This window comes from Perognathus longimembris, chromosome 16 (genome assembly GCF_023159225.1).
Source record: "Perognathus longimembris pacificus isolate PPM17 chromosome 16, ASM2315922v1, whole genome shotgun sequence".
NCBI classification, from domain to species: domain Eukaryota; kingdom Metazoa; phylum Chordata; class Mammalia; order Rodentia; family Heteromyidae; genus Perognathus; species Perognathus longimembris.
Genome location: NC_063176.1, coordinates 7,425,702 through 7,497,790, shown reverse-complemented (window position 1 = coordinate 7,497,790; position 72,089 = coordinate 7,425,702). Strand labels below are relative to the sequence as shown.

Below are 72,089 nucleotides of genomic sequence, written 5' to 3'. Positions count from 1 at the left end.
TTGAGCAAAAAGAAGCTCAAGGACAGTGCCCATACCTAGAGTTAAAGGAGGAGGGGGTGGGGGAAGAGGGAGGAAGAGGAGGTGGAGGAAGGGGAGAAGGGGGAGGAGGGGGAGGGGAGGAGGAGGAGAAGGGGAAGGAGGGAAGAAGAGAAGGAAAAGAAAAGTTTATCAAGACTACTTAGAAGGTTTTTCTCTCTCCTGCCTTCCTTCTCTCCCTTTGTCTCTCTCTTCTTTCTCTTCCCTCTCTCACTCACTTATTTTCATAAACTTTCTGCCTCAGCCTCCTGGTGATACCATTACAGCTATGCACCACCAGACTTGGATGCTAATCTACTATCTCTGTAATCTGATCTGAGTATATTGGAAACCGTGTATACTGGTATTGGAACTAGGGAATACCAAAATTGAGAGACACAGGGTAAAAAAAGACAAACAACTACAAAAGCAATACTTGCAAAACTGTTTGGTGTAAGTGAACTGAACACCTGGGGGGGGGGGGAAGGAAAAGGGGGGGGAGGGGGATATGAGGGACAAGGTAACAAACAGTACAAGAAATGTATCCAATGCCTAACGTATGAAACTGTAACCTTTCTGTACATCAGTTTGATAATAAAAATTTGAAAAAACAGAAAGAAATTCTGTTCTGTTTTTTAATAAATCATCTTTTGCATTTTCTGAAATAGAGTAACACACTGAGTTAGATATATAAAAGTTAAAGCAAAGACTTCAAAATATAAAGGATGAAGAAAGGAAATAATGTAATGTATATAAATATTAATAGATTATATCAACAGGCCTCAATATTTGGTTTTTGAAAGTCTAGAAACTCAGAAAAAGTGTCATTGAATCTGTAGGATAAATAGTTAAAATAAAGGTAAGTATGGGAAACGTTTTCTAGGACCAGGTGTACGGTCACACAGTTGTAATTTCAACTACTCAGGAAGTAGAGAAAAAGGTTATGGGATACGCCATCTGAAAAACACACTCAAAGCAAAATTCCCTGGGAGTATGGCTCAAGTGGTAAAGTACTGACTGGTCTGGCAAGGTTGATGCCTTGAGTTCGAACCTTTGTCAAGGAAGAAAGGTATTTTTCCTACTCTAAAATGTAATGGTTTGTTTTTTTCTATTTCTTCCTTTTGTTCTACCAGTTTTTGTATATTCTATAACTCTCATGTGGCCTTTGAGAAAAGTCATTCTTTTATAATTGTACAATGTCCATCCCTTTTCTAACATTCTTTGAGAAATTCACTTTTTCATATTTTAGTATAGCTACTTGGGCTTTTTTCTTTCATTCCTGTCTTTACAATATATGTTCATTTTATCTTTTTAATCTTCTTCTATCAAGTATTAATATTTTATATTTAATTGTGTGTTTAAAAAAATCTACTTTCTTGGAAATGTTCAACTCACAGAGCAATATTGCTCACTGTAGTCACTTTGCAAGTTGGATTTCTAGACTCATTCATACTACAAAAATCACAAATTTGTACCTAGTATTTCTACATTCTACTATAATGAGTTCGGGAACATTATCCAGGTAGATATAATAAAAACCACAAGTTGAGAGTAAGGCCATTGTTTAAAATAGTGTTTATGTTTTCCATAGCTCTGGGGGAAAGGGATGTTGAAAATGAACTACTTATCTAGTGGGTGGAGATGAGAGAGAAAAACTGAGAGAGTGAGGGAAGGGGTGACCTTGTCCAAAAAGAAATACACTCATTACTTATAGAACTGTAACTTCCCTGTACATCACTTTTATAATAACAATTAAAAATTGATATTTTAGGAAAATAGAAGCAAAGTTCCCTTTCCACTTGTATTTGTGAAAGAGCCGTGAGATGTTTATACCCACACAAACAAGAACAAAGGAGAAACCAACAGCAAAACTTTCTACATAAAAAAGCAGCATTCATCACATGAATGTAATGTCTGTGTCTTAGTGCCATGCCCTGTACCAGTATTTTATGGATAGTCTCGGAGAAATTGCTATAAATTGGAGCCTTCACAACTACTCTTTCTCATTCACACCATTACTGTGGCTGTGCATCCCATTTTATTTTAATTAATTGTCAGAATGATATACAGAGGGGTTACAGTTTCATACATAAGGCAATGAGTACATTTCTTATCAAACTTGTTACCTCCCCCCTCATTTTTCTCCCACCTTCCCCCTTCCCTAATAATTCCCTCCCTCCCCACAAATTGTAGAGTTGGCTTATAGCATATTGTCTTGTAAGTATTGCCATTGCATTGGTTCACCTTTTACCCTTTGTGTCTCCATTTTGATGTTCCCTTCTCTTCGACCTAGTTCCAATAAAAGTATATACATGATCGTGGTATTTCCACTGCCAGAAAGAATGACATTGCCCCATTCGTAAGGAAATGGAGGGACTTGGAAAAAATTATACTAAGTGAAGTGAGCCAGACCCAAAGAAACATGGACTCTATGGTCTCCCTCATAGGGAATAATTAGCACAAGTTTAGGCTAGTCACAGCAGAGGATCACAACAGCCCAATAGCTATGCCCTTATGAACACATAAGATGATGCTAAGTGAAATGAACTCCATGTTATGGAAATGACTGTCATATCACTGTTGTAATTACTTTCAATGTGCTATGTGTAACTGTAGCTTCTATAATTGATGATCTTCTTGTTTCCCCTTCCTATGGTTGTACCTGAACTAATCTGTGTATCTTATCTGAGTACATTGTAAACCGTGTATACTGGAATTTGAACTAGGAAATAGAAAGGGAATACCAAAACCGAGAGACACAAGGTAAAAAAAAGACAAATGACTACAAAAGTGATACTTGCAAAACTGTTTGGTATAAATGAACTGTACAACTCATGGGGGGGAAAGGGAAACGGGGAGGGGGAGGGGGAATGAGGGAGGAGGTAACAAACAGTACAAGAAATGTATCCAATGCCTAAGGTATGAAAGTGTAACCTCTCTGTACCTCAGTTTGACAATAAAAATTTAACAAATAATTAAAAATAAAATAAATAAAATAGTGTTATAATAAAAAAGTATATACAATACCCAGAGTACCAAAATCAGTTACAGTGATATCAACGGTAAATCCATGGGCAAGAAAGACAAAAGAAAAAAGTACAATTTCACAGGGTATGTTGAAAATAACTACAACAATGATTAAAAAAAAACATTTATTTCCATAACTTGGAGTTCATTTTGCTTAGCATCGTCTTATGTGTTTATCTGGACATAGCTATTGAGCTACTGTGATCTTCTGCCAGGACTATCCTAGACATGAACTAATTATTACCAATGAGGGCAACCCTAGAGTTTATGTTTCTTTGGGTCTGGATCACTTCACTTAGTATGCTTTTGTTTTTTTTCCAAGTACTTACGAATGGGGCAATGTCATTCTTTCTGATGGAGGCATAGGATTCCATTGTGTATATGTACCATATTTTCTTTATCTACTGAGGGGCATCTGGGTTGTTTCTGTATTTTAGCCATAGTAAATTGTGCTGCGATGAACATAGCTGTTCTGGTAAACACTTGGAATGCTTCATGAATTTGAGTCTCATTCTAGAGCAGGGGCCATCCTAATCATCTCTATATTGTTCCAATTTTAGTATCTGTACTGCTGAAGCAAGCACTGAGCATCCCACTTTCAAGGAACAGTTTATGCACACTCCTCCCAACCCGTGCTCTCATATACTTGTTTACCTATAACTTCTAAGTATGGTTTAATGTTTATAACGTAGGTGCATATATAATAAAGCATACTAAAATGATGGAAATTATCATTTGCTATGGAATAAGTTTAAGTTCCCTTACATTCTTGTACAGTCTGAGGCAATATGGATAGTTATCTGATGTACTCACCACGTACAAGTAACCTGTCTTTTAGATGCCTACCTTCAAACTCCTCTAAGTATCAATCTTTCTACATACTCCAGTTACATAAATACAGATGTTTACTTTTCACACGGCTCCCTCTTCTTGGAACAATCTTCCCAACACTTGGCAAAGACCATTCTTCTCTCAATATTAAGCCCCAACATTACCTTCCTAATAGCCAGAGAATTGACCAGTCCTGTTTTTATAACTACCCATATTCACAGCACTTATAATCATATTTTATTGAATTTATCTTCTTTTGTGTCACTGCTTCCTTCTACTTCACTGAGAGTTTCAGAACTGAATTGAACTGAAATGAAATGAAGCAAAATGAAACAATCTTCTTTATGTCTCTAGTACCTCATATAATGTTTGGTGAATAATAAGAAATCACTGGAAATGGATGAACGAATTAACAAAGCTCTCTATCCTTGATTTCATGCAAATTGTATTATTAATGCTATATGTTCTAGAAAAATCATCAAACTAAAAAGTGAAATAGAAATGGAGCCTAATATTAGGTCTTCTATCATATTGGGATGGAGCTGATGTGCACAAAACAGAAATCAAATCAGAGAATCAAAGCAGCGTATACCTGGAAAAGGACTCCAGCTCTTACTCTGCTGAGGTCAAAACCAGAACAAAGGAAATAAGAGTTAAATAAAATCAAGAAGAGAGAAATGGAAAGAAAAAAAAAACACCAATAGAAACTATTTCTAGGTGTGTGTGTGTGTGAAAATGTCTTTCTGAAACCAAAACCCAAAATTTTATATCATCTGTACAAAACAGATCGCTATCTAATATAACTGGAATTATACTAGTGGTTGTAGGCAGTATTTGCACACAGTGTTTTGTGTTTCTCCTCTGAAATGAAAAGATTACAAACCAATATACACTGAAGCAACAGAAGCATGTTTATTGCCACACTATTCACCGTATCCACACTGTGGAATCATCCTTTAGAAACAATATTTTACCATCTGTAAAGAAATGAAATGACCTGGAAAAATTATGTTAAGTAAAATACGTCAGGCCCAGAGAGACAAGGGATTCATGCTTTGCCTTAAATGTGGAAGCTAGACTAGCTTAAAACTATTAAGTATATATATTGGGTGGAATGTAAGTTTATACAATCAACATTTTAACACAATAAAAGAAAATAATACAAAAGTGAAATTTAAGAATTCTTTTGTTGTTAAATGCTTCAAATGATTAATTTTGTATGAGATGTTGGTTTCTTCTGGGTTTCTGTACTAATCTCATTTCTATGTTTAATCCAATGTATCGTCTAACACAATTAAGCAGAGGGAATGGAAAAGAATGGGCAGGGAAGGGATGGATGAACATGTTGAAGGGGTGAAATTGATCAAGATATAGTAAGTATATTCATGAACTGCTTCGTTAAATAGCAACTCCTTTGCACAACTACTTAAAGATAATAATAAAAAGAAAAGAGGGGAAGAAAAGATGTAGTGACAAATACTCCTCTAAAAAACTCATTAAACTTTCTTTCTGCTGTTTTTAATAAGGACGTAGCTATGTGTTTCTCAGTGTCACATAAATGCTCAAAAGTTCACGTGATGTGCAAATCAAGTCCATATGCTTAGAGTAGGACCTATTACAAAGCTGTTGGAGGTTGCAATTAGCCATGTATTCTTATAATTGATTGTATAACATTTTATATTATATACTTGGGAGATTTCTTTCATTATTCTACAAACGTTACTTGAATGAAAAATCATCTAGAGCTATAAAGCTAAAGAAAATCGTAGAATAACCATTTCCGGTGTAATTAAGAAGCAGTCTGTCCAGTGTGTCTGATCTCTGTAAGGAATTGCAAAAACAAATTGCATTTCTTATATATGTGCCAATGAAGATAATAACTTGGAGAAATCCTAAGTGAAGGACAAAAATTATTCTTTCCAATTGCAATGAAATAATAAAAGAGGAATGATTTAAAGAAAATAATGCATTATAGGCACTTAACTATCTCTAAACCAGTAAGTGATTTATACGATGTTTAAGATTTTCATTGATCTGTAGTTCAAGTCAATATTTTTAACAGTATTTACTAAAAACAGATTTCTTAATGCCTAGGAAAACAAATAAATATTCAAACTCACATGAATGTGAATTCAAAGCAACTTCATTGCAAGTTGTCCACCTATGCTGATTTGAACTGCAGCCTATAAAATTTGGAGGTGTAGATGGTGCAATTTTCCTTTATTACCCTTTGTTCCATTGAGATTGTGCTGTGCAATTAGACCAAACAGAATGCCAGTGATATCTTTCTCTCCCTGCCTGTAATACGATAGCTACAGTAGAACACAAGGTGCATAAGTATATAACTTTTGAAATTGCAACTATTTAAATGTTTTATAAAAGCTCCAGTTAATGTCATACAAACAAAAATATAGAAGCCACATCCCCATATAAGTACCAGGTAATAAAATTTAAAATACAAGGATGCACTGGGTACAATGCAGTGTTTCTTTTCCAAGGGAAGATAACAAGAACAGAGGAAAATATTAACCATATTGAAAAACATGATCAATATGTTACCATTAGCCTATGGGACATAAAGGGAATATTTTATACCTTTTTGTGCAGATTTCACATAAAGTGTGCAAACAGAATAGGTAAAATATTGACAATATTTAGAATTAAACTTATCTTTTTTTTTTCCTTTGGCTGGTCCTGGGGCTTGAACTCAGAGCCTGAGCACTGTCCCTGGCTTCTTTTTGCTCAAGGCTAGCACTCTGCCACTTGAGCCACAGTACCACTTCCGGCTTTTTTTTTTTTCTGTTAATGTGTTGAGAAATCGAATCCAGGGCTTCTTGCATGCTAGGCAAGCACTTTACTGCTATGCCACATTCCCAGCCCTAAACTTATCTTAGAATCAAAACTTCTTGGCCTAAGAAGGAAACTCTAGCTATTCTGCATCCCTACAATATGAACCATGCAGATACTCTCCATTATTTCCCCTGGTGCAGGACACATGCAGTGTTCATCTCAGCAAGAAAATGTGAACCGTAGGACAGTCAGGAATCACCTAAGCCATCACATGAATTCATCTTGCGTGTAAGTATCCAACATGTGCAGATGTGTTACTGTTCCAGAGAGCCACGTGTGCTTTGTCTACAAACTACCATCACCTTATCAGGACTGTACGAGGTACTACAGTGGAGAGAGTGTTCTATTCCTGGTCATACACTGGAGAAACCACAGACACCGAGATGTTTTATAAGCACCACGTTTACAGTCTTAGTAATTGGAAGAGTCAGCTTTTAACCCGTCTCTTCAGAATTTCTTAAAAAGAGAAATCAAAATCGGACTTTATAAGCTGACTAAAATGAACAGAAAAAAATATGAAAGATTTAAGTGATAATAATGTCCTTTCAAAAAACATAAAAGTTAGTCACAGCATTGCTCTTTTTGCTCAGGATTACTTTGACTATTCAGAAATATTTATGTTTCTCTAAGAGAGAGACACTTGCATACCCAGACTTGTAACTGCATTATTTACAATAGACAAGATACAAATCTAGCTTACATGTCCAGCAGCTGAGGACTGGATAAATAAAATAATATAAAATAATGTATGTTTGTATACACTGTATGCATATATTGTATATTTAATATATAATATTGTGTGTATATATATATATATACACACACATACACCAAGTGAATTAAATTATATCATATAGAGGACAGTGGATGGAACTGGAGATCATCAAGTTAATCAAAGCAAGTCAGGCCCAGAAAAAATGTTATGTATTATTATTACTCATTTGCAGAATCTAGACCTATAAATAGTAATCTGTCATGATTGTAAAAGAGAGACTGTTAGGAAAGTAACTAGTGCATAATAGGAAGGGCAAAGAAGAAGGTGATAGTCGGTGGATACTATAAAAGAACATTGTATACAGAGGTGTGTGTGTGTGTGTGTGTGTGTGTGTGTGTGTGTGTGTGTGAATAGCACAATGAAATCCACCAAAAGCTACTAAAAGTTAGTAGGGAGGAAAACAGTGTTATAGATATGGTAAACTTGATTGAAGTTCATTACATATATGCCATAAGTATCACAATGAAATGCGACTGTACAATTAATTAGTGCTACTAATTTTAATAAAGGAAAACTTTTCTATAATTGTTAATATGAACACATTCATCCTGACTTTCTACATATTCTTATTATACTCCCTATGAGAAGTAACGCTTCTTTTTAAGGTTTCTGAGATCACATATCCTTATACAGCACAGGCTGGCCCAGAGTTTATTCTATAGCTCCTGTTGGCCTCAAAGTCATGATCTTCCTGCCTCAACCTTTGAAGTACTAGGATTATAGAAACAGATCATAATCCACAAACCTAATGCTTAAACCACACAATGTATCTGAAGACTTGATTGCACTTTATTGTATTTGATACAATCCTATCTAAAAATCAAAGTCTAATTCTACTGCAGCTGAAAATATTTATATTAAAATTTAAGTTATGCTATTTTTGGTGAATTTCTGTCAAAATTATGCTTTAACCAATATGAGTTTTATGTATATTCCTACCCCACAAGGTACAAATAGCAGAGAATTCCTAAGATGCAGCTTACTCAAACACATACATGCCCTAGCTTTCTCATTTTGCATTATTGATGAATCTTAAATTAGAAATATTAGTTAATATAATACAATGCATTTTATACTTCTGTCGGTTAAAGCCATCAGACAAATGCAAATGTGAGAAACATACCATTCTTTTCCTACATTTTGACTTTACTTCATTTGAGCAACAGCTTTTCTTTGGCTCTAAATTTCTGGAAAGCTGATTTAACTAGAGCTAAGAGGAAAAGAGACACAAAATCACTTCAAAGATACCAATAGACTCCAGAGAACAAAGTAACTTCTTTTCATAGGACTCAAAGTCTATTTGTACCCAGAAGTCATTGAATTTAAGAGAGTTTGCAAAGACTTTTTATCACTCAAACTTTCGTCATATGACGTCTGTGGCTTTCCTAAAGAAAGCGCACTGCTGGCTACTCTTTAATGGTAAATGCGAGACCACAAGGACTCTCCAGAAAGCTAAACTATGTGGAGGCTTTCTTCCTGTTCTTCTCTCTGGGTTTCTGTATATGCTATTACCAAACAAATCTCTTGCAGTTAATGTCAGGGTGACCCTGACATAACAATCTGAATAAATTTGTGAGCATCTAGTTACCATTAAGTCTGCAGAGTATGGCCTCACTCTTAAGTGAATAAAAAAAAAGCCATGAACTGTCTCAAATTACCATCTCTTGCCATCTTATTGGCCTTGGGGTATAATATGCTGTTCAAGTCTTATTCATCCTCCATTCCAGGTGCTTTATTGTTCATTGCTTGTCTCTGTTTTTCTCCTTATTCATCCTTTTGTTTCTTCTCCTTTGCCCCTTCTCTCTTATTCCTAACTTTGTTACAAGCAATGCAACATTTACAGGAACAAAGAAGGTGAGAAAATAGCAAACTAATAAACAAGCAAAAGACTGGATTGACTGGTGAGAGAAACAAATACTGAAGGAAAAGAGGCCGCTGGGATTTGAATTTGGAATACTTCCTAAAGTCTCATATGTTAAAGGCTCCATCCCCAGCTGGTAGCGCTATTAGGAGTGGTGGATTGTGGGTCCCTGATCTCTTTCCCTTTCCCATGCATTCCATCTGTACGATGAATGGTTGCTCTAGGACATGCTTCTCCACAACAATATGCACCTCTCTCCACTATAAACCTTACAGACTGAAACACCAGAACTGTGAGCCAAAATCAACCCTTTCTCTTTATATAGAGAAAGGTCATTTGTCTCAGGTGTTTATTACAGTAAGGGAAAGCTGACTAACACAGGGGAGAGGCCCCACGGCTTTCTGATTGCATTCACTGGGGTATTACTGGGCAGTGGGAGGGATGAATCTATACAACTCTAAGGTTTTGGGCGTGGGGATCTTGAACTCAGGGCTTGGGCACTGTACCTAAGCTTTCCAGTCCAAGGCTAGAAAGTCTACCATTTAAGCCACGGCTCCATTTCTGTTTTGGTTTTTTTTGGTGATTGTTTGGAGAGAGGAGTCTAATAGATTTTCCTTCCCTGAATGGCTTTGAGCTGATACCTCAGCCTCTTGAGTAGCTACTGATGTGGAATCTAAACAAGTTTCATCTCAAGGAAGTTGAGAGCAGACAGTGTTGAAAATGAGCTGAACAACCAGTGGGGGAGGGGTATTGGGAAGGAGAAACTGGGGGAAAACAGGGAAGTGGTGACGCTATTCAAAAATTACCTGACTTATATAACTGTAACCCCCTGTACATCACCTCTGCAAAAAAAAAAAAAAATGAGAGTAGAATGATGGTTATCAGAGGCTGAGGAAGGGAGTAAGAAAGGGGCAAGGAAAGATGATCAGTGGGTATTAAGTTAAAGGTCCACAAGAATAACAAGTACCGATGGGTTTGGGCACTCCAGTGTGACTACAGATAACAATTATTGTATATTTTATAGAGCTGAAGGAAAGCATATTGAAGTGTTTCACCACAAAGAATTGGCAAATATTTGAGGAGGTAGCCTGTGCTTCACTTAATTTACACATAACACAATGCATATGTGCATTGGACAGCACGTCACTCCATTTGTATGCAAAGTTGTTGTGTTTTCTGTGTCGTAAGTGAACTCACAACCAACTGCCCAAATTTGGATGACATGAGGTTTCCAAACACAGAGAAATCTTAATTACCTTTTAAACCAAAGTTGTGAACTATAAAAGAAACATGGAAAGATAGTTTGAAATGTCTTGTCTACATTTCCGACCAAGTTCGTCTTACCTGAAAAGGGGAGAGTTAACTTAAATATCCATCTCTATCCCAAGCAATGGGAGAAACTTCATTTTCAATATTTTTCACTCCTGCTTTATTTAGATCATGATTTGAAATCTTCTTGCAGGTGCCACCAACATTTGGACTTTCATAATGGTGGAGAATGTGAGCTCGGAATACTGGAGCCTGAGCGGATACCTTATTTCCATGGCAATACAGTGGCTCAGATATGAGGGCTACTACTTGTCGGGCTACTACCAGTCTACCACGTCACAGGAAGTCAAGTAGATATTCTCCATTGCTATGGGAGATGGAGATAGGTCTCTACACACCAGAATCATGTACAAGTTTGCTGCCATTGCTACTTTATTAGGATTCTTAAGAACTTAAGAAAACTGGACATGATTCCAATCGTTATAATTTGGCATCCGTTTAGCTGTAGTAGAACTTGTATCTGTTCCTCACATTTAACAGACAAAATTCTGCTTCCAGTAAGCCCTCTCCAGTAAGACCTCTCAAACGTTCCACATAGGATTTCATCAAACTTCTTAGCTAGCTAAAGCTACACTATAAAAAGCTCTACAAGATTCACAATTGGGACGAGGAGTCATTCTGGGTGCAAAAATTAGTTTTCAGTTAGTGTTTGTTTTCAACTTAATGGTTTTCTTGAAGATATACGTGGTCTACCAAGTAAACTCTGCATCATCAATGTAGTTACTATCTATGTAGAAATGGCACAATTCCATTCCCATGTTGTGTCTAGACTGATCGTGTGTCAATAGATGCAACTAGGAGACCAATTGCATGCCAATACGTCCTGGGTGGTAAAGCAGGTCTGTAAAACTTCAAAACTGAGGTAGGTCCTCATAAAATATGACATTGTCCAAGTCACACATTTTTGCTATAGTTGTCATTGTCATTTTATTTGTAGATATAATTACATCATTGCATTATGTCTATAATTATATCACTTTGTATACATGTCACAAATATATATATAGTATGTTTATGTATATACTCATGTAGGATAAACATGTAGTTTAGAAAAAGCAATGACATTCCATGGATTTACTGTCTACCTAAGAACAGAATACTTAAATAGTAAAATTAAATGTATTTTTAACCCTCAATATGTTTTATTTTAGGTGAACTACAAACATTTGCGTATAATATATACAAATCCAGTGTTTGCATACACAAATCCCATCCATATTTGTGAATGTTATACACCACACACATGTTCTAAGGAACTAGGGTTCATTCTTTATTTAACAGAAACATTTGGAGGCATAGTTCACATGTTACAGAAGACAACCAAAATCCTATGGCCTGAATCTCAACAGAACCTCAAGAAAATGAAAGAACTGAATTTAAGGAGCTGGAAGAGAAGCTGTTTTGTTTAAAAAAAAAGTATCCAAGTTTTGTGGCATTGTTCTTATTTAGACAGGTAGACGTGGTACATATTTCACCTTCATTCTATGTCAAGTGAAGAAATAATAAAAAGAAATCATTTTGTTCCTCAAAATATATTCCCTGAAGCTTGGAATTATATAAAAAAGTCAGAATTTTAAAAAAATTTATGCATTCAATTAAAACACATCACCAACATGAGGATTAAATTTACACATCATTTTGAGTAAACTAGCAGATGCCCACTTATTTCGTTAGTCATTATTATGAGTGTATCTGAGGACATTTCTGAATGAAATTCACATACAAATTTACTGAAATAAACTGCTTATCCTCCATAATGAGGATCGGTCTTATCCAACAGGTGATAAACTTGAACGAAACCAAAAGGATTCTGCTCCTACAAAACTCTTTATAACTGTTAAACGAGACAAAGGTCTTTTCCTACTTCAGATTAAAACTGGAACTTCACCTATTCTTGAGTCATAAATCTGTAGTCTGTTGTTTTTTCACCAGGACTTATAGTACTGACTGATTCTTGGACCTTTCACTAGTACTAGGAATTCTCTGTCGTCTTTTCTGAAATGCCAGCTTACTGACTACAAGTCCCAGAACTTCTCAACCTCCATAATTGTGTGAATTACTAATATATACAAAAATTAGGTGACAGATGATAAATAGATGACAGATAGATAGATAGATAGATAGATAGATAGATAGATAGATAGATAGATAGATCCTGTTGTTTTTGTTTCTCAGGAGATCCCTGATTTATACAGGTAAAACTATCTAGAAATGACCCTACTGGGAACACAGACTATAATGCCTCTGATCAAAAAAGTGGAGGAATGTTTTTTCATTGTCCCCATGTGCTCAAGTATGAGGAAACTGTCCCTTTGTGACATGTTTTCAGCATTTCTCCTCAGTAGAAAGACACAAGAGATTGAGGAAGCTGAGGAAATAATAACTCCAAACAGACAGCAGGAATAGTTTCCAAGGAAGACTATAGGCATCTCAAAACAAATAATTAAGTTCTATCAAGGGAGAAATATTTCATGTTGAAGTTGAGCACCTAAACATTGGATATATTTTAATCAGCTTTGTTTTTGTTTTTGTTTTTTACATTTTCGTATTCCAGTTCTACAGGAGTGAAAAAAGGAGTAAGAGGAAGAAATGGACAACTTACTCAAGTAGACATGTTCATCCCTCTCTACTGCAAGTCAAGACCAATCTATTCAAAATATTTGGTATAATTTATTTTATTGTTTGATACTAAAATAGTACTCTGTTTTTTGCCAGTCCTGGGGCTTGGACTCAGGATGAGCACTGTCCCTGGCTTCTTTTTGCTCAAGGCTAGCACTCTGCCACTTGAGGTACAGCGCCACTTCTGGCTTTTTCTGTTTATGTGGTGCTGAGGAACGGAATCCAGCAGGGCTTCATGAATGCTAAGCAAACACTCTACCGCTAAGCCACAACCCCTGCCCCTAAAGTAGTACTCTCATACCAGGAATTTTTGCTGTGCATAAGTGACAATTCTCAAAAATCCTTGAAAATTACTCATGGCCTACTCTAGAGTCTAAAGAAAGAAGCTTTATAGGTGTGCAGGATATTTGTGGAGAAAAGAATCTCACTTTATGATTTTTACCTGTTTCAAGTTCCCATTTACTCTATACAGTGACTTATCATATCCGTATTTAGGCAAAATATGCAAGTAAATCCAACTTTATGGAAAGTATTCTTGGTATTTTTCAGACATTTTATTTAAGATTAACAAGTAAAGTATCTGTAAAATAGCATGTATTATGTTAGATTCTGAATATATGGAAAGAAAAAGCCAAGCACCACTGAAGAGATAGTAGTTGAGGGTAGGAGAGAAACATGAAATAGAATTACACACAATGCATTTGTTGCTCGGCAAGAAGTAAAGGGAACATCTTACACAACTGTATAGAAGGAGCCACAGCTGTAATGAAATATCACGATGAGGTGACTTTCACAGAGCATCTAATACATGTTCCATGCTTGCCCAGGCAGCAGCAGATCTGAAAGTATCCATGACTTTTCATCTTAGTTAACGACAGAAACCTCCCCGCACATTAATAGCAACAGTCATTCATCACTTCTTATGTGCACAGAACATGAGGAGGGAAACTTGTCAGACTGAGCGGGAAGAGGGAGATAGCATTCAAACTAGAGTTCCCCTGTGGCTACCAACCAATCACGCCCACCACAACCCTACCGATCATTTCTTATAACTAGTATCACAGATGGTAGGCATGTGGAGATGTACAAAAAGTGCCTAATCACGGAAGTCATTCCAAACTTTCTATTGCATGATCATGCATGATGTAAAATCATTTTTAAAAGTGATAAAAGTACTAAAATATCAATTAAAAAACACTCAGTGGTGTACTTATTGTATTATTCAGAAGACAGGCAGTAGAACAAAGGACAATCAGTCATACCAAGACAGGCCAGCACCATGGCAACTGAAGAGATAGAACCCAGCAGCCATGACAGGTGAAATAACAGCTATCTTCAAAAACTGCCTTGCCATCAGAATCCCTTGTCTGATTCTAGGCAATCCTCTGCTTCTGACTTCAATCACCACAGAGGAAAAAAAAATCACTTCAGGCATTAGTTTCCACAACAGGCAACTGGAAGTATGACCCTTGATGGATCTCTAAGGTTTTTGTTTTTCAGTTAGATACAAAATCTTTCCAAGTTGCAGAAGTTTCAAGGCGAATTTCATCATTTTTTTTCTTTCCATTTTATGTATCATGTTTTACATTCGTTACTTTCAGAATTCATAGATTCACGAACAGGAAATTCAATAAAACTTCCTGTGGCCCAGTGCAGAAACAATGCCAGACTTGTTTGTTTAAAAAAAGAAAAAGAAAGAAAACTTAAGATCTGTCATGTTAAGGACATTTTGCTTCATATGCAACACTGAAAATAAGTGAGTTAACACACATGGTCTTTGTTATCATTCTTGTTGTGTAGGGATTTTTGTAGGTAAGAATATAAAGATGATATGCAAGTAAAAACACAAAGTGTTAGCAATAATGAGGAAAACTGGAACCGCCTATTTCACTAGTAGGCATAAAAAACAATGCCACTGCTGTGAAAAACAATGTAGTAGTTGATTAAAATGCAAACTATCAACTACTACTTCAGTCTTAGCCATTCTGCTTCTAGCTACTAAACCAGAGGAAACAAACAGATAAGTCCACAATTCTTGCACAAATTTGAATAGGCAACTGTGGAAATAGCAGACCTTAAATGTCTCAAAGCCAGTTTTAAATTTGGCTCAAGCTTCTTAAAAACATTGGCAATATCCTCCAAATACTTTATCCTTATCATTCAGCTTTAAAAATAATGTTTGACATATGCTAGGTAATATGAATATCTTATGTAACTTACTGTATTTGTAGGAAAATAAAAATGCAACAAAAAATGTCAAAAAAAAATGGCGATGCACATTTTAATTATTGCCAGGTCCAATCAGGGGATTCCAGGGCTACACGTGAAGAAGTATACACTCAGTGATACCTCCTATTTTGTATCTTACATATTAAATCAATAATAACCCACGACCACCATGAGGTGAGGAAGGAGTAAACAAAAGCAGAGTTAAATTAAAGTTCAATCTGCTTTATAAATTCAGATAGGCCTGGGGATTTACAGGAAAATAAATAAAAAGGCACATTACAAGAGATAGATAATAAGATATGGAGAAGTAACAGTGTAAGCTGTTTCTGTAACAGATCTAGGATACCAAGAATCTCTTAGATAAGTAAATACACAAAATTCTCTTCTCATTTGATGAGATTACTGTCAGTCAAAGTTCACACATGCAACCAGTGTTTTTCCAGTGGCATCATTCAAACATCAGTCAAATCACCCTTAGTTGCAGTCCCCACTGAGTTCTAGGGTTCCCACAATATAATAGCAAAAGAGCTCGGGATTTAGTTCAGAGGAAGACCACCTGCCTGGTGAGCGCAAGCCCCAAGTTCGGTCCTCAGCTCTGGGAAAAAAAAAAAAAAATATATATATATATATATATATAATAGCAAAAGAATTACAACAACAACCTTTAAGTCAATATTAAATGGCTCTGGGTAGAAGTATAGCTGTATAGCTTTGTCCATTCTAGGGAGCAGTGGCTAGCAATAAAAAAGAATGATTCCTTTGTACAATATGGAAAAAATTATCAGGCTAAATTTCTGGGCACTGGTGGCTCATGCCTATAATCTGAACTATTCAGGAATCCGAGACTTGCGAGTTAAGGTTGAAAGCCAGCCCTAGCAAGAAAGTCCCTGAGAGTCTCATCTTCAGTTAATTACCAAAAAAAGCCAGAGGTGGAACTGTGGCTCAAGTGGTAAAGCAATAGCCTTGAGCAAAAATAGCTCAGTTACAGTACGCAGGCCCTGAGTTCAGGCCCCAGGACCAGCAAAAAGAAAAAGAAAAATTATTATGTTAAATCAAGAGCTAGACTGTACAATAATAGCAATTCAGTTATTTAGAATATTAACATAAGGAAAGAAATTTATAGATTTAGAAAACAGGGATGGTGTGAGAAATAAAGTGGAGGGAGGAACAGCAAAGGAAGAGACGGAAACTTCCTCCATTACTGTGAAAGTGACCAAGTCGTGGTGATCAATACTCATTAGACATAGATTCGTTCATATGCTTTAAATATACAGTCAATTCTCATTATTCACAGCAGTTACCCCCTATAAAGTTTGTGTAAATATTGCATTAGAAAATAATAAACCTTTTATTTTTCCTAGGAAATACATATTTAGCTTCCTGAGAACCTCTAGAGTCATTTACTGGTGGCCTTATAAAACAAGCCAGTCACATCAGCACTGAAAATGCGTTCCTTTGTATCACCTTTTCCCATTTAGCCATTAACAGGTATTCTAAAAAGTCTCCTGTAACCTCTTCATCTGGAGAACACCCATTAAGTTTATATTTTCCCACGATGTTACCTCTTAAAATATGCAAGTCAGTCAGCATTAGCCAAGGAGGGGAGCGGGAAGGGTGACATCAACCAAAATGCATTGTACCCATAAATTGACAAGTTGACCTGAAATCCCTTTGTACAGTTACTTAAAGATGATAGTAATTTTTAAAAAAAGGCTATTCTGGAGATGAATAGCATCATTTAAATTTCTTGATTTTCAGTTGCCCAACAAAGCTACCCATCAATGTTTTTCTAAATGAGTTTTCATACATCTGAATATCTAGTCCTACCTATATTTTGGTTCTTTCATTTTTTTATTTTAAATTTTTATTGTAAAGGTGATATGCAGATTTTACAGTTACACAAGTCAGGTGAAAAGTACATTTCTTTGTGGACAATGTCAGCCTTCCCTTGCTCTCTCCTAGTTTTCCCTCCCATCCACACCCACAGTTGTAGAGTTGCTTTTCAGCATAGTGTCCAGTGAGTACCATTGATGCATTTGTTCAACCGTTGTCCCTCCATTTCTGAAACAAGAGGTTTGCTTTTTCTTCGTTGTTGTTTTTGTTTTGTTTTCTTTTCTTCTTTAGTTTCATCTATAAATATTACTTTTGCAGTTCCTGGAGCAGCCTTCCGCACTCCATCGTGATGGTTCATTACCACTGAGCCCTCAGCACAAAGCGTTTGATCTAACGGCTGAGTGAAATTCTGTCTAGAAAACATATCACAGCCCTACTGTACTACACATTTCAGCACTATGCTGGAGGGAACAAATGCAAAAAGCAAAATCATCCACAAAACAAGCCAAAAGAATGAACAATGTAGTATTGAATAACTGGTGAAACCGATTTACAAGATGGGAGCTAAAAAGAGAAAGCAGAGAAAATGTTGGCCGGGTCCCCAAATGACTTGCAACATCACTGTGATTCTAACAAGTAGGTCAAGTCACGCATTCAAGACCAGCCAAGAAAAAGTAGCATCTTAGGTAGTTTGTTGTGCCACAATTACACTCCAGTAATACTGTGATAAAAATTGTTGGTGCCTTTTTCACATTAAGATTGAGCAAATGTAAGAAATCGCAATATGAAGTCTCCAGTGCAGTGGTGTTCCTTAGCTCCTCGCAGATTCTCAGAGACATGAGCCGTGTCCCGTGGCCATTGCTTCTGTGGCATCTGCAGAACAAATTGGCAATTGAGCCAAGCGTGGTGGTACATCTATGTCATTCCAACACACAGCAGGTAGGTGCTCAAGGATCCTTTCGAAACCAGTCTATGTATAGCAACAAGCTGTCACCAAAAAATAATTAAGTAAATAAATGAGAGAAAGGAAGGAGAGAGGGAGGAAGAAAAGAAGGAAAGAAAGGAAGAGAGAGAGAAAGGGAGGGGGGAGGGAAGGAAGGAAGGAAGGAAGGAAGGAAGGAAGGAAGGAAGGAAGGAAGGAAGGAAGGAAGGAAGGGAGGGAGGGAGGGAGGGAGGGAGGGAGGGAGGGAGGGAGGGAGGGAGGGAGGAAGGAAGAGAGGGAGGGAGGGAGGGAGGAAGGGAGGGAGAGAGGAAGGAAGGGAGGAAGGAAGGAAGGAAGGAAGGTTGGTTTAGGCCCACGTGGAAGTTCCTGGTAGCACACGTACACACTTCCAGCTTGGTTTCACTAATTCTTTACTGTAGTTAAATGCAAACTGCAGCACTGAAGCTTACAGACAAATTGGAGATGAATCTGTCTTCCACCACAGTTTATAAATGGAAAGAGGAAAGCAGAGTATTTTCTTTGTTTAGTTTACTGTTAGGCTTTTTACAGCTCTGCTACCTGCTAAGTTTCTGAAAAACACCATGGCCAACAAGAAGTCTGTACCTTTTTCTGGTATAAAATGAGAACATTGAGATTGTCACCAGAAAGACTATACAGACAATTTAGAGACTACAAGCTCACCCAGTCCAGACACATAGCTCTTTCCAAGTCTTATTAGCACAAAAGCCACCAAATAACTTCTTTAAAAAAATCTTTCTCCAGCAATCTAAATTCGAGGGTCTCCCTACAAGCAACCAATATTGCCAATTATTTTCTAAATGTGTCACAGGCCTTCTGCTGTTGCTAAGTTACTCATCTTTACATGCGCTCTTGCGCTCTGCAATTATTCCTCAATCTTCTCACAGAATTGTCTTTGACTCAATGCAAACTCATTTATCTGCATTTTAAGTATTTCAACTTTAGCTCCTAATGATTTGTACTTCACGGGGGGAAATGAGCGCCTCATAAATAGTGAGATATTTAACATACCACTTTTCTAAACGAGCTTTTTGACCTGCGCTGATCTTTCTTGACCATGGTTCCTCTGCTGCTGGTTCTGTAGGTGTGTCTTCTAGATCTCTAGCATTCTCTATTCCTGTCTTCCCTTCTCTCTTTTTGGGTTGTTGTCATTCTGTGTTGTAGTTCAATGTTTTTCAGGAGCCTATCTTCATCTGCCTTTCAGTTTCTGAATGAATATTGCCATGCTTTCTTGTAAAATCTCTAGCTCATTCTATCTTAGAGGAAAGCCTCAAGGGAGAGATGAAGCGGTGAGTCTGGGGAGCCTTGGCTTTGCCACTGATGACCAATAAAGGCCTTGTCTAAAATAAAGTTGTCAGCATACAGAGTAAAACCATATGGCACTCAGCTCAGGTAAATTGAAATTTCAGGTAAATAATAAACACTAGGTAATGTAAATATGTTCCCTTTGCTACATCCGCCTCCAGGTACAGATAGTACAAGGAGGCATGATGCTGGCCAACAGTCAGATGCGTCATCTTAGGAACCAAAAAGCCATCATTTCCACTTCTAGCACACCCATGATGAACCAGAAGGAGAAGACTCCAGAAAATCCCCTGATGGCAAAGACAGAAATAGATCATACAGAAGAGATGGACCATAGAGAATAGACACTGCTCAGGGAAACAATGAAATCCTGCTAAAGAGACATTACAAAGGATCCATCTCTGAGAATGGGGAAATATCCTGACCTTAATTATATTAAGGACAAATGATTCCCTGAGCATCTTATTGTAAATTATTTTTTATTATTCAATATTAGATTTCAGCTAAATAGGAGAATTATCTGTCTTCCTTAGGAGGTAAGCAATTATGTACTACATTTGCTTCATGGACCTTTTTTTGCTTATCTTGGTTACTGCAATTGTTTTGTGGGTTTTTTTTCTTTCTTTTTGTGCTTTTGGCTCCTTTCCATCCATCTCAAGTTAGTCCCCTGTTCCAGGTAACTAAGTACAAAGTTGTTTCCAAGATTGAGCCTAAAAATGTGCTATCTCATTTGCTTCTTGCCCTCCACCCTAAGCTATAATGTCATGGAGGCCTTCTGAAACAGTAAATTGCACTAAAAAAAAAAATCTTACACTGATAATTAGCATACAGTTAATTTTCTGTCTTACATTGAAGACTCTTACCAGTTATTGGTTACTTAGGACCTTTCACAATTTAGTAGCTGGATTGGAGAGTCAGCTTTTCTAGTCTTATAACTCACTTGAGCTCTGGACTTTATTACCTTTGATCTCTGCTTCAGAACCAGTCAATTCTTACTTGTGCTAAACTCTTTCTTGTAACACTTGACTAAATGCTCTCCAAATAGTGGCCAACACACTGTTGTTCTCATTTAAACTTTCACCAGAAGGATCTGCCTTCCAAGATACAGCAAGTGACAATTTTGCCAGACATTACCAACAGAAAAACAGTGCCCTCCAGTCCTGTGGCTAATGCCTCTTCAATTGCTACCTGCCACCTATTTTGTTAAACCAATCCTGCCTGTTTGAATTCTGTTAAGTAATTTCTGACTTAGGGTTTAGTCAGAAAAACGCAACTCTATATATTCCAAGCAGGAATATATTTAATAGTAGTGGGACAAGTTTTAATAACTAACTTTTTACACAGAAGGGAACCCCTTCTGCCGAATTTGGATCAGCTTGTGTCTCCTGAACAGTTGAGTGTGTTACAAGTTAATCTGTTGTAGGAGAAAACAGGGAAGCCACATTTTCAAAGGTCGAGTTGGGAGTCATTATTTGATAGCCGGCATCTGCAGCTGGACTTCTATCTCAATGACCTGCAGCCCAGAACAAAGCTTGAACAGAGTTTTAAAAGATGAAAACCATGTGTAGGGTGGGGCACCCAAGCCCAACAAAAGTGCTATACATAAGAAAAAGCAAGCTAGATGAGGATGTTTATTCCTAATAAAAGTGTTCTATGCAGGCAAAGCCAACATCCAGGGGGATAAGCAGGGGCCATCTGGACCCCAATTATCTCAGGGAAGCATGACGTTCCTGGAGCCCAACAATTCATGACATATTTGGGATCCGAAGCATGTCCTCCATCACCTCCACAGTTCTCAGAAAGTCTCCATCTTCTATGAGATTCCAAGATGGCGTTACTCAGATCCAGTATCCTTATTTCAAATCGATGACTTCCAAATCCAAGTCATACAAATCCATTGTGCTTGTACTCATAATAACCACAGTGGCCAAAGAAACCACAGATAACTGAAGATGATGGTCTTCCTACAGAGCCTCACCCACCACTCTCAACCAGCATTAACGGCAGGTTACACAAAGGAGACACAAAAGACATTCTATCTATTGAAAAATTTGTGGCATCTAACTGAAATTATTCAAGAATCCCCAATCTACAATTGTCAACGCATATTTCTCACATTTCTGGCACATTAAGTTGTAGAAAAAAAATTAAAAAATGAAGCTACTATGTTCAGAGAACTTTTTCTGTCAGCAGTAGTAGAGGAAACAATAACATTTAGATGCTTATGGCACTGCCAGATCAAAGTTCTTCCACAGAAGCAAAATTGACTCCTGTAGAAATTTCCCTTCATCAAAACAAATGAACAAAACACAGATTCAAAGACTGGACAGGATGTTGGCAACAAAAGACTGATTTCCCACTGGTGGATAACTATTTATGTACATCTGAGAACTTCCTAAGCTGAGTATTTGATTTGAAAGCTCTTGATCAGGAGCACCAAAATGGCATACAGAGGCTTCAAATTTTAGGGAAGAGAAAAGGTAGTAGAAGGAATTCAATGAGGCCATGGCCACTAGAATTTGAATGACAGGGTAATAAGAAGAGAAAGAATTCCCTAGATCTGCTGTATTCATTAAGTACTGCTCAGAATATTCCATGGAATCTGGGAGTAAAATGTCAATTAATAGAAGTAATCAAATAAAATCCCCCATACAGATGGGAATAGTTCACATTCCTATCAACTGGATTGGAGAGACGTTACATTTGCAAGGCAATTGTCAGGTCTTGAAAAGTATTTCACCATAGGTACATGTCTGAATGAATCTTGACTAAAGATTGTTCTCCATCTACCCTAAAAAGGTTAAAAGTGAGCTTCAAAAGGACAGTAATGATCTTAAGTAATCTAAGTTCATGGCAGGATTTGAAGGTAGGAAGTTATTACCCATGGCCAAATGGAAAAACTAAGCCTAAGAAGAAAAAAAAAAAAAAAAAAAAAAAAAAACGTAAAGCACCAATAGGTAAAGGAGCTCTATCCCTTTGTCCCCCTCCTTCCTTCCTCCCTCTCTCCCCCTCGTTCTCTTTCTTACTCACCCTCTACCTCCTTCTCTCTCCTTCTTTATATAACAGCTACATTTTTGTCAGAGTACATAAGCCAAAAACTATTAATTTCTACCTCTGAATTATTAGAATAGAAAGAACTTCAAGACACAATTTTATTCCCAGAGAATTTTTCCTCTGAATGTTCAGGACAAATAATGACTTTTACATAGCAAATGAGTTCACAGACTTCAACAACAAGAATACTGAACTACATGAAACTTTAAATATCCTCCTTCAAGCAACAGAAAAGTGCTATCATGGAGAAAATTTCATCTGCAAAAACAATGGTGAGAACCAGAAGTGGTAACTATAAGGACAATTCTGTGTTTTTCTTATTGTAAACTTTCAAGATGATAATTTGTTGTTTGTTTGCTTCTTCTTTGTTGTCGATGTAGCCTTTTCTGTATTCCATCACTTTCTTTGAACTTGTTCTAAATCTGTAAATATCCTGATGCATACTATTAGGAGAAATGAAACATTATCCAGTCATATTTGATAAGGCAGTTGCCACTTTCCAGTGTTCTTTTTACAATAACTGTAATTTTATTTAGCTAATTGCCTGTTGTTTTTGTATTATCCCTTTGTCTCCTTCAGTTCATTTTGAATTTTTCAGTTATTCTTTGTTCGCTCCTTAAACTCACCTTTTAGTATCTCATCTCCGTCATTGAAATGATGTGGCAAATTTTCTTAACTACATAATAATATCTTCTTAAGTGACACAAAATTTTTATTCAGGTAACCACGCACATGTATTAAACTTGTGTCATTTTGCTCTGCCCTAATCCCACTTTTTACTGTTTTTCTGTATCATTATTATCATTGTCATTATTAATTACCACTATTATTTTAACTCCTTTTACTCCTTGTAAAGAAATTTTTGCCTTTTTTCCCCTTCACAGTGACATTCTTTCCTTTCATTTTACCTGCCAATTATTTACCAAAGTGCTTCACTTTGGTGTTTTGAAAGCCCAATTGTTTCAAAGATAATAAAATTTTATACTGATTCATGTTAATTTTGAAGGTATGCCAAGCAAGGATTTCCAGTAGGCTAAAAGACTAAGTGGGGATGAAACGTTTTCAGAAGTTTGAGAAGCCAATGACTTGGTACTTACATACATTTTTTGTAGCACTATAAGATCTTTGTCTTAATTAATCATTTTAAACTAATACATATATATACATATACATATATGTATACATGTGTATATGTTTTATTTTAAGAATATTATCAAATATACATGTTTTCCAGTCAGACCCTTCCTTAAAACAAATGATGTTTTTATGCATTCTTATAAATGTAATTTCTCTACCATGTCTATAATACAGCTTCAAAAATCTAATTTTCATCTACATGCATGAGCACACTTTCTTTCTATGTGGTCCTTTCATTATCAATTTCCTCACTTTTTGCTATTTTTTTCCTCTGTGATTTTGGCATGGACATAAATTTTCATCTTCTGGTCTTCCCAGCTAGAACAAAATAAATGCATATTTCAATATATAATACTCTCATCCTTCACTGTTATTCACACAAAAAACATAAATCCTCTAAAAATGTAAAACAGCTGTTTTGTGTGTGTGTGTGAGTGTGTGTGAGCATGTGTGCGTGTATATGTGTGTGTAATAACTATGGCAACAAATAAACCTCTTTATGGTTAAGTTTCTTACCAATAAGATTAAAAAACTGAATTCCTTAAAGAAATTGACCCTATAAAGCATATTATTAAAATTCTCTAGCCTAAAATGGTTCAATGTAGAAAACTGGAGAATACTGAGGATTAAATTACCACTACCACCCACAATGTACAACTCATTCTAGAAGTACTCTGAGATTCAGTGACGGCTTTCATGAGAAGAGATAAATTTCACCCCAGCAAAGTGGACTCCATCCTGAGACTTTTGACATTTCAGAGATAAATCTTGACATTCCAGGAATGATCATTTTTGATTCCCTCACAAATGTGACAATGTGACCAGTGTCCAGCTTGTTCTCAACCTGTACAAAATAAGTGTATGTGCCCATATGGATAAGAAATTATATTCCCTATGTATTTCAGAGTCTCTATCTTTCTAACTTGAACAAAATTGTTTCTTTAGCTAGGCTTTTTTTTTAATGAAGCATAAAATGTTTTGTGGCCTCAAGGTTCTGATTTAAAGGGTGACAATAAATAAAAGTCCAAAGATGATTTGAAACCATGAATTATTTCCTGGACACATGTAGTATGCCACTGCATGCCTGGTAGTATGAAGCATGTAGAATGAAGAGCTTCAACATGCCTACAAATGCACATTCTTTAACTTTAACTAGGTCAAACCTGTTAGGTCAGGCTTTGGGGAGAGAAAATGGAGACATGGACAGATTTAGAAATAATTATATTTGGCACTCAAGCTGATTTTCTAATTTTTTGGCAAAGAGAAGAATCCTCTGTCCTCAAGCCGACTCGGATGGCCGTGTACAGCCACATTGCCTACAACTGGAAAGCCGCTTTGTCATTCTGAACAGCACCGAGCTGTCTTGCTGTCATTGCTAACGCTTCTGTCAGACACTTTGAAGATTGTTGTCGACAGTCATTTGTATTACACAAACACAGTTGGGATCTGGAAAATGGTTTTCCAGTTAAGCATATCATCTCAAACGGGGGGAAAGGGCATTCTCACCAAATTCAAGCTCCTTCTCACCCCACTTCTATATCTCACTGTTTGCTGAAGTAATCCTAGTATTCTTGCATGCGAACCCTAAATAAAGTGCTCTGGCACTTTATTCCAAAAGTTGGCCTGTTAAACAAAGCATTAGGTAATACAAGAATAATGGCAACTTTTGAAAGTAATTTGGGATTCAAGTTAAGAAATTGTAAAATTAAGCTTCAAAAAAGCACACCTCCTTAATACACATTTTAGTTCAATTTTCTGGTTAGGAGTCTTTATATTTTTCCTGCTTTTAAAGTGAAAGCACATATTGGATATAGATTATAAATGTAGATACACATATACACATAGATATATGTATATAATTGAGTTTTACAGTACTTACTACTACACTTTGAAATACAGTCTCTAGTGCAGAAATCAGTGCCTAAAATAATTGCACCTACATGCTTTTATATACATTTAAGCACCAAGATTACTGCCTATTCTTACATCTCATTTTATCTGACAGATAATTGAAACTTTGTTGTTCCTGTAGTTTGGTTAGAAACAGAAATAGTAAAGGTTTCAGCAACTGCTATCTAAAATAATTAAAATCCTCAGTTACTGAAGTGTCATTAAGAAGTGGCTTATATATGAAGCAAGGCAAGATTTACAGTTTCATCATTTAAAAGTTGTTGGTTCTAAACCCATATGGAAATCTAAGCTGTTGGAAAAAAAATTTCAATGAACATTTCAGGTGTCTAGCTCATTCATACTAAGAATCTCAACGAATGGGACACTACCATATGTATTAAGAGTACAATGCCCTTCTAAAAAATCCTTATGTTTGACCCCATTTAAGAATCATTTGGCCATTGCTGAGTCTTAGTGGCTCACACCTGTAATCTTAGCGACTCACAAGGCTGAAATCTGAGGATCAAAATTCAAAGCTAGCGTGGGCAAGAAAGTTTCTGGAGCTCTTATCTCCAATTAACTACCTAAAAACTAGAAATGGATCTGTGGTTCAAAGTGGCAGAGTTCTAGTCTTGAGGAAAACAAACTTCATGGCAGCACCTAGGTATTGGGTTTGAGCCTTATAACTGATAAAATTAAAAACAAACATGTGGCCAGAAGTTGTTGGACTGAGGTTTTGGTACTCATATCTATAGGCCATTTATCCTAACCACAGAAAACCAGTATTAATGTATTAGGTTTAATGATCATAAAATGAACAATTTTTGATATTGTAATTATAAACTATTTTCTTTCTGATCTGTGACTCATACTTGCATTAAAATATTATGGAGGCGAATATTAAAGAGTTCTCATCTAGTAACGTAAAGTAAAGGTAGGAAGCATCGGTTGAACTTTGTAAGAACATATATGGTGAGCAGTAAGAATATCAGTTAAAGGGGAAAATATTACTGCAAGCTAGAGGGTTGTTTTTTTAGCACCAATTCTTTTTTTAATCAAATGCATCTATTTGTAGAGCTTCGCAGAAAAAAATAAGGTATTGGCTTATGTGTGGAGATGAAATCTGGAACCATTTCATGGGGACCTGATGACATTGAAAACAAGCATTGTGTTATCAACTCTTTCATAACTTTTCAGAATATTTGAAGAGAAAGTATATCTTTCATAAACTCTACATGTTACAACTGGATCGTTCTTGGGACTTATTGAGCATGAAGCTTACATGGGCATTTCTTTGCATTTGGGGATGGTGCAAGACAAAGAGTGACATGTGTGTGTTTTCTTGTTGACACAGTCAGAACAAAAACAACAACAACAACAAAAGCAGAAACAAAAAGGGAGAGACAATCATCCCTAATGGATCCACCTTGAGTGAAATAAATTCTACCAAGAGGAAGTGACAAGTATGGAAAAAAGAGAGCTGCACACTCAATATTTTCAAAGCACAATCACAAAGGATGAGTGCAGGTCAAGTAGCTTTCTGCACTTAGCGAGTTCAAGGCACAGAAAGCAGCCTGTGATGTTGAATTGCTTCGACATAGTAGGTGATAGTGTCAATGAGGCTGTACTCTGAAAGCAGGTAGCTGGATATAGGTAGATAGGTGAATAGATAGGTAGGTAGGTAGATAGCTAAACAGATAGGTAGGTAGGTAGATAGGTTGATAATTAGGTAGGTAGGTAGGTAGATAGATAGATAGATAGATAGATAGATAGATAGATAGATAGATAGATAGATAGATAGATAAATAGATCTACCTTGCTGCCACAGCACAGCCTTTTCTCTGAATAGTTTATCCTCCAAAAATGTTCTAATCTGTAAAATGGAGATCATAATAGGATTGTCGTAAAGATAGAATATCACACAAAGCTAAGTGATTATAGAAAATTGTACCAGATGCTTACTGGTTCATAGCCTGTATTAATGCGTACATTGCATTTATAAATTCCTGCCTCAGTTCCTAAGTCATGAGTTGTGTTCCAGTTCCAGTGCTCTCTACACTGAGCCACAGCGCCGCTTCTGGCCGTTTTCTGTATATGTGGTGCTGGGGAATCGAACCTAGGGCCTCGTGTATCCGAGGCAGGCACTCTTGCCACTAGGCTATATCCCCAGCCCCCTTAAGCTGATGGGCTTTGCGGAGCAACTATTTGATCCTCACCTCTTCAGTTTATGAATCCATTGATGGATTTATATTTTATGGCATTAAGACATATATATATATATATATATATATATATATATATATATATATATATATATATATATATATATATATTCTAGACCTTTCCTCTCTTGGCCTCTCTGTCTCCTACCCACCAGGAGCTATTCCACCTTCCTCCAGCAGGGGCGATGTGCCGCGCTCTTCAATGGAACCAAGCAAAGGGACACTGAAGTCTGAAGCTATGAGCCAAGATAAATATTTCTTTCTTAAGTAACTGGTTTGCTCACGGTGATGAAAAGTGGCCACCACAGAGCTTCGGTAGAAAAGTTTATAAACCTATGATTGCTATTCAGGATTTGGCAGGAGAAAATGAGAGGTGAACACTGAAAAGCCCCAGCATCATTGTCTTTCATGTTTAAAAATGGTAGGTAGTGTTTATTGGGATGTAAAATCAGCCTGTGAATTTCAAAAGGCAGAGGTGAGTTTTTACACTGAAGGGAGAAGAGCAGGGAGGAGAATGCCAAAAGTCATGAATTTGGATAAATGAGTCAACGTGTATTGACGAAAATCATCTTAATTGTTTTTATGCACTGGTTATCATTGGGATAAAAATCAAAATGAGATTTTGAAGTGATTGGATTATTTTATGAGCTTCAAAAGCACTTACAGGTAACCAGCTGAGGCAGTAATTTCTTAATCAAACCTCGTGATGTGGGAAGTAAATTGATCATTCAGAGGTCAAAATGACATTTATGGGCATGAAGGATTTCTATCTGTCTGCATCTGGCTGGCTCTGCATCCACAGAGATAAAGCCTGAGCACATGGATTCGTCACCAAATATGGAGCACAGTTCTTCTACCACAAATTAACCATTAATCTTCTATTGAAACAAATAGAGTTTCTCGTCTGAAATGAGTTCAAATTTGTTCATGTTTTTTTTAGAAGAATCCAGTACAGACTAATGAATACTTTATGAAAAAGCATCCTCTAAAAGTAATAAACAAGTGGTGTGTGTGTGTGTGTGTGTGTGTGTGTGTGTGTGTGTGTGTGTACACGCATGCGCACATGCACCGGCAGGCAAGCTACTTTTAGGGCATGAACTCTGGACCTCTTGCTAGGTTTTTATGATCACAGTTCTCCACTTGGTGCATACCTCCACTTCCATTCTTTTTCTGATTAATTGGACATGAGAATCTCTGGAATTTGTGTACCTGGACTAGCTTCGAAACTTGATCCTCAGATCTCAACCTCCTAAGCAGCTAGGATTATAGGCACTATTCTCTGGAGGAGGCTGAGGAGGAAGAGGAGGAGAACAAGGAGGAGGAAGATGACAAAGATGAGGAAGAAGAGAAGGTGGAAGAAGAAGAAGAAGAAAATAAGGAGGAGATATGTAGGGGAAGATTCCAAAGGGAAAACTTCAACAACTAACTTGGAGTTTAACCAACTGAATATCAGGAAGATGAAACATGTTTTTTTGAAGGGGATAATAATTTCAATGAAGGAGAGGGGAAGGAGGGGGATTAAGTTATAATAATCAATATGTAAATGTGAAGCATGTAAGGTGAAGGAGTGGGTAGGGTTGCAAAGATGGGGGAAATGATTGACAGGAATGACATTGATCAAAATGCATTGTACTCTTAAACACATAGACATGTTACATCAAAAGCCATTTGTACAACTACTTCAATGTTGAAAGAGAGAAAGAAAAGAAAGAATGACCCCACCAAATGCTCCTGCTGGGCGTTTATTTGGTATTCAGTGTTAATTACAAAGTGAAAGGGTGTGGGAGAAGATAGAGTCCCAAGAACAGGACTAGGAGGAATTATAGTCTTAGAATTATGTCCTATAACCAAGATATGAAATATTTAGAAAATTGCTATATTTGTACTAATTATATCAAAATTATATGCACAATGTTCTTAAGTAGAATAAATTGGTGAAAGTAACATACTTGTAAATGTGTGGAGGTTCATCTTGTTGGAGTGATACATTTTTAAAAACACTATTAGCTTCTTGACATCAGGAAAATAGCCTTTAGTTACCGGGAGAAATTATATACATTTTAGTTCTTACATTTTCATGATGTCTTAGAATATTGGTAATAATCTATTTTATGAATTCTGAATTACTCATCTCCATAAATAAGGCAAAATACTTAGTGTTTTATTTTATTTGTGTGTGTGTGTGTGTGTTGTTTTGTTTAACTTTCTTTTGTTTTCCCTCTGAGAAGGAAAACATAAAAAAATAAATTTTTAGAATACCATACAGAGTTAAGACTACCACATAACAACTCTTACTGCTCATTGCCTTTGCTACATACCTAATACTTACATTTTCTGAGAAAAAGAGATTCACATTAAGCCTTCTAGCTTTGCTCTTTGAGATCTAAACAATATACTATTGAAACATACTCTTTGAATATTGTAAAATAATGATCAATTTGGAGGCCAGAGATATGGTTAATGCTATCTCTATGTAATTCTAAATGCACACTGAAGAATGGAGCAGGAGGAGGAGGGGGAAGGGAGGAGGAGGAAAAGGAGGAGGAGCAGGAGGAGGAGGAGGAGGAAGAGGAAGAAGAAGAAGAAGAAGAAGAAGAAGAAGAAGAAGAAGAAGAAGAAGAAGAAGAAGAAGAAGAAGAAGAAGAAGAAATAAAGAAATGAAGAAATGAAAAAAAGGGCAGGCTTTGGTTGCTATATCTTGCAATTGAAGGTACCTCCTGCATCTCCCTACATTCTGGGAAAACCACTGTAGCCAACTTGTCGGCTTTAGCCAACTTGTGTTTTCATGTCTCAGCAAAGATATACTTCAAAGAAATCCCTTTGAAACCCACGATAAAAGAGTTCTCAAAGCAAACTGAAGCCATCATCAAATAACTTGTATTTTCCTCAAGAAAATGGAAAGGAAAGCACAGCTCTTACTTCAGATACATTTTTAATAGTATTTTGAGTAGCTTTACTTCTGTTTCCCCTGTAGGAATAGTAGGTTGTTCATAAAGATATTCAAAAGAATGGACCATCTTCCATCTAAATACAGGTACTTAAAACTGAATTTAAATTGAATGACACAGGAGAATTTAATTAAGATTATGAAGCAACATAGTAAGAATCTGTTTCAGGAAAAGAACAAAATAATGAAAAAATAAAAGCCATTTTAATTACTTGAGCATATTGTGGATGAGGTTGGGGTAAAAAGCATGGAGTCAGAGTCCTATAGCAAAAGTCCAAAGCTGAATTCTTCCATAGGCAAGCAATGGGATGGAATAATCTCCCCCATTTCCCTGTATCCAAAACAAAATACTCCATCAATCAACCCAAGTCTCACAGATATTCATTTGAAACCCTAAAAACAAATTCTTAGTTTTCATTTCATTTTGTTATGAATAAAATGGTAATAGTGTGACATTACTAAAAGTGACTCCCACTAAGTGAAGTGAGCCAAACCCCCAAAGAAACATGGACTCTACGGTCTCCTTCATAGGGAATAAATAGCACAGATTTAGGCTAGTCACAGCAGAGGATCACAAGAGCCCAATAGCTATGCCTTTATGAACACATACGATGATGCTAAGTGAAATGAACTCCATGTTATGGAAACAAGTGTTATATCACTGTTGTAATTACTTTCAACGTGCCATGTGAACCTGTAGCTTCTATTGTTGATGATCCTCTTGTATCCCCTTCCTGTGGTGTACCCGCGCTATCTCTGTATCTTTTCTGAGTACATTGGAAACCGTGTATACTGGTATTAGAACTAGGGAAGTGAAAGGGAATACCAAAATTGAGAGACACGGGATAAAAAGACAAACGACTCCAAAAGCAATACTTGCAAAACTGTTTGGTATAAACCAACTGAACAACTCATGGGGGGAGAGGGAAAGGGGGAGAGGGAGGGGGAATGAGGGAGGAGGTAACAAACAGTACAAGAAATGTACCTAAGGCCTAACATGTGAAACTGTAACCTCTCTGTACATCACTGTGACAATAAATAAGAAAAAAATTAAAAAAATAAAAGTGACTCCCAGAAGTCTTTGAGCATTATTTTTTAAGTTTTAAATATTAAGAATTGGTTTTATAAAGTTGTTTGGATATTGCCTGGGCTTCCTTCTTCTTAATAAAGAAACTGACATCCTTATAATCACAATAGGTTTTGCAACTTTATGTATGTATTTATAGTCACAGAAATAGACTGTTTTGAAAGATTTGATGTTTTGTAAAGATGTCTTCATCACAGAATATACTAAAAAGATTGATAATGCTTTTTTATTTTAAAATTTGCTGTCTTCTTGAGGCAATAGAGATATTATTCCATGATAAAAAAAATGTTATAATCTCATAGCCTATTCCTGAACTTTTGACCTAGACCTAAATTGGGTTTTTACTTTATACTCACTTCTCATAACTCCTACCCAAGCTACTTTATTGTTTGTTCAAGAAACTATCTACCTATTTATTTCCTGTGACATTCCTAAAATGCTTGTAATCCATAGTCTTCCAGTCTTCTCAGAACTTTTCATGGTTACTTTATGGTATGCACATGGAAAGACATCGCTTAAGCAACTTCATTTTTGAAGTTTGATTCGTGGCTCCAGGCTTCCCTGATCTCTAGAACTGTGGTATTTAGGTCCCTGGAAGCATCCACTGCAGATACAGCTAATTTCCTACCTTTGAGCTAGTAGAGTTTTGGGGTATGCATTGGCTGTGCAGGCCAAGACCTTCAATACTCCTAAGATCTCTTTTATAGAATATCTCTTCTTGACTGGCAAAATTTTCAAAAGGGCTACTCTCTCCATGATGTAATTCTGCCTTTGGAAACTTACGTAAGTAAGGATAAACAATGATCTTTGCCTTCCACTATCTCAACTATGTCTTTCCCAAGAGAAGCAAGCCTGGCAATTTGACTGCTCTAGAAAAACGAGGTATCCTCACTACTTTGGAAGAGGTCCAATTATTTAAGTCTTTCTAACCGTCCTTAGGAGTTTCTCAGATGATAAACGAACTTGGTTATTCTTCTGTTTTGTTTTGTTTTTAATACTGACTTTGCTTAAAAATCTTGTTTTCCTACTCATTAGATCTTCAGTCATTCTCTTCTTTTCCACTTCCTATCACATAATAAGTCTCACCCTGGGACAGCTAGAACAAGGGTCACATGTTTAAAAAGACAAAAGAGAAATGGACATTCAGAGTTTCTCAAATATCACGTATTATTTCTGTCTTCTGCAAATGCATCATGAAGGCTCTCTGGTAGCCAAAATTGATTTACTTCCACTTCTGCATTTTTATATTTCAAGCTTCTTTCAAAATACTCTTGAAACATTAGGTTTTTTATGACTCTTGCCAGTAAATATAATCTCAATTATCTCATATACCTCTTCACCTTCTTCCTGTTTTACTCTTAGAGCACTTTTTACTTTCTGTTTTAAATTTTAATTTTAGCTGCATGTATATTTTTCTGTCTTGCTCAATTCTATCCTCTCAGTTGGCTTGTGCTATACATTAGACATAACTTGACATAATAGGAATACATATCAAGGTCTTCCATGATCTTGGACAAGTCACTTATGCTCATCCATTATGCTCAAAGCCATGTAAAGTAACAATGGTAATATCTGAAAATTATTATGAATCATGAAACAAAGCCTACAATATGGAGAACCCAATTTAAGGAATAACAATGAGTAAAACATAATTTAAGTAATCTGAGCTGGTGGCTCACTCCTGTAAACCTAGCTACTCAGGAGTCTGAGATTTGAGGATCACAGTTCAAAGCCATGCCCGGGGAAATAAAGTCTGTGCAACTCTTAGATCTAGTAAACTACTCAGAAAAATCCAGAAGTGGGGCTGTGGTAGAGCATTAACCTTGAACAAAAGAAGCTCAATGACAGAGTCCAGGCCCAGAGTTCAAGCCCCAGAACAAGCAAAAAAATAGAAACAGAGAGAGAGAAAAAGAGAGAGAGAGGAGAGAGAAAGAAAGAAAGAAAGAAAGAAAGAAAGAAAGAAAGAAAGAAAGAAAGAAAGAAAGAAAGAAAGAAAGAAAGACAGAAAGAAAGAAAGAAAGAAAGAAAGACAGACAGGAAGGGAGGGAGGGAGGGAGGGAGGAAGGGAAGGAGGGAGGGAGGGAGGGAGGAGAAATCTAAAGAATAGCAACAAAAGTAGGCTTTGACTTTTATACAGGACTTCATAGTGTACATTTCATCCTTTCAAAAGTCCAAATTAGGGCTGGGAATGTGGCTTAGTGGTAGAGCGCTTGCCTAGCATGCACAAAACCCTGGGTTTGATTCCTCAGCACCACATACACAGAAAAGGCCAGAAGTGGTGCTGTGGCTCAAGTGGTAAGAAGCCAGGGACAGTGCTCAGGCCTTGAGTTCAAGCCCAAGGACTGGCAGAAAAATGTCCAAGTTATTATTGCAAGGCTGATGGTAAAAATGAACACTTATCAGTATATCACTTTTCATAGTTTTTGTCATGCAAATGTAGTTTTGTTCGTTACTTTTTGCAATACCATTAGTACATACTTTAGGTTGAAAGATTTTAAATTCAGAGAGGTTAGGGCACTTGCCCAAGTACAAATACTAACTTAATGATGATAATAACAACAGATTGAGAACAAAATTCCCCCACCAAGCGCACACCTCAAATCTTCTTTCATTAATGGGGATCAGCAAACCTGGAAAAGTTAATCTTTGCATATGAAGTCATTATTCTGTTTGGAGTAGATTATTTGCAAGCGTGTTTGGAGTTTATTTCATTTATTAGTAATAATGATCATACCAACGCTGTCTACTTCTTATGCAGCACTCGCCAGAAATAAATTTCACACTGTTGTGAGGATCTGGATGCATTCCTGTAACGTCAGTCACCACCAACACACCATTCTATTTGTTATCCTCACCAACAGAATAAACTTCTGTCATCTGAAAGCAGCTTTTGGCATCAGGAATGTCTGGGTTTTATTCACTAAGGCCAATTCATTCTTTATTGCACTGGGCCGTAATCTACTTCTCTTCTGCCTGAAGATCCCTCTCTCTTAGTTAAAAGGCCAAATAGTTAAATTCTTCTGTGCAAAGAAAACACCTGACTACCCTTCAGAGGTGATTAAATGCCTTAGAGTGAGGGAAAGGGCACTTTTTTCTTTCATTTTTTTTCTTCTTTCTCCTCTTCCCTCTTCTTCCCTACCCTATTTTACTTTTACACCCACTCTTTTTCTTTCTTTGGCTCCTCTACAGAAATTACAGCATTCTTAAAGCAAATACCAAACATCATAACAGGATCAGAAGAACTAAAAATGGCTTTAAGTAAAACTTTGATTATTTTATACTTGGACTTTTAAATATACAAAGATTTTATTTTTTTATTTCTATCTTTCCTGCTCCTTCCTTCTTTTCTGTCTTTTTTCTTTCTCTCTCTGTTCTTTCTTTCTCAAACCAAGTGCTAAAACAATCAATGATTTGTCGAACGCTATCCCAAACATATAATGCAGGAAAACAGGGTAAATTGTACTCAGACTTGACTGCTGCCTTCTAGGTAGTCAACGTGCAAGCCTATCAGATATTCAATCTGCCAGAAGTGAATCGGATCATTTTATGTACCATTTGGGAACAAACTCTTTCTTATAAAAGAGGGTATCTGCTGTATTCTCCTGGTGTGTAAAATTCAATCTGTCTCAAATCTGTTTCTAGGAGAAAAAAAAAAACATCTTATTCTAAAAGGTCATAGTAACTGCTGCAGATCAACCAAACAAAGATTTATGCATTAATCCTGACTGGAAGTAAACTAAGTAGACCATTTCGGGTCCTTTTTTCCTCATTTAAAATAGAGCTTTGAAGACAGTGTTCTAGATCAAAGCAACTTTATAAAGAGTACAGCTGTTCTGGCGTTCCCCCAAAAATCTCAGTGTCATATAAAATTGTTTGAGTATCACCCTCATCTTAAATACAAGTAAAGAGGAAAATTCGTTTTTTTTTTTTTTTTTTTTTTTGCCAGTCCTGGGCCTTGGACTCAGGGCCTGAGCACTGTCCCTGGCTTCTTCCCGCTCAAGGCTTAGCACTCTGCCACTTGAGCCACAGCGCCGCTTCTGGCCGTTTTCTGTGTATGTGGTGCTGGGGAATCGAACCTAGGGCCTCGTGTATCCGAGGCAGGCACTCTTGCCGCTAGGCTATATCCCCAGCCCCGAAAATTCGTTTTTAAACATTAGCATATCTATCATTATTCAGAGTCTGACCTACCGCCATGGATTCTTCAACCAAAATTTGAGATCTCTCTGCCAACATTCACGTATATGTCCTTCCTGTGAATATATTTTTTACTCTCCTATGTGCTGCTAATCCTTACCACATCTGTTACACAATAGTTAAAAATAGTGAGATGGTGTTATCTGTGTCTCTCTGTGGTGGGAGTGGTTGTGGCAAAGAATAGAGTATTGCTCAGTGTAGCAAACAAATTTCTAATTATGTATGCATTATATTCTATTTTTAACCAATGTCACTGTATGTCAATTATAATTTATTGCCTGATACCTGGTACTCATGCAATAAACGATAAGGAATATCTTCAATAAAATTTAGAGTTGTTCATTATATTTATTATTGCCATCAGCTTATTAATCAGCTAAATCAAATACATACTTTCTACCTCATTGGATACATTGCTGAAATGAGGAAAAGATGAGATGCTTGGGTGTTCATGATTACAGTGAAATATCATGACCTCTTTCCTATGCCTTTTTATGTGCTAGAAGGAAGAGTACATTTCCAAAAATACCTCATCATCAATACCACAACATTGAGTGCATATTATGAGTTTTTTTAGTCTTCCTCTCAAGTGGCAATTTAGTATGGACTGAGTCAACAAGTGGTAATCACAGGGCCTCCTTCTATCTGTTTTCTTTCCTTTCTCCGTTTATTTCTCTTTCTTCTTCACTCAGGTGGGTTTTCTTAGTTTTGTTTTTCACATATCTTTGAAATTCAAATAACTGTAGAGTGGTTGCCATTTAACAAGGCAGCTTGTTAATACAATATATCTTGATCCAATTGGTCGTGCCTTTCATCATTCTACTCATCCCTCCCCTACCAAGCCCCTTCCTCCACTCTTCTTAACTCTGTGGGATATATATTGGATTTTCTTTTGCTGCATTCTCCCCTTATTCTCCACTTAATTAGTCCACTCCTTTCCTTTGAACTCACTCTTTCACATACCTGCTTCCTGATGTTTCATGTTGCTGAACTTTGACTGGACCATTCTAAGGAATTATACTATTTGAGCTCTCCCTTGAATCTACATATTTAAAACCAACAACCCAATTAATGAATAGGCTAATGAGTTAGAGTCTCATCAGAAGAAGTAAAAATGGTCAATAGACACATGAAGAAACGCGCAACATCTCTTGCCATAAATGAAATGCAAATCAAAACAACATTGAGATTTCACTTCATCCCAGAAAACAAAGGATAACAGATGCTGATGAGGATGCTAAAAGAAATTTAAAAAAAAAAAAAAAAAACACCCTCCAGTACACTGTTGGTGGGAGTGTAACCTTGTTCAACCACTATGGAAAGCAGTGTGGAGGTTGCTCAAAAATTAAACCTAGAACTAACCTAAGACCTTTGAATTTCACTCCTGGGAATGTATCCAAAAGAATTCAAACCAGGACAAAATATACAGCGTAAAGTCAAGTCACCAGCCCAAGTGTGTTTATTGCAGCACATGCATCATAGCAAGGTATGGAATCAGCCCAAATGCCCCTCATAGTTTGACAAGTGGATCAAGAAAATGTAGTATTATATGTACAAAGGAATTTTACTCATCTATTAGAAAGAACAATATTTTACCATTTGTAAGGAAATGGAAAGACCTGGAAACAAATATGGTAAGTGAAGTAAGTCAAGCCCAGAGAGAAAAAGGATGAATGTTTTCCCTTATGTGTGGAAGCTAGATTTAACTTATAATCTGATAAGTAAATGTGTTGTTGTTGTTTTATTCATCTCCTTCTTCAAGGAGTTTGCATTTTCTTTTCTGGTCTCTGATTCCAGACAAAATTTATTCCAGTATGTTATTTATTTCTTCCAAAATAAATGTTAAAAAACAATATTCAAATTAGGTAATGCTAGAAGCTCCTCAGAGTCTTTGTGAAATGATACTCTAGAATATTAGAGATGTATGGTTTAGGTATGAAGTATCTTCTAATCTCCTTTCAAAAAGGCAGGAGAATAGGGCAACTCAAGCCCTTTGGAGCTTATCACACTACTTTGTGCCCTCCATCATGAACATGGGCCTACTAGACTTAACATGTTCAGGCTTACTGTGCACCTTTTCATTCTCCTATTCCTTCTTTTGTGAACCAAATTGTTGACAGTGCGCTATTACCTGTTGGAAGCAGGTAATCTCTTGTTATTTCTCTATAGGAGATCTCTGATGAGCTTGCTTTGAATCTTAGAAGAAATTTAGGACTTGGACTGTTAAGTAACTTGAAAACAGTAAGGTACTTAAGGACTATTGGAAATAAACAAAATGTTTTGCTATTTGTTTGTTTCCTTGTGCATAGAGGCAGACATAAGCTTTTGTAGTCCAAGAACAGAATGATATTGTTTGCATGAGAAAATTATATCTAAAAAGTGGTGTATCTATTCTCCATAGTTCATAAGGTGTATTTGTGGAAATCTTTATGCCTATGACATTTATACATTAGTGATTCATTTTATCCTCTTGAATCAATGCTGAAAAAAGAAAGGCCTATTGTTATTTAGATTTGAGAGATAAAGAGCCTGAGGCTTAACTGTAAAGTTCAAGAGCAGAAACTTTAGCTTTAAGGTAGTAGAAACTTAATTTCAGATTATGTATTTAGGAAGTGGCATTTTGGCTCAAAGTGGTAAAGCACTAGCCTTCAGTGAAAAAGCTCAGAGGCAGTACCCAGGCCGTGAGTTCAAGCCCCATGACAAACAAAAAGAAAATAAACAAAAGCAAAGTAAAACGGCCAGATTATGCATTCAATTCTTTGGCTTTTTAACAAAGCATTTTGTGTGTACAGTGCATAAGTAAAGAAGCAGGTGGGTGAAGAGAGGAGGGTGAGAATGTTTGAAGGAATGACTGTGGAAAAGATGTACTGCATTCATAAACTGCTTTGGTAATGGCAACTCCTTTGCACAAATACTCAAAGATAACAAAAGCTTTTCTTTAATATACTAGAAACTTTCAAAATACCAGGTTGTTTGGGGGCATAACAACAACAAAAATTCATGGATTGGGCTGGGAATATGGCCTAGTGGTAAAGTGCTTGCCTCGTATACATGAAGCCCTAGGTTCGGTTCCTCAACACCACGTATATAGAAAAGGCCACAAGGGGAGCAATGTGGCTCAAGTGGCAGAGTGCTAGCCTTGAGGAGAAAGAAGCCAGGGACAGTGCTCAGGCCCTGAGTTCAAGCCCCAGGACTGGCAATATATATATATATCATGGATTAGTAACTACCTATACATACACACATGAAGAAAACTTACAACATGGAAAAATTTTTGAAGAAAAAAATTTTTATCAGTGAGTATAGCAGAAAAGTATAGGTTTGGAATTACAGTTTTATGCATTGCATCTTCCTCATTTTTATATACTACAGAAGCATAATTTCTCCAGATTAACTTCATATTAAGCATTTTTCACTACATACAAATTCTGCATACTCTAAAGAGAAATAGTTCTTCATAATACAGTCTAATTCCTGACAGCAGCAGAGGAAAAAATATTAAGGACAAATGAAAAAGACCTAAGGAGAATTGAACACACTAAGTAAATATGCCAGTTGTTAGTATTAATTCCTCTAAAGAAGAATGACTTTTAGTGATTAAGTTGCTTCACCTAGAGAAAAACTATTGATTAGAACAAACATTTATTGCTTAAGGATTTTAAGAAGGTGACTAGGGTCAGATACAAAAGCCCTGTTCTATAACCAAGAAGACGCAAGTCAAGAAGACTCTTAATGTACAATGTACTAGCTGTGATAGAAAACAAGAGCCCAGAGTCAATGATACTTACCATCTTGATATACAGTATTAGAGTAACACAAATTGATTATACACTAGCTCATTGCTATAAAGAAAAATCTATAACTACTAATGGGTTTTGCTCTTGGGGTTGGAAGTCACAAAAATATTATATTCCTGTCCTTGAATATTAATTAACTTTTCCTTAGTGACCACTTGGGGAAATAAAACACCACAGAAGGCTGAAAGGGTCACATAAATTTCAACTACTATGTACTTTAGCAAAGTAAAGTAGACTTTTATGCCAGAGGTGTGCTTTCTTATATGACAGAGTTTGGAAGACCTAGAGACTATCATTCTGCCCATTTATATCATCTCTAATGGGCATCTGGTACAATTCAGGTTACTCTTCAAGAAAATCTAGGTTGACCAAAGAAAGCACAATTCTCCAGTGTACATCTAGAAATACGATTGTCTCTATTCATGATGTTGAGACAATGCTGCCTGGCTCTAGCTTGATTAGGAATATTTCACTCATATAAATAATGCATTAGAGAATAATATATAATATTATATGACATGCATTTACTATATGTGTAACAGAGTATAAAGAGTTTCTTCAACTGAAATAAATTTTGCTAATACATGATATGTCCTGATTGGAGAAGAAAATGTATTGATTGGCAAGCGAAAAGGTAGGAAAGGTCATCAACTCTCTGCTGAGTTTCGTTTTCTTCTTCTGTCAGCAAAAACAAAGATGGATTTCCTCTCAATGGAAGCTTTTATTTTGATTTGTATTTTTAAATGTATAAAATAAATTACAAGCACAGAAAGACCTCAATTGCAATGCTTAGGTAACTCAAATAGAAGATGAAGTATTTGACGACATATATTTGTACCTGCTTATAGTTCAAAGTTTGGAATATATAGTGATAGCTCCAGTATTTGTTCCCATTGCTCAGTGGGCCTTGTAGCTACATGTTTTTTCCATATAACGCGTCTATCTACTCCCAAGGAGCAGGGATGGACATAAAGCTAACAAAGCAAAACCATATATTGCTTTGGCCAATGAGATGCTAACAAATGTGATGCAAAGAAGAATGTTGAAATGGGCTTACATAGTTGGGCCTCTGGTCACCTTGTGTTACTGCTTCTGTGAAAGAGCTCACCCATGACAACTTGACAAAAGACTAGGGACATTTGGAGAACATCCAAGATTCCCCAATCTTCCTACATATGACCATGATAGGTCAGCTGGCAATCAGAAGACTCCTAAGCATGATCAACAAAAGTTGCAAGGTTGTTTTTCTGAGAAAATCTACAGTTGTTCCTTTGTTCCACATTATTATCAAGGCATTAAACAGTGCAAAAGATGCACTGAAAGTGAGGTGCTGCTCTAACAAAATATGATCTATTGGTTTGGCAATCAGGAAACAGGAAATAAGGATACTTTCTGACCAGGTTTGAGAAATGAGAGAAAAATAAGAAAGGCAAAGTATGATATCTTGTTAGGAAGTTGTGCCACATTTAGCAAAACTATCATAAATAACCTGAAAGTTGGAAAGTGTGCTTTATAAACTCTACATCTCTATGAACTTAAGATATCTCTGAAAATGTCTTTGCTTGCTTTTAGCTATTAACCACAAATTTCTAGCAGAAAATTTCAAGATAAAGAGCATTTTAATACCCAAGTAGCATTTAGCAAGCACTTAAAGAGCACAGGTATTCTGAAATGTGACACCTTGGAAAACAAAATGCTTCTCATCTCTGGCCTTTTTTACCCCCCCATAATTTTTGTTAGCATCAATTAGTTATACAGAGGCTCTGTTTTGACAAGTCTATGTATACATACAAAGAATTTTGATCCCAGCCCCTCATCTCCTACTTCCTTTCTTTTTTTTTGGCCAGTCCTGGGCCCTGGACTCAGGGCCTGAGCACTGTCCCTGGCTTCTTCCCGCTCAAGGCTAGCACTCCGCCACCCGAGCCACAGCGCCACTTCTGGCCGTTTTCTGTATATGTGGAGCTGGGGAATCGAACCTAGGGCCTCGTGTATCCGAGGCAGGCACTCTTGCCACTAGGCTATATCCCCAGCCCCCTACTTCCTTTCTTAAACCAGGCTTAGTCAGCTTATTTGTTCCATTTTCTCACATGGGCTTAAAGTGTTTTCAGCGTATTCATCCTCCTTCACCCACTCCAGTTGTCCTACCCACTTTCAGTAGTACCTACACTCCAAACAGGATCTGCTTTACAATTCCTGTCTTTCATTCTTTTTATTCAATGCTAATTGTTCAGAGGGGTTTTACCATGATAATCCACACACGCATATAAAGCACATGTAAGAGATCCGTACATTAATGGAATGTCTTGGGTCAAGACTAACTTAAGATCTTTGAGCTCCTCTACAAAGATCTCTGGAAGAATTAAGCTGGGGTCCTTAGTTGAACTTACAGAATCTTACAAATGTTTATGGTTTTGTCAAATAACAGCCTAATTTATAAAAAAAAAAATAGCAGCAATTAAGTCCAGAAAGCTAGGCATGACTTGTAAACAAATGAAATGTAATTTGAATACATGTAAAGAACTCAAAACTGATATATGGAAAACCCACCGAGTTTTAAATACAGTCACACTTGTCTTGGTCTAAAGGAACATGGCCATTCTTAATTACAAAATAACAGCTTAGTTAAGTAACCTGCTGTTGGAGTATCCTAGGGTTGTTGTCTACAAGGATTTCAGAATAATATGGAATTAATATGCATTGTCACCTGCTACATTTCCTTACTTAAATGAAAGCATTTGTTAGTCATTCTCTCTTTGTTTCGCTAGCACAAAAACAAACACAATATTGATTATGTTCATGCATGTACTTTTAAAATATAGAACACTTCACAAATTTGCATGTTGTCCTTGCATATGCTATTTTTCTCTGTTTTAGTTCAGGTTTGGTATATGTGCTGCCAAAGCAAGCACTATGTTCACAAATGTGATGCTGAATTTGAAGAGGAAAAAGTAAAGATGACCTTTCTCTAATCTTCAAGGTGATCGCCCTACATCACCTACCTGTTTTGAGCAGAATATGTTCAGGCTAACTTGATAGGAAATAGAAAATGTGTGAGGCAGAGACAAACTTACTGGGTGAGGCCCTTCCAAATTCTCTCAGAACTTGATAATCCAGGAAATGGAACTGATACCACCGAAATCAGAACCATCACCCACTTCAGAGGTGTAACTTCATAAAGGTTTATTGCTATCCACCTTCGAGGCTGTGTTCTTAGTTATAAGAACACTTGGTGAACATATGAAAGGATGTAACCACATCCAAGATTGAACAGCATATGTTAAGAAGACAAAAGAATTATTGCTCTTACCTTACATGCTCCTCCATTGTTGCATCACAAATAGTTAATTTCCTTAAGAGTTATTAAATTCTGCCCTTACAATGAATTTATAAGGCACCTGTTGAAAGGAGTGGACCCTTACTTAAGTAAGTGTAAACTTACTTGCACATACCATACATGATTTTGAGCCGCAGAGAAGTGAACATCTGCACAAGGCTGCCATTTGCACTGAGAAGCACTCGCCTAACAAAGTATCTGGAGAATGCAGTTAATGTTAAATAGGCTGCCAATGATATTTATGCACATCTGTCCATAGAATCAAGTTTACATCCTTAACATTTCTTGCAAGAAATGTCCTATTTGAAAATAGGAGACCAAATGAGGAACTTTGCAGTAAAAGGGTCTACACAAATAAAAACAATGATCACTTCACTGGTTAAATGTTACGGTGCCTGCCTTAGCAAGTATTAGGCTCTTATCTATCTATCTATCTATCTATCTATCTCTATATCTTTGGCTATATAAGTCCATAAAATAAATGAAAATATAAATATAAGTATATAAAATAAAGTATATAAGTTCATAAAATGTCTATACGTAGGTTCATAACTAATATTAATGCACACAATTGTTCTTTATAGCCTAGACATATCCTTGGAGCCAGAGTAATGGTTTCTCAGTGTCAGGAAAATCTAATCTGCCTCATGAATGTTTAATCTTCTTTACAAAAGGATATTGAAATAAACTGATGTTATTCTAGGGAGCTATTAGTCCTAGTTTGAAAAGTCCATTCATCGGTATCAAACAACATCACATTTTAAATTAGGTACAAAGAGTAGCCTAAATGATGGCCATTTTCTGATCATCTAAGGTATCTTGTTAGATAGTTCTTACAGCCTGCATATTTTTTAAAACTTTGCAAATTCCCTTGAAGACAGAAGAAACATATTAGCATCCAATATATTTTTGTACTTGTTAGAAATACATTCAAAAGACAAGAGCAGCAGACAAGTTGATGTGAGAGTGGGGCTTTGGAATCAGACAGACAAGGTGAGTGGTCCCCCCTTAAATTACCAGCAACACTGAAGGGATGAGTAAACTACTCCATGCCTCGCTTTTCCCATCTGTCAAATGCAGATGGTGAATATATCTATGTCATATGGGGTGAAGATAGTTACCACATACACGCTAAACACTCAGAACTCCATTATGTCAGCTCTCATCATATATAGATATGACTCCAGATTAGTTGCTGACTGCCTGTGATGATTATTATTACAACCATTGGGTATATATGTGTGATTAACAGCTATAGAGTATGAACTGGTGATTAATCCCTGACATTACATGAAATGATATTATTTTATCATGTGTCTCAATGCAAAGATGGTAAGTGAAAGAGTCTCTCAAACACTTAACTGCTGTATCTTTTGGAATTGTTTTATTTCAGGATATTGAGGAATGCTACTACCAGTTGTGGGAAGAAGGTACTCATTACAAAAAAAAAATTAAAGAAATCCTCATCTAGGCTCTGAAGCTGTTTTACTGCACGACTTTTGAAAGATAGACCATTTGTCTTCTTTTCAGTGGGCAAGATAGCAAATGCCCACACAAAATCTCTTCTAAAGCTAAAATTGTGAAACTGCTTGTGTCTATTCTTATCAAAGAAAATGTGATGGTAAATTCACCTTTTCCTTCTTGCTCTGGGGATGCCATCTTTTTCTCAGGGTTCATAGAGAAGGTGTTTTGAAAAACAGTAGCATGTCATTTTCCTGAAGGTGAGTGGCGGGAGGACACCAGAATATCACGGGCTAAGGCCTGACCCAGGGCAAAAGTCTGACGCCTGGAATCACACCAGGTTTATATCTCTTATACTTTAAGGCTTACTAAAGTCTTTCATCCTCAGTTTCTTTGTCTCTAAAATAATAATAACCCATTTTTCTTGATAGGATTATTATCATGAACAAATGCTATGTGTGAAGATATTTTAGATGTTTATTATTATATTTGATATATATAATTATTTAGATAAATATGCTACTTCTATTACTTATTATGTGTTCCTTACTCATCTATAGATATTTCTCCTAGATTCCTTTGTGTTTTCAAGTTAGAGAAATGTGATTGAATAGTAGAAACCTAAAATTGAGGAAAACCATAACAAAAATTTACTCTTCTCTGAGCAAGATAACTTGCAACCAAGAGAAGCTATCGCTTTAGCATCTGCCTAATGCATTTGAAGACAACATGTGTGATTTCCTTCTGGGTCCAGGCACCTCTCTGAACACATTCTCCCACTCACTACACAAAATTTTGCAGGACACTGTCCATCAATCGTATTTTTAGATGTGGTTTTTTGGCAAACTGCCCACTTAGACAAAACCATGTTCACATTCAATCTGAGCAGGTTAGCACTGTTAACCCAAGTCACTTTGGGGGCATGTTGACTACTTTGCAGCGGTGACTGATGCCAGAGCCTACTACAAACCTACCGATGAAAGGCCTCGTCCTTCCTAAGTTCCCTGTCCGAAGGCTACCCAGACAGCTGTCGAGTGATACCCCAGCTCCAAATCTTCTACGGAACCTCCAAAGCTCACTAAATATAATTTTGTTCATGCACTTACGACATTTCCATAGTGTTCGTTCTCGGTATGTTTTTATTTTTCTTCATCTGAAAGGGCATTTTCCTTTTCTTCTTTACATTTCCTCTTTTCAGGAAAGCACCACATGGCTGAAGTTATTGAAGGCCTAATGTTCCACAATGGAGTAGTATATGAGGACATCAATGGCTCTAGCCTCTATCAAAAGCCTCTGCTCCAACCCAAGCATTTAAACATCTGTAAAAGGCAGTTACAAGCTCATCTACTTCCCCGCCAGGAACATTATTTATCTTCTTTGACAAGGGGAAAATATTCTTTAAACACAGATTAAGTAAATCACACCCACCCCTAAGTTAATAATCAAATAATTTGTTATTCATAATAATATGAAAACTGTACACCTCTTGCTGCTTCTTGTAGCATGTATTATCTATGAAATGTTTGTTCATGTTTGAAGCCAGAATGCATGATGTGAATGCTGAGTACTGTTGGACGTGTTATTATATAAGGTAGCTTGGAATCATGGATTAGAAAAAGAACAGCAAAAGTTAATGTACTATTGTGAAAAGAAATGAGATTTAGACATATTTCACCTCAGAAGATATCTTTTTATCCCTGGAGGTATATTTATGCTTTCTGAGATTTGATTAGTCAAAGTATCTTATTTGCATACATAGTACACATTAAACCAGCTTACAATATACATTGTAAAGATGGTTGTACAGAGGAAACAGTTACTGATTCCTAACTAATAAAAGGAGCATTTAAAATACAAGTGACATACATCCACGAAGAATTTCTCTTTTAAAACTAGAGTACTCTGATGACAGATTGCACATCCCCCCCCCCCCACACACACACACAACTCAGAGATGGAGTTACTGTGCCCCCAAATCAAGCTTTGTAGTCTCTATCTGATTTGAAGCCTGTTTTTTTTTATTGTTGCTATAAGCAGTTAGTAACCAGATCTCTATCCTATGAATAAAAAACATTTTACCCATTGTACTTCAATAATGAATATCATTTTCTTCAATATTTTGCAACTGCATTCATATCCATTTCAAAATAAATAAGATGTAATCCATCTTCAAACTCTAGAGCACTTCATAGCATTGTTTAATTTCCACAATTGAGCATGAAGGTGAAATATTTTATGGTTATCTTAAAGTATTGAGTCCCTGGACCAAAAATGGAGGCATGCAATTTCCTTAGATTTGGATAACAGGAATTCATTCGTTCAGCCAATTTGATCCAAGCTCTTTCTGTTTTTATATTCAAGTCAACTTTGCACTTTCTCCCTTTTCTTATAATTACATTCTATTGTTTTTCTTGGGGAGTGAACTCTGAAGAACACTTTTGTGGGTTGACAGAGAGGGAGTCATCGAATATTTTCATGGAAGATTTATGGTACATAGTCAATTACATCTGGATTGCAGATAGAAAATTAGTTTTGGATTTGTCTCATTCAAACATCATTGACAAGGGTGATTCATCATAATAATTTTGCCAAGCAATCTTAGCAGATCACAGCCCCCACCATAGCCGTGCTGCTTATTTTTCTCCTCAAGCGTGACTAAAGCACGGTTGAGAATTAGATTAATGTAAACTAGGAATGAAATATAAATGCTGATAATTTAGACATTGGTTTGAAGTACTGTATATGGGTATGTTGTGATCCTACTACCTTATTCTATACCGAACTCTGCCTATTTTATGTTTGTTTCTTACATTCAGATTGCATTGAAATCCTCAAGACAATTTATTCTGAAACCTACATTCAAAATTCTGTTAACCCACTGTTTAAACAGTTACAATAATCCCCATTGGAATAACTTTCATAAGTAAACACCTTCTCTCATCACAAACCTGAGAGGTACTAGGTGAGGTTTACAAAAGTTTCAACCTCATGACATATTGCTCACAAAACATTTCTTTCTCCTGTGAGCCACAAAAAAATTCTCAGATTATTGTTCTCAAATAGATCTCAAATAGTCCTCAGATTGAAAAAATATCTTCATCTGACTCTATTAAACTCTCCTGATGGTGCTGAAATTTCTATAAGTTTTTAATAAATTTATTTATTCAATAACCGTTTATTGAATTTTCTTTCTGTGACAAACACTGCTCCAGATATTGAGAATACAACATTAATAAAATAGAAAACCTGTGATCTTGGAGACGTTAGAAAACAAAACAAAGAGAACTAAATGTGGTTTTTTTTGGTGTGTGTTTTCCTGTTTCTCATAATCTTTATTATTTTTATTGCAAAGTTGTTGTACAGAAGGGTTACAGTTACAAAATAAGAAAATGAGTAAAATTCTTGTTGAACATTGTTACACCTCTCTCATTTTCTCCCCCTGAATTCCCCTACCCCCCAAGTTGTAAAGTTCATTTCCAACATAGTGTCTAGCGAGTATCACTGTTGCATTGGTTCACCCTTTGTCCCACCATTTATGTGATTCCCCCTCCCATCTCCAAACCAGATAAACTTACATACAATACAAAGGGAAATGACATAAAAAACAGTGACAACAAGAGGTATGTCTTGTTAGTATATGTCTTGTTAATATATTATTGGTGGAGAAAAAAAGTGTTTTAAATGTTTATGAACTCTGAAGTGAAGAAAATTACAGAAATTATGTAGGTAATTAGTGGGTCAAGGGGCTTGAACTCAGGCCTGGGTGCTGTCCCTCTCCTCTTTTTCACTCTGCTACTTGGAACCATAGCGCTAATTCCAGAAAATTGTAAATGTACACAGCTATGGACAAGTGGGGCTACATTTTTTTTCCTATTGTGTGTTTTGGGTGTTTGTTTTCTTTTTTTGTCAATAGTGGCTGTCACTCTTCCTTGGCAGACTTGTTAGGCAGGTATTCTACCACATAAGCCAAGACTCCGACAACCTGGTTTTTCTCCTAGTTGTTGCTGTTTTTTTAATGGTTTAGAATTTTATTGTCAAAATGATTACATCTCTTGTGACAGTTCAAATGTTACAGCAAGGTGTAAACACTCCACCTGAGAAAGAAGTGATACTTCTTTCCTTCCAAGAGCCCCCCTCCCCCCGCCCCCATGCCACCCCATCTCCTAGTTGTTTTGAAGATGGACTCTCACAAACTTTCCTACTCTCCATGGCTTCCTGCATATCTGAGCCTCCTGAGTAGCTAGGATAACAGGTGTCAGTTACTAGTGCTGGGAAAAATCCTTACACTTCCTCCATCACATGACCTAATAGAAAGGAAGACAACTATCCACAAAGCTTTCAGGTAAGTTGTCTCTGGTACCTGAAAGCTGTCTGTTGGTTTCCTTCTGTTTATATAAATAATTAATGTTTTATCCTGGAAAATACATAGTTGGGGAAATGGAGATGTAGGTCAGTAGATGATAGCTTGCTGGTAGATATGAGGCCCTGGGCTTAAATACCACTACTATATATAGGAAAGTAAAAAGGAATAAGATTAAGAAAACATTACAACTCCTCATATACCTTTCACTCAGCTTCAGAAATAAAATTTCTGTATGATAATTTCTCCCAGTTATATTTTCTTTGTCCTTTCCAGATAGTCACTCTCTTGAATTTAGTGTTTAATTATTTTGTATCATTTTAGTGCAAATATCTAGTCTTAAGATATAGGTAGTATGGTTTTATATATGTTCACATGATCATAGTACATATATAACTACTTACAAAACGATACTTCTATGTGTTTCTCTCAAATTGTTTGCTTGAGTTGATAAGTTTAAAATCCACATTCATGGATATATATGACTTCAAGTTATGCATCTTCACTATTTCATTCCATTATCAGCCTGCACCACAGCTTGCCCCTTCTCATTTCAGCAAACATTTAAGCATTTAAAATGTTGCTCTAAGAATATTTGCTATTCAAAACTTAACCAGACATACCTCCTTGAGTACATGAACGGAAGTTTTCTTGGAGTACATGTCCAGATATAGAACTGTTGTATTGTAAATTGCACCAGGCAATATAAGCTGGTTGTACAGTAATAACTAAGAATTCTAAAACCATTGAAACTTAGTGCACAACGATTGTGGTTCTGCTCACAACATGGTTTCCAAGGGGATGTCCCAGGTACTTAGAGCCTCAGCCTTCAGCATACTTAGATTTTACAGTGAGCCCACCTTCCCTGGAGCAGAGCAGGAGACTACAATCAATGTTGCACAAGAATATCTCTGAAGTACTCGTCTTGGAAATAAAATGAATTCACTTCCACACATATCTCATAAGGCAAGATTTACAAGATTTACCTAACACATCAGGATAGGGAATTTAATCCCCCTTGAGCTAAATGTCAGAGAAGAACGGCATGTGTGTATTGAATGGTATTTGTTATTTTTCACATGAATATATATTGTTAGTGGAATACTCTATTAATAATTCCAAAACTTTCTCTAAGATTGTACTGATTTACACCAACAGTGTTGTTAGAAGCATTAGTTATGGCTCACATCGCTGCCAACAGTTGATATTTAGTCAGACTTTTTCATTTTTGTCAAGCTAGTGGGCATGAAATTGCATTTTATTGTGGTTTTAATTTGCCTCTCCATGGCTGATAATGGAGTTGACCGCTACTTCAGTATTTCCCCTTCTCTGAAGGATTGTCACTGTTGGCACATTTTTCTCTCATGTTGTCATTTTCTCTTTGATGTGTACTTTAAAAAAATTATGCTGGATCCTAATTCATGTCAGCTTTATGTGTTACAAATATCTTTATAGAGTTTGTGGCTTGTCATTTCACTCTTATTTATGGTGCTCTTTGATATACGGAGATTTTTAATTTAATGTTGACAATTTATTATTCTTTTTCTCCCTTTGATATTTTGCTCTTGATGTCTTGTTTAAAAACTCTTCCCTAATCTTGATTCATAAATACAACTTTTACAAAGAGTTTAGTCTTCATTTTGCATGTAGTGATCTAATCCAGCTATAACACATTTGGAAAGTAATGTGATAGAGAAATATTTTTTTAGACAAATGACCAATTTTGCCAGTAGCATATATTGAAACATTTACTTTTTTACCTCTAATTATTTCTCTACCGTGGCATTCTGTTTTTATATGGTTTCCATCTGCTTCTTGGATCTGCTATTTGTCATCATTACTAAATCATGTTGCCTTAACTTCTACTATTCGGTCATAAGCCCTTATGTCTGGCCTGCCTGTTGCCTGTTTTCTCTCATTCACATGATCATTTTCGTTCATAAGATCAACAACTATTGACTGTGTATACAAAATGTATCAGGAGTATACAAGGAGCTAGAATTCCACTAGAAAGTAATTAGGTACAAATTTCCTTGCCTCTGCTAAGCTTTTGTTCTAGCATGTGAGATGGACAATAATAAATTACAATGTTAATTATATAGTAAGCAAGAAACCAATAATACATGCTATAAAAACAAGAAAATTAAATAGACATTCTAAAGAAAATTAAAACATAGCAGAAGGACACATTCCACAAGACAAAATAGCTGAGATATGTGAATATATACATATGCACATATATACACATGTGTATTTATGTATACATGTATGAATATATGTATATATGTGTGCTTATACAAATACATATATGCATCCAATATCATATATAGAGATAGAAATGTATTTTATGATACACACCTGTTGGGGATTGTTATGGCCTTGGTGGAAGGCTGCCCTTCCACCAGCCTTGGGACAATGGGAGGAAGTACCTCCCACCTTCTAGCCTCAACCAGAAAAGAAAGCCTCCACCCTTGGGTGGTGAACACGTGCATGCCACCATGATGGGGTTGTCCCGCCCACAAAGGAAGTTTCGTGATATCACTTGATGGACATGGTCCTTAGCCTATGACTGGCCCTTTGGCCAGCCCCCTTTCTTTCCCGCCATTGCCTCTATATAAATGCCTTTCCCTATTAAAGTTTTTGAGACGCATCCCACCATAGCAGCGTGTCCCTGATGCCTTCCTTTTCGCCCCCGCTCTTGGTAACGTGAGGGGACTGGGGGGAGGGGAGGCTTCAGCAACCTTTCCTCAACTTAGCGCAAGTCCATGAGAGTACGCCTTTAGCCTTCTGCCGGCGGAAGGCAAGGCCGAGTGCTCGTTCATAGATTTTGGGGTTCACCATTCTCCCCGGGAGATTGGGGAGAAGGGGATCGTTCAGATCCTGACACACACCTAACCCATATATTATATGATATGAAAATATCATGTAGATATAGATATATCATAGTCATATATATATATTCATCTCTACATGAATATGACAGTGTCTCCCTTCGTTGCCCAAGCTTGTCTGGAACACCCTATGTAGCCCAGGCTATTCTCAATCTCATGAGCCTCTAAAATGCTGGAACTCCAAACATAACCAACTGCACAAGGCCGATAGCAACCATATTAAAAAAAAGAGAAGCCTCTCACTTGAGTAGCTATCTGAAGCAGGCAGAGAAGCTATTCAGATATGCACGACACAACTTGTCATCGCTGAAACATGGAACCAACCTAGAGGTCCCTCAGTAGATGAGTGGATCAGGAAAATGCGGTACATGTACACAATGGAATTCTATGCCTCCATCAGAAGGAATGACACTGCCCCATTCATAAGGAAATGGGAGGACTTGGAAAAAATCATACTAAGTGAAGTGAGCCAGACCCAAAGAAACATAAACCCTATGGTGTCCCTCACCAGGAATAGCTAGTACAGGAATAGGCTAGTCATGGCAGAAGACCAAAGTACCCCAATAGCTACACCCATATGACCACATAAGAAGATGCCAAGTGAAATGAACTCCACATTACGGAAACAAGAGTTATACCACTCTTGTAATTATTCTCAGCGTGCCATGTGAACTCGTACTACTTTTTTTTCTCTTTTTCCTTGTCTATTTGTTTGACTGAGTGGTTTGTCTAGTTTTGTTCCTCTTATAGTCCCTTCCTGTGGCTGTACCCTCGCTACTACTTAACTATATCCGAGTACCCTGAATATTGTCTGATACGGGTGATAGAACTGGGGAAGGAGAGGGAATACCAAAATCTAGAGACAAAGAACAAAAAAAACATTCAAAAAGCAACACTTAGAAACCATTTGGTGTAAATCAACTGCACAACTCTTGTGGGGAGAGAGGAAGAGGGAGGGGAAGGGGGAAATGAGGGAAGAGGTAACAAGTAGAACAAGAAATGTACTCACTGCCTTTCCTATGAATCTGTAACCCCTGGGGGCTGGGGATATGGCCTAGTGGCAAGAGTGCTTGCCTCGTATACATGAGGCCCTGGGTTCGATTCCCCAGCACCACATATACAGAAAATGGCCAGAAGTGGTGCTGTGGCTCAAGTGGCAGAGTGCTAGCCTTGAACAAAAAGAAGCCAGGGACAGTGCTCAGGCCCTGAGTCCAAGCCCCAGGACTGGCAAAAAAAAAAAAAAAAGAATCTGTAACCCCTCGGTATCACACTTTGACAATAAAGAAAGAAAATCTCAAACAACAACAAAAAAGCTGTAACCATGGAATATCTGGAATAAAGATTTTAAATTTTACATTTCTCATTTCCAAGCATGTTTCATATACTTTACAAGCATTTGGAGTTTTCCAGAAGCACAACCTTATCCTTCTTTAAAATTGTCTCAGCAACACTTTGTTGTTTGCGCTTATATGTAAAAATTTATATATATATTTATATATACTTATATAAATATATAAATTTATATATATATATGCATTAGGGAATGGTGTCCTATGCTATTTGATGGAAAGAATTTATTACAGAATTATTACCAAATTTTGTTGAACTTCTAAAATAATATTTATTTTCTCCACTGATAGTCTAAAAGGCACAGAAGTAAAAACTGAGAATGTAACTATTGTCCTCCACCTGTGACCAGGGAAAGCTTAAAATGTCACAGGTGGGCATTGTGCTTTCTGCAGCGTTAAAGTGGAGGACTGGGGAAACTTTTGTAGAGAATCAGAGCAAAGCTGCAGCTACTAAAAACAAGCAAGAAATCTAGCTCCCCGCGATGAGAATTCTAGTTTCCACAGTAGTATCTTCACTTCCCCAGACAGTATACATGGAAAGTTAACCATGTGGGCTCTTAAGTTCCCCATCAGTAAATTGGCAATCACACTGAACCTATCCCATATCCTTCCAACTATGAAGAGGAATAAGTAAGATAAATATATCCATCAGTAACTGACTTGATTAAAAGTTTGGGCAATTTGAATTAGGATCTTCCTTTAATCCTTGATGTACGTAATTGCTTGTGCTGATCTGAAATAAATTCTTCACTGAAACTTGACCCAGACTCTCTCCATAGCAGCAAATACTACTGAACTAAAAGTCAATCAAGTATCTCGCATGCAGGATAAAAATCTCAATTTACCCATAGAATGCGCCTTGTTCACCATCTGATGTCTAAGCATTTTCCCCTCCCATTTCTCCCTCTCTCTCATATGTGCCTTTAATCCAGACTCCAGGTCTTTGTATGCTGTCTCTGAACGTAGGATGCCCACCCTGATTTTTTCCTTAAGAGTGCTGAAAGGTTACCAGGTCTGTGTCACTTTCTCTCTGTTATTCCAAGGCATAGACAGAATATAACTTGTGTTATTTGATCATTCTGTTTCAAGTACAAGACACTCATTTATTTGTGTGTGTATTGAGGCTCTAGGTCAGGTCCAATTTGATTGGTCTGAAGATGATTGTAAAATACAGTTGAATTAAGGTAGGGCAGAATCCTTTAAAAACTGTGACCTACAAAATTGGATGTGTCCTAATAGCCCAAGATAATACTGTTATTGGCTAAAGAATTTAGACCCTTTATGACTCTCTGGGAAGTTGACAATGGCCTTAATATAGCATGGTATGATCCCTTCAAGTCATTGATGAGAAGCTCATCATTACTTGATGTTGAACAAAACATCCTGTCGATTGAATTTGGTCTTAAATGCAGGTAATGCTAGCTATCAGATGAAATCAGTTGCCCACAAAATCTATTTTCATGCTCTTTCTAGCCTATAAACGTACCCTCCAGATGCAGTGAGCATATTAATTGCTTTCTTTGTAGGGAGCTCTATACCTTGGAAATAAACTTGGCTGACCAGCCTATGAACCCAAATCATCTATTTTTGTATTGATTTAGCACTGACTCACTTAACCTATTAAAGCACCTAATTTTGCCAGGCTATATAGCAGGGTGAGATTTCTTTTATATTTATAGCACCTCTCGAAAGCCCTGTGAAGTAAATGGTCATAAATGACAGTTGCAAAACGTGTGCTCGAAATTTCTATATTAAAGTTATTAGACAGTTTTCACAGAGAGAGACAGATCAAGTTTCTGCATGGCAATGGGCATTGTTAATTATATGCATGTGTGTTCTTTGTTGTATTTGTCTGCTTTCTACCCTTATTGTGTCATGTGTTACAGAAAAATGTTGTTATGACCTCCCTATAATTATCTTTTCTTATATTTGTGCATCTCACATACAATGTTGGGATTCTTTTTTTATATTCCAATTTCAAGTTCACAATAAAATTTGATTCCTCCTTTTTCTCCCACCAAATGCATTTCCAGAAATGATGCTAAGAAAAACTCGCTTCTCTGAAAAAACACCATTAAGAAAATTCATTCTATTTGTTTTTCAGCCAACACTGCCCATTTAGCAGACAATTCCATTGAGCTATGCCCACAGATGGGCGCATCTCTCTGAAAGTTCATTGTACGGTGACTCCAACATCACTTTCTGGCTACAGACCGTAAGGAGAAATTGTGAGGCTTATAAAGCAGAAAGCTCTCGGAACGAATATTCATTCCTACTCCCATTGCATCACATAGCATGTTGTTCCTACTTATTACTCTGTCTTCAGTTCAATTATTTTTATTAGTGGCAAGCCTGAAATTCAACAAGCCAAGTTTGTGAGATATAGATGGAAAAGGGCTATGACTTATACAACTTCTTACATTAAGTGTTTTCTACGTGGTAATACATTTATTTGAGCAGTTTCCACAGCCTAGGTCCTGCCTCCTTTGGAGATCTAACCCATACTCATTTTTCTAAATTCGTCCCAAATGCTACTGCTCCAAGAAGACACCATTGATTTCAGTGCTCTCTGCTTCAATCTCATACCACACTGTACACAGATGTCAAACTCATCCTTTACATTGCCCTTCTCTCTCTAGTGACAAAGCTGCTTAAAAACAGGCATTTTCTTGTTTCAGCCCAATATTTAATGATAATTGATAAATATTTATAGAAAAAAAAAGAAAATGAATCTTACTATCTTTTCCATCCCCGTGGGGGAAAAAAGTCCATTAGTCAAGGCACGTGAATTTCTTTGGCCTTACCTTTACCCAAATCAAAAGCTACATTGTACCTTGCATGTGTTAGAAGTTTCATAAATATTTGTATAAGGAATGAATAAATAAAAAAATATAAATTCAAGCACCTCCCCCCCCAAAAAATTCAGGCTCTCTGGTTCTATACATTAAGAACAGGAGTAAGAAAATGATCTTATCAAAATAAAATTGATGTACTCCTGATGATCTTTTAAAATAATAAAGCACCATTGCAAAACCTGACAAACAAAAGGAATTGGCTTTGAACTTTGACCTGTTTTGAAATTACTGTACCTTTCATCTAAATTATGTTGGTTGTGCAAGAACATACAAATAGTTGCACAGCATGCTAGCATTTTAGAGCCTGGTTATTGTGGAGAAAATAAGTCGGCCAATGTTTAACAAAGCATTGTGAATTAAAAAAAAAATAAAACTCTGCAAGACATTTGTGAACAATTACTTTGTCAAAATGACCTATCCACAGTTGCCAATTAGTGCAGTGTTAATGACAGCCAAGCACGGAGGAGTCCTTTGTTACTTTAGGTCCCTGCCCCAGCATAATCTTCATTCTACCTCTCTACCTGACTGTGGAGATTGATCCAGTAAAAACATAGTGCCGATGAATTGCTTTGAGGCTGTCAGAAGAGACTGTCTCAGCACATCCTACACTGTTCTGCAATTGTTATTTTTCATGGGTGTCCACATCCTGGTAATATATCCCTAGATTTGACTGTAATCTTGCCGCTGTGCTCACCTGCAGGTCTCATAAACTTGTTTTAGTGTAGCCTTAAGTCACAGATCCTGTGGAATCAGACAGATAGCACTATCCCTTAACATCCATTAGAGAACACATCTGCACTTACATCTCCTCCTAATAAATGCTTTCACAGGGGGACCATACTCTGTTGAATGAAAACATACAACATTATGACTGACCACAGACCTATTACCTTTGTGATTGGATTAAGATTTCTCATACCTGCTCAGCTCTCTAGGATAACTTGATAGTTCCTTGACTGGTCTATAATAACATATTCACCATACAATAACAAATTTGCTAACATTTTTGAGTGCCTTTAGAAAGATATTTGATAAACATTTGGGGGAAGATACCTGCCTTAAGGTCTGGAAAAGAGATGAATCTGAAGTCTTAGGAAACTGGCAGATCATACAATGATGCGTAAATGACAGCATTTCTATACCAGATGAATCAGTTAGAATCAATGCTCCCTTCTCGAACGACATGCATTAATGGCAATGTAACTAGCTAGATAGTGGTTCTTAAATAAATGTCCATGCCCTACCCCCAAAATCTATAAATATAATCTGACATGGAAAAATGGGTTTTTGAAGATGTAATTAGTTAAAGTCCTTGAGATATTATCCTGGGTTATCAGGTATTATCTCACAGCGATTATGTTCATAAGACTTAAGAACATAAGAGCAAAAACAGACACAGAAAGGAGACCATCGTGTGGCAAAGGAGGCAGACACTGGAAGAAAACAAAGAATTCTCCCCTGTAGTCTTCAGTGAGAGATGAGGCCAGGCTGATCCCTTGACTTCAGACCTCAGCTCTCCACAACTCTACCAAGTTTTATTTTAAGCCACAGAGCTATGGAATCCTGTTACAATCATCCTAATAAACTAATAGAGCTGGCTTTCAAGAAAAATGAAGCTTCAACAGAAGGAGCGTATACTATGTAGTAAAGGATTCTGTCTGATAAACACAAAGTCACTGAGAAGCTAGCTACACATACTTAATTTTCAAGATCTTCATTTACACGAAGCCCTGGCCAAGAAAGGGTACCAAATTCACATTAATGTAAGCTGTTTGCACAATGTATGTGAAGTATTTTGACCATGGTGGGTTAAGATTTCTGTCTCTCTCCTTGTCTTACATACTTGCTTTTAGTTGCCATAATATTTGAAGTACCTAGATGTCTTACAGATTCAATTAATGTGGAGTTAAAGCCAAGATATATTTTCTTTGAGATTGTTAGGCTATAGTACTGTGGTTTGAATTTGTTTTTAGTGTTAAATGACCTGTTATAAGAATGGCAACTTTGGTTAATAATCTGAGTTAGTCTCAAACCACAAATCCAGACACATAGTAACATGATAGGGCCAAGACATGAGACTTCCGATATCAGAACCAAGTGGACAGAGGAGGAAAGACAGCAATTAAAATATAATGGTCCTTCTAATTAGATAGGTAAAATGCAAGCCTTAATTCTTATAGGTGCCTAATCAAACTAAAATTCTCTTCAGTCGGGAAAATTCTTGTAAACTCAATATGTGGGATTAAAAAAATACACTGCGGCCAGGCACTGGTGGTTCGTGTAATCGTAGCCACTCAGGAGGCTGAGATCTGAGGACTGCAGTCCAAAGTCCACTTAACTTACAAAAAGCCAAAGTGGTGCTGTGACACAAGTGGTAGAACTCTAGTCTTGAACAAAACAAACAAAAACCTCACTTTTTATAAAAGCTTAGTGCTCAGGCCCTAAGCTCAAGCCCCAGGACCAGTACCAAAATTTTTAAAATAAATAAATAGGTATAAAAATATACTATATTATTTGGTGGAAATTACAAGGAATAGGCTGTATTTGCTTCTGTGTATTTATAGGGCAAAAGCCCATGGCATGCCTACAAATAGTAAGAACATGTGTAAATGAAGTCACATGCATTCTAAAATCCAATTTTCAATAATATACCAGTTTCCTCCCTATGAAAAGAAATAATCTATCTAGAATCTTATCTCTACAGATGCAGACAAGGGACAAGGGAGGGACAAGATGAGGGACAAGGTAACAAACAGTACAAGAAATGTATCCAATGCCTAACGTATAAAACTGTAACCTCTCTGTACATCAGTTTTATAATAAAAACTTTAAAAAAAATAAAATAAAATAAATAAAAAGACCAAAAAAAAACAAAATTATCTTATCAATAAATGATCAATAAGTAGCATGCAAATAAAAATGGAAGTTCAAAAATGTAATGACAGGATTGTATCAAATAAGTTATTTTAAAATATCATGCTATTTTTTCTGAGTTTTATTATAGTCCAAATACTTACTATCTTTAATTTCTAGTATATATAGCAGTGTTTTTTTTCCTACTGTAATTGAAAATTCATTTTTGCACCAACTTATTTTTAAAATTTTCTTCGATCTGTCAACTTTTGCAAAACCTAGACCTGCTTCTACTGCCATGATAGCTGGCTGAAGTTTGCAGGTATTCTAGGTTTCAAGATGGCAGTGGCATGGTAGGAAGAAATGCATATGAAATAAAAAATATGTCCTTTGGGATAGGAAAATGAAATTTCTACTGTAGGATATTAATTTGAGAGTGTTTCATTCTGATGTACTGGTAATAATGCTACATGTCTCCATGTCTCCATGTATATTTCAGCTAAACACACACACACACACACACACACACACACACACACACATCTCACCATAATGTACTACACTTTAAGAAAAAAAGCAATCCAGAGCTTTGATATCAGTACAAGTACCAACTTTTAGATGAGAATGTAAGCCTTTATCTTACCTGTAAACTTCACATGCTTTCACACAGATCCAAGGAACCTGAACTTAGCAGGTCCTCTCTTCATGTCCCCAGGGCTTATGTGATGGCTAAATACCGTATTGCTGTTTTGTTTTGTTTATTAAAAGAAATGCTTTCACAATTACATCTCCACATGCACAAATTTGTGCTCAACAGGCTACGAAATGGACAAGCAGTTCTACATCCTCAGCAGCTCCTTAACAGTCATCTGTAAAGGATGGTAAACAGGCACCTCTAGGAGCTTGAAAATGACTCATTTCCTGTCATCTGGACACTCACACTCAATGTTTTATAGGTGAAGGAAATATATTTTTTTAAGTTTTCTCTCTGGTGGCTTCTTAAAGGTCACTTGTCAAAAATCATTATTTCTTTGCCTCTCCTGGCTTGCTTTTCTCTCACGCGCGGAGCAGACGAGCTGCTAAGCAGACAGAACACAGCTCTGAGGAGCCGGGTGTGGTAGGCCCACCAGCTCTGTCAGATGGGCGACTGACCAGGGAGAAAGAGAAGAACAGCCACAAAGGCTTAGGGATTTTAGCCTTGTACACAGAGCATGCAAAACTATGGCTTTGCTGAGGTGTGATCGTGTACAGGGCCCTGGACTGGAAATCAGGAAATGCAGATCTTGCCCGAACTACAGCAAAAGAGGCTTTGTCATGAGACATAGTCCATCCTTTCCAGGCCTGAGTAATTTCATCTGCAAAATAAAACATCTCAACTCCATGATCTCTAACAAATTTTTTGCCAGCTCTAAAAAAAAAAAAAAGTTGTGGTGCTGTTTAAGACATTGGATCACATCTATGTCCAAGAGGAGGCATGGTCTTTGAAAGCACTAGAAATGCTTCACAAGAAAAGAGAAGGCAAACAGGATGAAAAGTAGACTGGAGGAGAATGCCTCTCTACGAGACAAACCTATACACTCTTGATGAAGAAGCCACTCTGCCGGAAAAGTTCCATACACTCACTTGTAGTTAGTTATCTCCCGGGAGAGAACTAACAATATTATCAGGTCACTGCTGTTTCAGCAAGAGAGTAAAAAAGAACAAAGAAGACAACCATGACAGGAAATGCAGGGAGGGACTGAGTTCAACATTTGTTCCTTGCCAATGCTGTATTACCATCATGTGGACGCACAACGTTTTAGGATCTGTTGATAAGAGTGTGCAGCACCAATTCTGCACAACAGAGTAGTTTGGCTCCCTATCCCCACCTCTCCAAAAATGGGAGCTTTCTGAAAGGAAAAAAAATGAGACAGTAGTCTTGGACTCTAAGCATCAGGACTGATCCCGAGGCTCATTGTGTTTTCTCAGTGGCCTCCATCCTGACTGCTTAGGGAGGGAAAGGAGCGCTTCTGTCACCGGGAGACAGGAAAAAGTAGGTAGCAGAGAGCCTCCCAACCCTCTACTTTCTTATTGCCTCTGAAATGTGTCACTCCTTTCATTTTGAAGAGTCTAGGCATGCAGCATTAAATTGGCAAGAATTGTGATACAATACCAAGTTGAATAGTGCAAAATAAATGCTGTTTTTCAGAGTCCACTGTACGTTCAGATATCTAGTGAAGTGCTGACGAGTTCTGCCTGTCGCTGTGAACCGTGTCACCGCAGCGTGCCTGTCAGACAGGAAAAGACTAGCTTCCTTGGTTAGGTTTTCACATAAAGAACTACGCAGTACCTTTCTCAATGCAATAGTTAGTAAATGTGATACACAAGCTATCTTAAGAAACAGGGACTGCAAAAACCTGTACTAACCAATTGATTGGTTGACTGGCTCACGACTCACCAAAAAAGAATAATTTTATTGTCTTTGGTAATAAGCTCTTTAATTTGTGCTATGGGGTATCCTGCTTTTGTAAGGAGCACATATGGAGTAAATTTCATTATCTTTGATTATTAAACTCTTAAATTGTTTTAGACTCATCAGCAGGGCTATTTATTTTCATTTTACTAATTTGAGGACAGAAATCATTAATTAGATTGGACTTATAGAAGAGCAGACACATCATTGCTGTTACACAAGCTCCTTGACTTAGGATGAGGGTCTGTTTCCAGAAACCTATTATAAGTTGAAAATAAGTTTCAAATGTTCTTAATACACCTAAATTACAAGCATTGTGACTGAGCTTAACCTGTCTTCAACATGATCAAAACATCCTACAGATGGACAAATTCAACAACCAACTTCAGTTTGCACTAAAGTGCTGAGAACTAAGTACCTATATCCAAAGCCCAGAATGGCGATGGTGCAGCATTGTTTGTTCTGTCACTGACTTGGTTGACTAGAAGCTACAGGTCACTGTCATCACTCAGCACCACTGGAGAATATGGCACAGAATAACCCGACATGAGACAAGATCAAACCTCAGAACCGGAAGTACAATTTCTTCTGAATATGTATCCTTTCTGCATCATTGTTCAGTCACGACTTTGCAAGTCAAATTTGGAAACTGATTATATTTTTAAGTCACTGTCAAAGGCTCATCTGTAGTGTTACTATCTTTAAAAGCTACACAATTTCTTTAATAAAAAAGGGAAGGAGATTGTAGTTAACTTCAACACGAAGTAATCGGCTTCCAGATAACTGGATTTTATGCTCCTAGCAAATTCCGAGCAGCTTCTGAAGGTTTTAATCTCCCTCTTATCTTCTAATCCTTTTATGTTGGGTCATTTATTGCTAAGTCTCAGCTATCAGAAACATACATGTGATGTTCAAGTCGGTCTCTAGGTCTGATCTCATTCCTGAGCTCAAGATCCGAATTTCCAAGTATCTATCTGCTAACCAGACCCACCTACATATCATACCAGTCTTTCTTAAAATACATAAAAAGCTAAGCCTTCCATGCCTCTTCTCTATCAGTATTATTTGTATGTACTCATCACACATACCAGAAATCCGGAGACTTGCATTCTGTCTTTCTGTGTTAGTTTCCGTGTTAGTCACTGAACTGGCTACTTGGTTAAAGCTAATCAAATTCATTCCTCTGCATGATAAAATCAAACCCTTCCTCTTCTACAATGCTCGATTGTGATTCATCAACTCTAGCCTAAACTTTCTCCCTGAAACCTATCTCATGCACTATGACTAGACCAAAATTGCTAAAATCAGAACATATATATACCATTCTCCTGTTTAACGTCCCTAAGAGTCGCTATAACACTTATTGTAAACGTTCAATTCATTGGCAGTACACATAACCTGTATCTTAATCTTCTTTCTATCGTTGTTCTCATCCTCTTCCACTTCTCACCAAGCTGTGCTCTCTCATCTTTCCATACAGTATGAATCAGTAGAATCATGATCACTGATAAATTCTTGCTCATTCTTCAATGATCAGTTCCTCCACCCTCCACTTAGAAGCCTATCTGCTCCTCCAGCTAGTTTCTCGCCTCTCCTGGGTTGCTGCCTCTGTATTTGGTGTTCATTTCTGTCATTATACATTCTGTGATGTCACTGACTTAGTATTTGATTCCCCCCTTTCAAACTTTCACTTCTACCATCTACTTGGCCCTTCTTAATGAAAACATGTAAGTAAACACGCAAATATTTTTTATAAAATATTTCTGCTTTAAAAAATACTCCTTTTATGTTTTCCTGTAGCCCTCTCTTGTCCTTCCCTCTTTTGCGACAAAATTCCTTGAGTTACGTATGCTTCTTGTCTTTGATCTCTTCTACTATGTCTCCCTGACAACAAAGCCTTTCTAATTCCATTGACACTGCTCTTGTCAATGTCACCAATGACCTCCACATCGCTAATCCAAAGGTTAATTCTCTGTCCTCATCTTATTTGTTTTTTCAGCAGCATTTGACACAGTTGATCCCTTCTTCCATTTTGGCAAATACTGCCTGCACTTGATTTCTTGGAAGACACTCTTTCTCATCTTGAAGGCTTCTGTTTCTAAGCCACCATTATTGACCTATCCTCATCTCCCTGACACCTTAATTCAGGAGTGTATCAGGACTCATACAGACCCTTGCCTTACCCATCTGCTCCTTCTTCCTTGACATCTCATCTAACCTCATGTGTTAGGAACTGCCTTTCAGCTTTCAAACTCACAATTTCTCAACCACAACCCATTCCCTTGATATTGCAATTAAACCTGCTTTATTACCTCATATATATGTCTTGAGTCACATTGTCTCTGTTGATGGCAATATCATTCTCTTAGTGGGTCAAGACATGACATGACTAGTCACCTTAGTCTTTTCTTTTGTCATACTTCCTAGTCCATTCATCAGCAAATCCAATGAGCTATTCCTTTAGGATATACTCCAAATCCGATCACTGGTTCCTCATTCATTCCTAACAATGTTCTTCAAAGCTACATTGAGTTTATTACAAAAGCTTCTCAACCTTTTACCATGCTTCCCTCTGCCAAACTGGTCCTGCTAAACACAAGTCAACAGATAACACTACAGTGATCAAAACCTAACACAGACATCCGAGATCTCTCGTATTAAAAGACAGAATCAAAGGATGATGAAAAGGCCTAACCAGTTTGGCCCCTCAAGCCCTTTTAGGTCTTATCTTCTATCACTGCTTCCTACTTTAACCACATTAACCTCTCCCCTGCTCCATGAACAACCCATAATAATCCTGCGTAAAGCTCATTGCATGTGCTATTTATTCTCTGAGCTTTTGGAACTCTGTTCTCAGACATTGAAAAAGTTCCTTTCTTCCCCTCCTACAGGTCTCTTCTCCAATGTGGCTTTCTCAGTGTAGCTTTTACTGTCCATTTCAGTGGTGATTGTAGTTTAGTTCCTCCTTCCTACCATTATAACCCTCATCTCATTTGTCTTTCATTTTCCTACAAAAGGCATGTTCCACATTTCCATGTATTTTATCTGCTTACTTTATCTTCCTGTAGGAAAATGTAAGGTGCAAGACCTCAGAGGTTTTCTGTTGTGGTGGTTTTATTGTCTATGTAATCTCATGCCTTGAACTGGTACCTACTTTATAAGTATTTACAAAATAAATTACGAACACATCTTACTGCAAATCACCCTGTCTAGCTAGAGATATGAAAAATGGGATACTTTATAAAGGCAAAAATCAGTTCAACGAAAAGTAGGTAGAGTTATTTAGGTAAAGCTACAAAAATGTGTGGATAAAAAAGGGAACATGTTTTTTAAGGCCTTGGGATTTGTTGAGAGAATTCTCATCAGCACTCTGGAAACAGGAATTTAGAGGGATACATAATCCCCTGAAGTAATATTCAAGATGATGAAAGAACTGGAGGTAAGAAGGCATGAGGGAAAAGAAGATGAAGAATGAAGGAGTAAGTGATTAAAACAGTATGACAAAACGTGGAGCTAATTCACCTTAATTGGGTAGGGAAATATTACCAACTCCCTGTGAAAGACAGGCTAAAATTAAAACCACCCCAGTATAATAAATTTCTCAATAGCTTTTTCATTACAGTAAGAAGTTATCAAATATTAATTTTACCACAATGTCTATATACACATGATATGTGTGAAACATATGCACATATAATGTCTATATATGCACATACATGCAATATACCAAACTAAGCAAAATCTGAAAAGAGTAATCAAATGAAGATTTTCATTTCCTTTGCACATGTGATGTGTCTTATATCTAGGGTCCTCTTCCCATGACATGCCTATGCTTGACTTACTCACCCACATGAATATGTCATCCCAAGCAGATAGCTCTTTCCTGTTTAACCTGTCTTATAAGGCTTTGCACCATTGCCAATCACCCTACCATACTATTCCAATTACTCTTTCTCTTTTCTTTCCTTTCTTTTTCTTTTACATTTTTGGTAGCACTGAAGTTTGACCTCAGGACCTTGCACTTGCTAGATAAATGCTCTGCCACTTGAGCAATGCCCCTGCTCTTTTTTTCTGTAGTCATTTTTCAAGTAGGCTATCGCATTTTTGCCAGGATATGGCGTCCTCCTTTTCCTCCCCATAGCTGAGGTTACACTCATGTGCCATGAGGAACAGATTGTTTTCGAGATGAAGTCTCAACAACCTTGTTTATCAGACTGAATAACAAGCATGGGTCACCACAATCAGCCCATTTTATTTTCTTTACACTGGCTCTATCTATATCTGACATCCCCTTAACCTTACATTTATTTATTTTTATGCAGATTGACTATGTATACCCCCAAAAGATTCCAAGAACATGGAATTTTAGTCATTTTTTCATAATGTTATTCTCTGCACACAGGATAGTACGTGGAAACTACTATCTACAACAAAAACTGATTGGGTAGATGAACCACGAAATGAAAGACACATATATCACGTTCATATAAATTGAGAAGATCCTCAATCTGTAGCAAGGTGCACACTGCTTTAACAAAATCAGTAATAGGAACATGATTTGAGTCAAAAGTAATGAGATTATAAACTAAGATATTTTTGCAGAAAGGTAAGGGAAAGACTAAGTATGAAAGGAGTAAATGATAGACAAATGAAGGGGCCATTCAATGATAAAGGAGGCCAGAAGAAACTGAGAGTGGAACATGCTTTAGACTAAGAAGAAATGCATGAAGTGCAGGTTTGGAGCATCTTTGCAGAAAACTCCCAGAGCTCCATCTTGTGACTAGCTCTAGTGGGAAACTGAAAATTTCTAGTGGGAAAATTGAAGTTATTAATATTATTATAGTTTTATTATTACTACCTGTAGCTAGTACAAATCCCTTCTAGAACAGGCTTAATTCATCCAAAACACAGCATAATATAGTTCTCCCCATTTGCTCCTTCCCAGAATTGATTTCTGAAGTACAAATATTATGGAGAAGAGTTCATTTTCCTAATTGAAAATATGGAAAATATGGTATTTCCCACCCATACTCATACCTTCTTTAATCTCTTGGCAAAAATATTCCTATTTGTTCTCATTTTTTTTCTGCCTCAGCTTATTTTCTCTGCATAGATATTCATTGTGAATTCCTGAATCCTCAAAGTCAAGTAAAGGAAAGTGTATATTTGCAACTATTATTATCACTGGAATTTTTTAAAATCTATATATAATTATGAGTAGATAAACAATGTCTATGACAACTGATATTCAATAGAGTTCAAATTTCTGAAAAAGGGGTTGTGGAAAGACTGGATGTGTTTAAGGATTTAATGTTCCATTTTCCAGAAACTAACAGACAACAAAATATTCTGAGACTATATAAAATACTGTTATTTAAAAATATAGTACTCTGTTATAGTCACCCCTTTCTAAAATTGCTAAAACATTATTGTTAGGAAATATCTTCATCTGTTTATGAATAGATACATAGCTATTCATTTTTAGAATGTTGTACTTTACACAAAAACGTAACCAAAAAACAATATATATGCAAGGTTTTTAAAAATAGCTCCCACAAATAAGGCATTTTCCTATCATCTTTCCCCGAAGCTACAACTATGAATTATTTCTTCCTATGAAAATAACTTCCTACAAAGGAAAAGTCTGCACCTAACAGCCTGCACAGTACAGTGCTTTAATATAAGTAAGACAGATTTAGAAAGAAATTGTGCAGCAACACCTAAAAACCAAATCTCTGAAAGAGAAGAAACAATAATCTTCAATTTATTTGCTAACATTGAGTTTAATACAAAAGGCTCTCGACCCTTTTCCATGCTTCCATTTTTCTTTTTGTTCTATTTTTTGCATTTTAGAATTTTCTCTTGTAGTTTGTATTTTAGTTTTTATAGCTAGCAGATAAGGGAATACGGCATTATTTCACAGGCAACTGAAAAGTTATCTTTTATAAAGGCAGGTAGAAACAAATGGATGACTATCTTAAAAACAAATGAATATACTTTTACAATTAAAAGAAAAAATAACACTGTCAGGTAAACCAATAGACATAACAGAATTCTCTTCAAGTGATATTAAGGATAGAATAGATGGAAAGACAGAAAGAAGTCAGGGAATTTTCTTATGATTCCTAAGGGGTTTACAAACCCAGTAGCAGAGCATTTAAACAGCAACCCATGGGAAGTCTTATTAATTTAACAAGAAATAGTTATGGCTATTTGATCACAGCCTAGCATAGCTCTGAGAAAGCTTCGTTTGCACTCCCGTTAAACTTTCAATCATTACCTGCTCCCCGAAGAGCAGAAAATGAGCTCGGTAAAGGTTAAATTATTCAGATAACCCTGGCGAGCTTGGGTTAAAAATGCAGAAGAATCTTGGTTATTAACCAAAAGTCAGAGCAAAGGGAGAAGAGGTGGCCATCCACAAAGCCAACATTTCTCTCAACCAGTTGTTTGTCGGTCAGAAACTGAGAGAACTGTTTTATTGTAATTCAGAGGAAAGGAGTGAGGATGGATGCCACAAAAGGAAAACATCAGAGATGCTGTGGCTAATGGAACTGCCCTGGTTATTGATTATTGTACCATTAACATGCATTGATTAATATCCATGAAATAGTATTCAAATGAAAAAACATTCAACCATACACAAATCAAAAGTCAAATTTATAAAGGAAAATAAGAGCCCTTGGAGAAATGTGGGACACAATTTTATCTATTTACTGTGTGAACCTCAGACTATCTTGACTGAAGTAGAAACCCAGAAATAGAGCACACTATTTGGCAAATTTCTTAAAAATGTACTAAGGTTGTCCATATGAGAGTAATCTTTTAGAATCCAAATCATTCTGATATGACCCAGCATCTTAGTTCCAGAAATTAGGCTCCATTCAGTGCTTCCTATTGTGCATACCAACACACACACACACACACACACACACACACACACACACACGGTACCTCTCCAAACACACATCTCTTTAGTATATCTACTGTGCTTGATTGATCCACATCATCAGTGCCCACCACTAACCTTGTCTGAACCAAGTATTTTCCACTAGTACTCTCCAAAGCAGCACACCTCACCCAAAGCCAAAATTACATGCTGCCTTTCGTGATGGCTTTATTGAAGACAGAATACGTTACATGTGTAATGTGAAAGTGATACTCGCCTCCTTCAACATTCAGTTCTGTTCCAAGAGCCAAATTAAAAATTAGATACCATTGCATTGCACTCTCCTGCCATTCATTTTTTCTCTCTTCTGTTAATCTAAGCACATAAAAGCCATATTTTTTTTCACTTAATTCTGTGTCTGGGTATCCAGTCACTACCCCCAGAGACAGACTTCCCTCCAGACTTGGCCTCCATTCTCCACTGCTATTGTGCCTCAGCTTGGCTGAGAGTTAATCAGCCATGCTTTCAAGGATAAATGGGATTTGTGCGTGATTCCAAGAGACCAAAAAAAATAACTAGGGAAAAGGAGAAGCTCAATCACTTCAACCTTGGGAACATCCTCCACCAGAGAAATTCTCCCCTAAAAGCATCTGACAGGCCAAAAGTAGAACACTTAGCTCAACTGAATTGTTAATATGAATAGATTCTCACATATACATTGTTAAGATACTTTATATATTTTCTGCCATCCCAAAAGAAGATTCTTAAAAGGGTTTGAGAATGGGGTCACAGAAACCAGTGGCCCATGGAAATATAGCTTGTATTCGCTCACAGATATGGCTAAGGAAATGCATCACACACCAATTATGAATCTCATTATTAAGAAATTTCAAGCTGTCAAAACCTTAAAAGCCATATTTTCCCTATAACACACAGATGCATTTTCATTCACCTTTCCTATAAAGGTCTTCATTAGAATAAGAAAGAAACATTGGATGGCAAATCTAAAGGGAACTAGTCAACACTTTTATTTTTCCATATGACTTGCCATTAAGCCTCTACTGCATTTTCCATTATGATTGTTTCTGAAGTATAGTTACAGAGCAGGCAAACATGCCACTTGGTTTTCCTTTGACAATAAGCAATACAAAGAAAGAAGCTCCTTTCTTATGATTGTTTTCACCATTAAAACTCCGGCATAATTAAGTGTTCACTAGACTAGGTGTTGATTCTAAGTACCTATGGTAGGAATATGGGACCCTATCCTACGTGACTATGCTCTCTCTGAGGCAGGTGAAATTATTTGATTTTCTTTTTCATTAACATTATCTTCAGCTTTTAACTATAAGTTAAAGATCTTAGGGACTTTCTTGAACTCGTCTTTACTATATGGCAAACATTCAAAACCTAAAAATTGATAGAATCCATCCAGCAAATGTAAATGGCTAGGGTGGTGGGGTACAAGAAGCAAAGCAATGTGATCTGTGGGACTGAAAAGCAGAGAAAGAAATACCCAATCCTAGAAAGCAGATGTTTTACCTGTCTTCAGCCATTGGTTGCCACAAGACAATGAGGATCTAGTAGAAAATACCACTGAGAATAATGCAATGGCATACTACCACTTAAGAAAAGTATATAAATGACATGTCTTTAATCTGTGAAATATTCCAATTTAAACTATTGACTAAAAAAACTTTTTGAAAGGCTGAATCAAGCCTATCAAGCTTGTAGAGAAAAGATCAGACAAAAGATTACCAGCTGGGTACATGTACTTTCTAGAGTAAATGACTTTGTATTCAGGTGTGGTGGTTAGTTTTATGTATCCACTCAGTTAGTTAGTATGCATACATTCTGTCAAACACTTGTTAGCAATTAGTTCAGGGAACATGGAGTAAAGCAGATTCCACTCCATAGAGTAGATGGGCCTCACATCCTCAGCTGCAAGTCTTCAGAAGGAGATTAAACACCCTCTGAGAAGAAATCTTGTGGGCAGTTGCCCTTCAGTCTCTAAGTGCAGCATCAGATTTTCTTGGGCTGCCATGGAGAGCTGAATTTTCACCTTCACAGCCAGTTCTGGAAAATAAAGGAAGATAGACAGATAGATCTCTGTCACTCTTGATTTATGTGTATTTTGCTGCTTCGTACCATATTTCTTTTATTCAGCTTTTGCTCTCACATTACAGGACCCTTGGCTCATAGCTTATAAACTACTCTGTCCGACTGATTTCTCTAATTTCTCTCCTTCCATTTTACTCACCTATGTCTGATTTACTCTGTGGCATACATCTTTACTGGCTAGAATTCTTTTTGGAGTGAAACAGCACAGAAAGGAAAGTAACATTTTACAATGAGAAAAAATTATAATGCAGTATAAAGAAATTTTACTATTCCTTTCAATAGGGAAAAATAGCAGTAGCTAATGTATATTCAGGCTTTATACAATGTGTTGGGAGTTGTCCTAACCACTTTAAAGACATTAATTTTAATCTTTAACATATCCATTTTAATCCTAATAACCTTATGAGGTCTTATTAATTCCATTTGTATAAGGAAACAGGAATGGGGAGATTAAAAAAACTTGTTTCAAGTTAATAAGTAGTTTCAGTTTCAAGAGACACAATCTCAAACTCAGTGTGCCTATAGATGTGTTAAAGTACTTGGACAATGTTAATAAATAATCTCAAATTCTTTGAGTTTTAACATAGTAACCATTTATTTCTAATGTATATCTCTGTCCAGTGGAGGGTGTACAGGTGCAGGGAGCTTTGTTCCACTCAAAGACCCAGGGCTTTGGCTACTTCTAGCTTTTCCCCAGGGGATCTATGAATCTATCTGCCTGATAGATGAGGGGACAGAAATGACGTGAACGGTGCTGCCAATTGGATCTTAAGTACACACCACTGTATCCATATTCTATTGGCCAGAACCTAGTCAAATGCCCCCAGAGAGCAAAAAGGGAAGGTGAAAAAGAAAGTTTAATTTTCCAGGAAAAGGTCAGTAGAACCTAGCAAGTACCATGGGGCATCGACTCCATCTACTGTGTCCTGAGGAACCAAGTTAAAATAATAACATGAAAAATTGGTTTCTTGTTTGTTTTGGTGATGGGGCATAAACTCAGGGTTTGAGTGCTGTCCCTGAGCCTCTTTTTGTTCAAGGTTAGCACTCCACTACTTGAGCCACAGCACCACTTCTGGTTCTTGAGTGGTTAATTGGAGATAAGAGTCTCTCAGGGATTTTTTCAGTCCTGGCTGGCTCGGAACCCCAATCCTCAGATCTCAGACTCCTGACAAGCTAAGATTATAGACAAAAGCCCCTAGCACCCAGCTAGCATACTGTTTTATGAGAAGCCAGGTTTACATACCATGTGTATATATCTTCTGATTTCCACTTTCACAACAGAATTTAGAAACACAGGACAAGACGGATAGAATGACCTTTATAAGATTCCTACTCATCACCAAATCTGCAACTTCCTAAGACTAAAACTGGAATTATAGTTAAAGAATAAGCAGAAAATGAATGAGACCAAAGGTTTAAAGCAATTAACCTTTAGAAAAAATGAGACACTTGGAAATTATATTCCACTCAAAAAATAAAAAGAAAGAATATATCTCGAGCAAATTTTCATATCCTATTACACAAAGAACACATCACAAGCACAAACTATTTAGTAATACTAGAGATC

The 72,089-nt window shown here is 36.8% G+C and overlaps 1 non-coding gene and 1 pseudogene across 1 annotated transcript; both read right to left on the bottom strand.

The window, feature by feature from the left end:
• Nucleotides 1-3,519: 3,519 nt before the first annotated feature.
• LOC125365068 lies at nt 3,520-3,626 on the bottom strand. The gene has a single exon (XR_007213625.1). It is a non-coding gene; the product is annotated as a U6 spliceosomal RNA (small nuclear RNA).
• Nucleotides 3,627-42,772: 39,146 nt separating this feature from the next.
• LOC125365080 lies at nt 42,773-42,872 on the bottom strand (annotated as a pseudogene).
• Nucleotides 42,873-72,089: the final 29,217 nt, after the last annotated feature.